Source organism: Tupaia chinensis, unplaced genomic scaffold (genome assembly GCF_000334495.1).
Source record: "Tupaia chinensis unplaced genomic scaffold, TupChi_1.0 Scaffold000392_1, whole genome shotgun sequence".
NCBI lineage: Eukaryota > Metazoa > Chordata > Mammalia > Scandentia > Tupaiidae > Tupaia > Tupaia belangeri.
In genome coordinates, this window is record NW_006159894.1 from 1,105,806 (window position 1) to 1,166,710 (window position 60,905).

Consider the following 60,905-nt stretch of genomic DNA (forward strand, 5'->3'; position numbering starts at 1 on the left):
GCTCCTTTCAGTACATGAAGGCCCCTGAGACATTAAAAATACTGAACTGGGGATTGCAGTAACAGTGTGACTCAGAAGGAGATAAGCACTAGGGTACCTTACACTTTTTTTTTAAAGTGGTTTTTGAATCTGCCCTCACCAGAGAGAGAGAGAGAGAGTGAGAGTAAAGTAAGAAATCCCCCCCCCCCAGGGTGGATAGCCATGCTACAACCCGTTCTCCATTCTCCTCCCAAGAATCTTGAGCGCGCATGTACTCACCCGGCATGATTTTCAAGCACCAGTTCCAGGACTCCGGCATGTGGAAGTCCAGCACATGGGAGTCCAGCAATGTAACCACTACACCATCTGCTGGTCCTGCACTCCTTTTCAAGTTCACCTCTTGCAAGTGGTGTGGTGGTTGAGGCACTGGACTCCCACATGAGCAACCACAGTTCAAATCTCTCTTTCTCTCTTTCTGTCTCTCTGGCGAGCACACATGCCTTATAGTATTTTAAGTAATAATAATAATAATAATAATAATAACTAAAATTAAATCAATAATTCTTAAAAAGAAGATAGACAAATTGTCAATAGCAAACAAATTAGCCACCCAGAAAATGCAATTCAAGCCACCGTGAGATATGCTTCAGGCCTCCTAAGATGGCTATAATGAAGAAGATAGATAATAACAAATGTAGCCTAAAATGTAAAGAAATTGGAACTCTCAGTCACTGCAGGTGGGACTGGAAAGTAGTACAGCAGTTCAGGAAACAACCTGATAATTCCTTACCAAATTTCAATATACCTAAGAGAAGTAAAAGCATATTTCCACACAAGAACTTTTATATAAATGTTTGAAACAGCTCATTCATAATGGCCAAAAAAGTGGAAACAGCCCTAAAGTCCATCAACAGATGAACAGATCAACAAAACATGGTATATGCATGCCACAGAATGTAGGGAGCAGCCTGAATCTGGGCTGAACACATGCTCTGAATGGAGGCAGCCGTGGATTAGCAAATAAACTCACAAATATACACAGTAGAGAAAAGCAGGAATCAAGTGGTCCCAACTCCTCTGATGGAGGCAGCTGAGACCCCAAACTGTTCTTAGGTTTTTTTGTTGGTTTTTTTTAAACCTTTTTTTAAAATTATTTATTTATTTTGCATTCATTCACTGAACATTATCACAGCATACAAAATGCACTTTCCCATCCAGAATATACTGTACAATGGCTTAGTCATACATGTTATCATCACAAATAATTTTCTATTTCTTATTATATATATATATGTATATATATATATATATATATATATATATATACATGTGTGTGTAGTAAATTGATCTAACTGCTTTCAATAGCAAGTTCAGTTGATATATAAATATCTGTGAACAAATGTTTTGACTTTAGGCACGAAACTGTGAGTAGAATGAATTTACTATAAAATACTACCTGGCTGAGGTTATATAGCTTACTGTGGTCATTAAACGAGTCAACCCACCCCCGCCGAGGCTGGACCCCAGCAAAACAGGTATTTTTTAATATGTTTTTAATTTAAAGAAAGGCAGTTTTAACTTTAATAAATCAAAATCAAAAATTGTTAAGAGAACTTTGTTTAAGACTTAAAGCCAAGAAGCAGGTTTATTCTTTTAAAGGGCAGAAAAGGAGAGAAGGGGAAGTGGTATGTAAAGGCAGTTGTTTTCAGATGTTAGTCGGCTGAAGAAGCAAAGACATCTGGCACCATGTAGTTCTATGTAAGTTTTCTCTTATTTTCTCGGGCCTTTTCTGATTAACACATGTGGCTTCCTTTAACCAATACTGCGTTGCAATTTCGAGCATAGAGACAGCTAGCATATTCATATGGTTTTTATTATTATTATTTGTTCATTAAATCGCTACACATCACTTAGATTGTGAAGAGTTTACCCAGCCTGATTTACACCTCAGTCCAGCCCAGTTGAGACTATTATACACATCCTCATCTACAGATAATAAACCTCATCTGTGTCCCACAAGTGTCTTACCTCTCCAATCCCCCCCCCAATTTCCTTTCCTACACTCTTCCCCTCCACTTCTACTTTGTCTCTAGTGTCCACTACAATTTTTAATACTTTTATGTTCTCGCATCTTTCAGTCTCTACCATAGAGTGCAGACAGTAAGTATATGTTAAGTGGAGACATACAAAGGCTCTCTTTCATAGCCTGATTTGCTTTACTCAGCAACATATTTTCCATATTTGTCCACTTTCTATCAAATTCCAGGGCCTTGTTTTTTATGGCTGAATAGTATTCCATGGAATATATGTGCCACAATTTTTCAATTTATTCATCAGTTTGTGGACATCTGGGTTAATGGCATTTATTTTAGCCTTGCAAAACGACAACCTATAGAACCATGTTTCTGCATGTGCTCAAAGGTCACCATTGTGACCTTTGCTCAGTTTTGGACTGCTCCCTACAATAGAATATTATTTGGCAGTAAAAAAGGAATGAGTACTGATACATGGTACAATATGCAAAGGTCTTAAAACATCCTGAAGGACTGGATGGTGGCACAGTGGTAAAACAGGATGCTCTGCAAGGCTGTTTCACAAGGGAAGGTTCTACATTCACATCTAGAGATCTCTGAGTCCACCAGGCATGTGTGTGTGTCCATGATCCAGGCTGACTGAAGCTGGGGGGGTGGACCTCAGTGTCAAGAACCTATTGCTGATGCTGTCTTTCTGTCTCTTTTTCTCTCATTCATAGGAGAAATAAACTTGGGAAAATGTGTATTGAGCTGAAGAAGCCAGCCACAAAAGGGCACATATTGCACTATTCTATTTATAAAAAAATATCCAGAACAGGCAAATCCACAGAGACAAAAAGTAAATTAGTTGGTACCTAGGGTTTGAGTAAAGGAAATGAGGAAATAAAGCTAAAGGACATGGGACTTTGAGGAAAGTGATGAAAGTCTTCTAAAATTAGGTAGAGATGGTTGAAAAACTCTGTGAATAAACTAAAAACCATTCAACTGCCCAGATTATTTATCTTTTAGGTTTTTTTTTTTTTTTTTTTTTTTTTTTTTTTTTTTTTTTTTTTTTTTTTTTTTTTGGCCATGCACTCACCGGAGAGAGACAGAGAGACAGGAAAAGTGAGTAAGCACCCCTGAGTGGGGATGGCCATACCATAGTACTGTCTCCTCCATTCTCCTCTTGGGATTTTGGGCATACATGCACACATGTCTGGTATGGTTTTCAAGCCGCCAAGCCTGAGTCATGAACTATGATCATGACATATCTTAACCACCATGCCACCTGTTGACCCCCAACTACACAGTTGCAGAGCACACACGCTCACCAGAAAGAGAAAGAAAGTGAGAAAGCAAGCCACCATGTCCAGGACTTGAACCATGGTTGTCCATGCAGGAGTCCAACACCTCAATCACCACACCACCTGCTGATCCCCCAACTACACAGTTATTTTTTCAAATTTTATTTTTTCAGTGATTTTTGCTATACATAGAGATTTTTGCTATACAGTGTATACGCTTGTGAGACATAGAGAGAGAGAGAGAGAGAAATCACCCCACCCCAGGGAGGATGGCCTTAATGCAATCCTTTCTGCTCCATTCTCATCTTGGATTTGGGGCATGCATGCACAGGTGCCCAAAGTGAGTTGTTTGCTTGTTTTTTTAGGACACCTAAGACTTAATTTTATTTTTGTTTAACCATATACTTGCCAACTTCTTTATGAACATTAGTCTTCTTCTTGATACCCAGCTGCATCAACATTAGAAATTTAGTAAAAACTACATAGCGATTCCACTTTGATGTTTTACTCATAGGCTAACATGCTTTGACCAAAAGCCTAACCACATACCAGATAAACTTCTCAGAAGGAATTCTTTGTTAATGAGGAATTTTCTTTTTTAGGGGGAGAGGTTTTTGCTATAGGGTGCATGCACTTGCCAAAAAGACAGACAGACAGAAAGCGAGACATCACTCCCCAGAGACGATGTCCATGCTGCAATTCCTTCTCCTCCATTCTCCTCTCGGGATCTTGGACACGCACGTACACGTGCCCAGCGTGAGTTTAAGCCCACGGGGTCCAGGACACGAACTGCAGTCAACTACATGGGAGTCCAGCAACGTAGCCATTACACCATCTGCTGCTCCTGATGAGGAATTCTTACTATCTCTTCTTTTAAAGAAATTTTACCTCTATCCTGATGTATTAATACTTGGGTTAATCAAAAAAAATTAAAGGCTAAGGGTCACCAAGCTAACTTCCTTAAAGGAGAAAAACAGAAAAAGCTTTTTCAACTATCTTTGTACAGTAAGAAATTTCCTTCAAGTACCAAATCAATTTCTTCAACTGTAAGTTCTGATCTGATGGCTTTCAAAGAGGATAGAGAAACAACAAAATAAGATAAAATTAAGATAATATGAAAATGAGTCCTGGGCCCAATGGCTTAAAAATCAAGCCAAGCACATGTGCATGCATGTCCAAGATCCTGTGAGAAAAATGGAGAAGTGACTGTGGTGTGTCCATCCCCCCAGGGGTGGTCTCTCACTTTTCCTTTCTCTCTGTCTTTCTCTCTCTCTCTGAAAAGCACACTTATTCTATGGCAAAAAACAAAATTTTTTAAAAAGTATACAAATGCTATTAACTTTTATACATACATGGACACGTTCACAATAGACGGGAGACACAAATAAATGGCAAAAGAGGAAAGCTTTTATACCTTTTGGACAAAAAATAAATTAACAAAGAACTGATGAGGCAAGGGTTGGGCTAGGGCCAGTATACTGTGAGGAAATCACAAGGTCATATTTGGTGGGGAGGGGGTTGTATGTATAAAGATAAAGGTTGTTTTAGTAAGTTTATTTGTATAGATCCATTTCAGCATCCGTTCCCCAGTCTCTGATAATAATGTTTTTCTCATCCAGGTACAGGGAGGGCACGTTTCTCAAGGGCAATTTTATGGCCTGCTTTAGGTGGAAATGGTCATGTCTAAAAACCTTTTCTGCATCTACTATGTATCAAGCACCATCAGCTAAAAATAATTAATGTGCCCTATAGGCATATGTTGGGGTGGCATGTTCTCAGCTCCTTCAGGGTGAAGTGCTAGAGGTTTCTCTAATTGTAGTTAAGTTTCAGGACTACATTCCTTTTATGGCTGAATAATAGAAATATGTTAAATGCACGCTGCACTTTGTTTATCTGTGTTTTCAAGTCACCAGCACTGGGATTCTAAATGCACAACTGGCCACTGGGATCTGGCTTCCTTAACCACTCGGCCATGAGGCTGGTCTGAGACCCCATCCTAAAAGGGAAGAAAAAAAAAAGGTGACCTAAAAACTCTAAACCTCCGAATTTTTTTAATAAAATTGCTCTATATTTGTAATATATATGATTATATTAAGTAGATGTTATACCCGAAAAGAACAAAATTGCTAACTATATTCAAAATTAAATGAAGCTAATATTTTATTATTAGGTAAAGTGCTGCTAATGTAGACAATGCTGTTGAAAATACCTAAGTAAGTAGAAAATTCTAAGTATTCCACCATCACTAATAAGAAACATCAATACCCTACCCAATGTAATACAATTACGAGGAAAACTATATACTAGGTTGTTGGGGAAAAACATAGAAAAGTAAGTCATGACCTTCCTGACAATGTAATATATATTAGAAGATACCATGAAAGAAATAAAGACTAAAAGATATAATCATCTAAGCTAGCCAGAGATGAGAAAAAAATGTCACAATTCTTTAAAGCAGTTCTTCTCAAAGTGTGCCCCCTGGACCAGTACCATCAGCATCACTGTAAACTTATTGACAGAAATACAAGTTCTCCAGTCCCACCCAGACCTACTGGTTCAGAACCTCTGGGGGTGAAGTCTACGTTTGAATCTGTTTTATAATAGGTGTATAGGCAATTCTGATGCATAAAAGTGTTGGAAAACCACTGCCTTAAAAGATGTATTCCTGGTGGTGTGGTGGTGAAGGCACCTGACTCCCATATGGCTGACCACAGTTCAAGTTCCATATCTGATGACTTGAAAATCACACCAGGTGCGAGTGTGGGTATGCCCAAAATCCCAGAAAGAGAATGAAAGAGAAGGGATTATGGTATGGCCATTCTCCATGCAGGGTGATTTCTCATTTTCCCTCTCTCTGCCTCTCTCTCTCTCCCATGAGTGCATACACCCTATGACAAAACCTTTTAAAAAAGCATAAATCCTTATATGAGCACAAAATTTGCACATTTCTGTATTATTGTGACTTCCCATTTTTGCAGAAGTATAAAAGTACTCTATTGTGGTGAAAATAAACAGATATGAAACCTCAACATCAATAGAAGTTCTTTATAAGAGCTAGAAACTTCATTCCAACTGCTCTTGTAGGTAGGTTGTGGTTTAACAGTCTTACAGACAAATCTGCAGAATTCTGGTATCTAGATTCTGCCAATTCTAGGCAGGATCGAAAAACACGGTCTAGCCGTAGCCACGGTGGTGAAGCAGCAGTGCATGCTCTGCAGTGCTGGAAGCTGAATGGAAGGTCAGTGTTCGGTTCCCTAGTAGACTTCCATTCAGCACTGCACAGAGTGTGCACATGCCCATGATCCTGGCTGGCCGGAAGGGCTGGGGAGATCATAGCATGAGACCATTTTGAGGATTCTTGTCTTTCTCTCTCTAACACATGAAAGAAACTTACACACACACACACACACACACACACACACACACACACACTACAGAAAGCACAGGAATGCTTCCTACTCTCAGTGATCTTTTTGAGAAAGCAGAGCAGGCTTTGGTGTGAGAAGGTGATATGGAGGAAAGTGTTACTTTTGGCCTATATTATCATCTGTCTTAATTGAATTCCTTCCCAAAGGAGACCCTGAGATGAAGACTGAGGGCATGTAGTTTTTCTTGGAGATGCAGGAACAGCACCAGAGCAGAGAGAAGATGACACAAAACGAGAAGCTTTCCAATGAGCCAGCTCTCAAAAGTGGGTGAGTAAATCTTAATCCTATGGAAAGGCTCAGGAAGTATATGCCTCAGAATTATTCTGGTTAGGGAACCAGCAGTTAGTATAATGGCTATGTCGCTGGACTCCCACGTAGGCGAAAGCTGTTCGCGCCCAGGACCCGGTGGCTTAAAACTCACGCCAGGCGCATGTGCGTGTGTGCCCAAGATCCCAAGAGGAGAATGGAGGAGAAGGGATTGCGGCGTGACCATCCCCTCTGGGAGGTGATTTCTCACCTTCTGCCTCTATGTCTCTGTCTGTCTGGCGAGCACACGCGCCCTATAGCGAAAAAAACCTCTCCAAAAAAAAAAAATCATTATTCTGGTTAAGGCAAGAGGGCACTAGGGAAATATCTGGGGTATTTATCCCCCTAGGGCTTGTCCCAGAGAATCATTAGTTCCCAAGAATTTCTGGCCTGCATCCAACAAATACAGGTGCTCACCATCAGAAGATGTAGACTGATACACATAGACAGGTAAAGAAGACCCAAAGGGTCATGGCTTGATCACCAACACCATCAGTATATGCAAAGTCAGGGGACAGTGTCCTGCCTAGGTCTTAGTATTGTCAAATAAGAACTCAATCTCTGCTTCGGGTGGTGTTTTGATTCACTTCTAAAGCAGGAAAGAAGCTTTACAAATTATCAAAATGAGGTAAGAAACAAGTGGGTACACGTGGCTTTCCACTGCCTCTCTATGACTCACACACACAACTCTGCAGTCTTAGTAGTTGCATTGAGAAGTCAGAAGATGGGGGACCAGCAGATAATGTAACGGCTACATCACTGGACTCCCATGTAGCCGACCGCGGTTCGAGTCCTGTGGCTTAAACTCATGCCAGGCTCATGTGCGTGCATGCCCAAGATCATGAGAGGAGAATGGATGAAAAGGGATTGTGGCATGGCCATTCTCCCTGGGGGGTGGTTTCTTGCTTTCTGTCTCTGTCTTTCTGGTGAATGCATGCACCCTATAGCAAAAACCTCTCTCAAAAAAAAAAAAAAAAAAGAGAGAGAGAGAGAAGTCAGATTATCCTACTACTGTGTGGTCATAACCTTTTCACCCAATCCAGAAATGACTTACCCTACTAAATAAAACATCAGTTATAATGCTCAAGAATCATTTTAAATACTTTTTGAACTAAAGGAAAAAAACTTGACTTGCACATAATGCAGATAGATCATCTTATTCAAGTCAAAAGTCACTGGTTTACCCTTCAGCTTTACCCTTTTCTATTAAGTCATCAGGAAAGTCATGACATATTTTTCTATTCAAAAATGTATCATGTCTTTCCTGACAACCCAATAAATAACACTTTCATATATTGCTTCTGCATGCTTTCTGCATACATATATATATATATAAAATACATAAATATAAAAATATAAAATAACAATTTAGTCTGCTTGCTATGGGTCAGCTGCCACCTTTTCTGAATGTTGCATTCTCATTACACATTTAGTTGCTTGTTAATAATATCTGTGTTTTATAGACGACTTCACAAGGGCAGGCAATGCTACACATTGAATCAGGCCCTTCCCCTTCATTTCATATGTTGAAACCTTAATCCCCAGTATGACTGTATTTGGAGGCGGGGGCCTATAAAGGGTAATTATAGGTCAAATGAAGTCATGAGGATGGCATCCTGATTTTATGGGACTAGTGTCTTTATAACAAAAGACACTAGAGAGTTTGCTCTCTCCACCATGTGAGGACATAGTTAAGAAAATATCCACCTGCCTCACCAGGAACCAAATGAACCAGAGCCTCAATTTTGGGATTCTAGCTTCCAGAACTATGAAAAAAATTCCCTTCTGTCATCTAAGCCACATGTCTGTGGTATTTTGTTATAGCAGCTGGAACTGACTAATATAGATACCTGGTCTTTTTTTTTTTTTTTTTTCACTGCCAGAAGGCTACGCCCTAACCAGAAAGAGAGTGTGAGAGAGGGAGAGAGTGAGAGAGAGAGAGAGAAAGCACTCCTCCATGGGACATGGTCACACTGCAATCTCTTCTCAGTTTCTCCATCCTGTCAGGACTTGGGGCACACACACACACTTAGCATGTGTTTCAAACCACCTGGGCTGTGAGATCTGGGTCTCTTACCCACTGAGCCATGGAGCCAGGTACCTTATCTGTCTTGCTCATTGTTCTATCTTCTATATATAAAGTGTCACAATCTCTTAAATTTGTTTAATAAGTGAGATGTACCCCAACTAGAGGGCACTGATTTTTGTGCTAAATGATTACTGAATTAGTTTATATTTTCAGGTTTTTCTAACTTGGATAAACTCATGAAAGAATTTCACTTAGGAAAAATTAAGGCTATCACTTGCATCCCATACAGCACACTACATGACTTGTGCATCCCACTACAGGTAGCCCTGCAAAAAAATCAATGTCAGCCATCTATGCAACAAATTGAAGCTCAAAATTCTTCCTGAGCTAGTAGAGGGATACTTTTTTTTATTTATCCTGTAGAACAGAGCCCAAGGGCTTTCCATAAACATGGTACACAAGAGAGGGGACAGCAATATAGAGCATTCTGAGTAGGTGAGCTTGAGGGAAGCTGCAAAGGAACCTGCAGATTAGAGTCCAACAAGCCCTCAGACCTGTCCAGTAGCTACGAGCATAGAATAGGAACAAATATTAAGATTTTTACTTTTATTAAATATTTTTTAAATGTTCTTTTAAATGTCTGTGCAAGGAATACTTTTCAAATACTCATTCTGGGCGTGTGTGCGTGCCTGCCCAAAATCCCAAGGAGAATGGACAAGGGACTGCGGCATGACCATCCCTCCTCAGAGGATAATTTCTTGCTTTGTCTCTGTCTCTCCAGCAAGCACATATGCCCTATAGCAAAAGAAAAAAAAACTCTCTTAAAAAAATAAAAAGGGGGACGGCAGGTGGCATGGTGGTTAAAGGTGCTGGACTCCCACGTGGCCAAGCCGCGGACCTGGTGGCTTCCTTTCTCACTTTCCCACTCTCTCTTTTTCTGCCTCTCTCTGATCAAACTGGAAAATAATAATAATAAAATTAAATAATTCTTTTTAAAAAATTGGACTCCTGGGGCCCAGCAGTTAGCGTAATGGCTATGTCGCTGGACTCCCACGTAGTCGACCGCGGTTCGAGGCCCGGACCCGGTGGCTTAAACTCACGCCGGGCGCGTGTGCGTACGTGCCCAAGATCCCAAGAGGAGAATGGAGGAGAAGGGATTGCGGCGTGGCCATCCCCCCGGGGGGTGATTTCCTGCTTTCTGTCTCTCTGTCTCTCTCTGTCTGGCGAGCGCACGCGCCCTATAGCAAAAACCTCTCAAAAAAAAAAAGAAAAAAAATTTAACTCCTTAAAACTGCTTTTGTAGTGAGCAAGTTGAAAATCAAAAGGAACTTGCCTTTTAAAATATAGTTGGAATATTTCCATTAGGCTGCAACTTGTTTTCAAAAAAATGTGTACATCTATTAAAACTCTTAAGTCCCCACTAAACAAAGAAGGGTCAAAATTGCCAATAGGTTTTAAAATATGAATAAAATGTTTCATTTGGCTTTGAGCTCATTTTGTTCTAAACACAAAAACAAAACATGTCCCAACTATAGTTGCAACTATAGTTGCAAGAATAATTCTGGGACAACAGGAAATTAACATTTTATCCAGAATCTTTAAAGTGTTGGAAAGGATTTTTAATGAGTATAATTTAGTTAGCACAACCAGAAATTTTCCATTTTGATCCACTATCTTCATGGTGTACTTTTCCACCTCTTAAGTAGTTAAAGCACTGACACACTTCAGAATGAAACCCCAATATTATTCACCCCAGAATGAAACCTAAAGCCATAATATAAGGCTTTTAAAAAACAAGACCAAAGAGGGGGAACCAGCAGTTAGCATAATGGCTATGTCGCTGGACTCCCACGTAGTCGACCGCGGTTCGTGTCCTGGACCCGGTGGCTTAAAACTCACGCCGGGCGCGTGTGCGTGCGTGCCCAAGATCCTGAGAGGAGAATGGAGGAGAAGGGATTGCGTGACCATCCCCCCTGGGGGGTGATTTCTCGCTTTCTGTCTCTATGTCTCTCTCTGTCTGTCTGGCGAGCGCACGCGCCCTACAGTGAAAATCTCTCAAAAAAAAAAAAAAAAAAAAAAAAAAACCAAGACCTAAGAATAGTTATTAACTAAAAAATTAGTTCACTTAAAATAAGTGAATTTCAGTATGTAACTTATACCTAAAAAATGTTTTTTTTAAATAGGCATATTCAATCCAGTCGTTCTTCACAAACATTCACTTAACCATATAATTGGTAACCATTGTTTAGCAGTTATAAACTATTTGCTTATTTCCTCTCACCTTTTTATTTTTTTAAGAGGTTTTTGCCTCAGGACAAGAGCACTGGTGCGAGGGGCAAGGTGGGGGGCAGGTACTGAGACAGAGGAAAATGCGAAATCACCCTTCAGGGGACAGGGCCCCACCGCAATGCCTTCTCCTCCAGGGATCCTGGGAGCCCACACATATTCTCCAGGCGTGATTTTCAAGCCACCGGGTTGGGGCTAGAACCGCGGTCTCCATAACAGACGTAATAGATTACTAAGGTATTAAAATAACACTGGAACAGCGGGCTCAAATTACCGACGCAGGTTGGCAATCACAGCTGCCCAGAGACGGCCTTTCTGCGGCCCACCTCACGCCTGGGGCCTGCCCGGACTCTGTACAGGGGCCGCGCCCCTAGGCCAGGTCGTCCCCTAACGAAAGCGCGACGTGTCCGCTCTAGCTTAGATACTCCAGCGCTTCGCTCACAGCGCCCAATGCACAAGGGAGGTTAGGCTCAGCGGCCTCCTCCTTCCAGCCTCCGAGTCCAAAGGTGCCGGAAACCCCCAAATCCACATTCCATGGCGACCCGGGCGAGAACTGATCGCCAAAGCGCCCGCACCGCGCCCTCCAGCGCCCCCCGGCAGGAAGCGGCCGGGTAACTCCAGAGCAGCGAGATCCGCGCAAGGATCCTGGCGCCGGGCCGAGTTCCCGGAAGGGTCAAGGCCTCCGGTTAAGCGAGGTCATCCGAAAACAAATGGATGAGCCACGCCTGGGCGGCGACTGTCCGGAAAGGGGGAGTGAGGACCTGCCCCTCTCCAGCACGCGTGCGCGGGGCGGTGCCAGCGCGTTTGCCCCTGCGCTCCAGGCATCCCACCAAAGATGTGAATCCTGAGGCCCACGGAAGATGCTCGCCCTCCTATGGGTGACGGCCCTGGTGCTGGTGCCTCCGGCGCCGCCCGCAGCCGCAGGTGAGAGCCGAGGGGTCCAGTACAGGGTCGTGGGCGGGTGCAAGGCTGGGCTGCGACGGCCCTGGAAGCCTGCGGGGCTGTAAGGTGGTAAGGAGGGGACCGACGTCCTCTCGAGAAACCTCGTCGTCAGGGCCGCGGTGGCTTAGGGACCGTAGCTACAGTGGTCGGGTTGAAACCGCCGTGGGCTCGAGAATCAAACAGGAGGAGGTGGTGGTCACGATCCTTCACGCCGCTTGCTTGGGAGCCGGTGTGCGGTCTTCGGCACGGGTCCGCGCCCGGGCGCCTGTCTGCCCCCGAGGCTGCTACAAATGGGACAACACCCCCCTCGAGGTTTGTTTCGCCGGAACCTCCGGCCGCACGGCTAGCGCGTTAGATGATAAACAAGGCTATTCCTGAAACGCGTTCCTTTGGTTATGAACAGTTGTCTGGTCCCACGTAAGTGTTGCAAGAATGGCACCGCTCTCGGGATTCCTCCAGTCCGATAGGTATAGTGATAATAATAAAAGCCCACGCCCATGGCCTAGCGGGTAGAACCTAATCCCACTTGGCGGACCTGAGTTTGAATTTCACCCCAGCAACTTGAAAAAAATGCCTGGCCGGCGTGTGTACCCCAAATCCCAAAGGGATGGCGTGATGGAGAAGGGATTGGCATGACAGCGCCCCACTGCAGAGGTGCTTTCTCTGTCTTCCTCCCAGGCTAGCTCATGCGCTCTTTCTCTCTCTCTCCTTCTCCCCTCCTCTTCTAGTCCATCTGTTCTCTGGCCCTGACCGGAGAAATATTAACGAGTTATACTAACGATAGAAGAAAGATACAAAGACAGGAAGCCATTAGAGGTAGTGGAGGATGTGAGCCCCAGGACCTGTGAAAGATGCTGGCTCTTCTTTGGACAACAGGCTAGTTTGCTGGGATTCAAAATGCTTAACCAGGGTGGATATCAGGGGAATGGCAACTATTACCAGATTGTTAGAAGACTGAGAGGTAGTTTTGTAGTGAGAAGGGATTCCCCTCCAGAAGCAGGGCCTAGCATCCAGCTGCAGGAATTTAGAAAGTCTATGAGGCTGCTAATGGGTTTTAAATATTTAACTGTTTGCCTAGAACACAGCATACCTATATTAGTATATGAATGCTAGGTGCAATCTATAGTCATTTGCTTGAAGTCTTTTGTTCATGAAAAATTGACTTTAGGGGCCAGCAGTTGGCATAATGGCTATGTCGCTGGACTCCCACGTAGTCGACCGCAGTTCGAGTCCCAGACCTGGAGGCTTAAACTCACACCAGGTACATGTGCGTGCGTGCCCAAGATCCCGAGAGGAGAATGGAGGAGAAGGGATTGTGGTGTGGCCATCCCCCTGGGGGGTGATTTCTTGTTTTCTGTCTCTCTGTCTTTCTGGTGAGTGCAGGTACCCTATGGCATAAACCTCTCCAAAAAAAAAAAAATTTTTGACTTTAAATGCATACTTAAGGTAAAAGGTTTCTCCAGAATTTTCATGTGAAATAAACATTCTAGAAGGATGTGCTTTAAGAAATTAATTTCAAAGTAGATTAGAAGAGAGTTGCTAATAAATAGTTTATAGGCAATTAGCACTTGCTGAGCACTTAATAATTTGTCAGGCACTAATTTTAAGTGTTTTAAAGGTAGAAACTTGGGACCAGCAATAGCATAATGGCTATGTCGCTGGACTCCCATGTAGTTGACCGCAGCTCAAGTCCCAGACCCGGTGGCTTAAACTCATGCCAGGTGCATGTGCGTGCATGCCCAAGATCCCAAGAGGAGAATGGAGGAGAAGGGATTGCTGTGTGGCCATCCCCCCTGGGGGGTCATTTCTCGTTTTCTATCTCTCTTTCTCTCTCTGTCTTTCTGGCGAGCACATGTGCCCTGTAGCGAAAACCTCTCCAAAAATATATATGTATGTGTACATATACACATATATATATATAAAAGCAAAAAAAAAAAAGAATTGAAAAAAGGTAGAAACTCATTTCTTTTTTGGGGTATGGGGGAGTCTTTTGCTGTAGGGCACATGTGCTCCCTGGGGAGATGGAGAAAGGCAGAAAGCAAAAAATATCACCCCCTAGAGGGGATGGCCACTGCAGCAGTCCTTTCTCCCCCATTCTCCTCTCAGGATTTTGAGCATGCATGCACAATGAATGCTAGGTGCAATCTATAGTCATTTGCTTGAAGTCTTTTGTTCATGAAAAATTGACTTTAGGGGCCAGCAGTTGGCATAATGGCTATGTCGCTGGACTCCCACGTAGTCGACCGCAGTTCGAGTCCCAGACCTGGAGGCTTAAACTCACACCAGGTGCATGTGCGTGCGTGCCCAAGATCCCGAGAGGAGAATGGAGGAGAAGGGATTGTGGTGTGGCCATCCCCCTGGGGGGTGATTTCTTGTTTTCTGTCTCTCTGTCTTTCTGGTGAGTGCAGGTACCCTATGGCGTAAACCTCTCCAAAAAAAAAAAATTTTTGACTTTAAATGCATACTTAAGGTAAAAGGTTTCTCCAGAATTTTCATGTGAAATAAACATTCTAGAAGGATGTGCTTTAAGAAATTAATTTCAAAGTAGATTAGAAGAGAGTTGCTAATAAATAGTTTATAGGCAATTAGCACTTGCTGAGCACTTAATAATTTGTCAGGCACTAATTTTAAGTGTTTTAAAGGTAGAAACTTGGGACCAGCAATAGCATAATGGCTATGTCGCTGGACTCCCATGTAGTTGACCGCAGCTCAAGTCCCAGACCCGGTGGCTTAAACTCATGCCAGGTGCATGTGCGTGCATGCCCAAGATCCCAAGAGGAGAATGGAGGAGAAGGGATTGCTGTGTGGCCATCCCCCTGGGGGGTGATTTCTTGTTTTCTGTCTCTCTGTCTTTCTGGCGAGCACATGTGCCCTGTAGCGAAAACCTCTCCAAAAATATATATGTATGTGTACATATACACATATATATATATAAAAGCAAAAAAAAAAAAGAATTGAAAAAAGGTAGAAACTCATTTCTTTTTTGGGGTATGGGGGAGTCTTTTGCTGTAGGGCACATGTGCTCCCTGGGGAGATGGAGAAAGGCAGAAAGCAAAAAATATCACCCCCTAGAGGGGATGGCCACTGCAGCAGTCCTTTCTCCCCCATTCTCCTCTCAGGATTTTGAGCATGCATACACACCGCCCAACGTGAGTTTCAAGCCACTGGGTCCAGATTGGAGGACAACTACATGGGAGTCCGGCAACTAAACCATTAGACCCTCTGCTGGTCTCGAAACTCACTTAATTTTACAACCACTGTAGACACTATTATCCTCATTTTAAAGATGAGGAAATTGAAGCGTTGAGGTTAAGTAACTTCCCTAAAGCCATACAGCTATCCAATGGCTGAGTGGGAAATCAGACCTTAAGAGTCTTAAGGAGAGCCCAGGGACTGAACCAGACTAGACTGTTTTCCTGAAGGCCGAACAATTTAAATTCTTGATTATCCACCTGTGTTAAGGGCCTACTTATGGTAGTTCTCTTTGTAGGGTCTTTGAGGAATCTGCATATTGTTCTCCATGGTAGCTATACTAATTTACATTCCTGTCAACAGCATAGGAGAGTTCCCTTCCCTCCCTAGCCTCACCTGCACTTATCATACTTTATTTTTTTAGTCTTACCCACTCTGACTGAAGTTAGGTGGCATCTCATTGTGGTTTGGATTTGCATTTTCTTTATGATAAGGGATGTTGAACATTTTTTCTTATGCTTTTTGGCTGCTCATATGTCTTTCTTAAAGAGATACACTCATTTTTTTTCATCTTTTAATTGGGTTGATCTTGTTTTGGAGGGTGAGCTGCTCAAGTTCCCTATGTATTCTAGATATGGGTTCCTTATCTGAGGCATAGTTTACACATATATTCTCCCACTCCAAGGATTGTCAATTCACTCTAATAATTGTTTATTTTGCTGTTTGGAAGCTTTTTAACTTGCTGTAACTCCCACTTGTCTATTTTTGGGATTATAACCTGTGCTTTGGGGGTCTTAAGAAAGGTCCCTGTCCATTTTATCACTCAGTTATTTGTTGGTCCCCCAAATGCCAGGGTACCTCTAACTCCAGAATCCCCTTTAGCAGTAAAAGAATTTTATCCCTGAGAAAGTCCCTGGCTCTAGATCATCAGACATCTTATTTTTGTCTCAAAGTCCAGAATGACGAGGATTGTAATATTCTGAACAAGATACTAAAAATGCCTTCTGATCTTACGTTAATCCCTGTAAATCCAATTGCTGTCCCTTAGACTCTATACATTTCAGCAAATGGGATGGGAATCAAGAGTAGAATAAGGGGATGAATTCTTTTTAGGGATGACATTGTAGAGAATCCAAGTGTGAAACAGAAACTTGAGGGTAGGGAGCCAAGTCAAGGCAGCAGTCCCAATAAAGAAAATTCTGTTCAGGAACCCTTGTAGTAGGAAAAGTTTGTAATGAGTGAATGTGATTGACTAGAGGCAGAAGAAGCAAAAATACTGTAGGAGCCAGATATAAATTTAAAAGTTAGTCTTTAAAAATTTTAGCTTATTGAGACCAGCAGTTAGCGTAATGGCTATGTCACTGGACTCCCATGTAGTCGACCGCGGTTCGTGTCCCGGACCCAGTGGCTTAAACTCACGCTGGGTGCGTGTGCGTGCAAGCCCAAGATCCCGAGAGGAGAATGGATTGCAGCGTGGTATTCCCCCCTGGGGGGTGATTTCTCGCTTTCTGGCTCTCTGTCTCTTTTTGTCTGTCTGGCGAGCGCACGCGCCCTATAGCAAAAACCCTCTCAAAAAAAAAATTTAGCTTATCAAAGTATATGGTCAGGCCTTTGTGACATTTAAGAAACTTCTGTGATCCCACCATTATGCTGAGTATTCTGAAAAACAGAGACATGAATACATACAGATTTTGCCCTTAAAGTATATTTTCAGGGGCCAGCAGATGGCATAACAGTTATGTCGCCGGACTCCCATGTGATCAACTCGGCAACTTCAAACTCACGCTGGGCACGTGTGCATGTATGCACAAAATCCTGAGAGGAAAAGGGATTGTAGTGTGGCCATCCCTCCTGGGGGGGGTGATTTCTCACTTTCTGTCTCTCTGGCAAGGGCATACTTTCTATAGCAAAAATCTCTTCCTTAAAATATATATATCTGTGTGTGTGTGTGTGTGTGTGTGTGTATACATATATATCATGAATCTGGATGGAAGTTTATGTACAATACCAAAAAGCATTTTTTAAAAAATACATTTTTTGAGGGACCAACAGATGGCATAATGGTTACATGGCTGGACTCCCACGTAGTCAACCGCGGCTTGAGTCTCAGACACAGTGGCTTTAAACTCTGGGCGCATGTGCACATGTGCCCAAAATCCCTAGAGAAGAGTGGAGGAGAATGGATTGCAGCATACCCATCCCCCCTGGGGGCGATTTCTTGCTTTCTGTCTCACTGGCAAGGGCACACTCCCTATAGCAAAAAAACTCTCTTAAAAAAAAGTACATCTTTTGGGCGTGGGAGCGCCCATCCTATGGCACAAAAAAAAAAAAAAAAAAAAAAAAAACTTCTGAGAATTCTGGAAAGATGGCAGTTTGGAAAGCACAGGAATCTTATCTCCCTACTTACACAGCAGTTGTGTTGGCAGAATCTGTCAGATGTTAACTATGTGGAAATCTGGAGTCTGTTGGGGACTTGGAGTGTCCAGGGGGTAGCTTGGATGCATGCTAGACTGCAGTTAATTTTGGTCAGTTTCAACTGTTAGCACAGTAGTAACTCCCTTCTTTCACCTCCCAGCCTAGGCAATTGTGCACATGTTCGTAGAGAAACTTGGACACAACCTGCAAGAACCAAGGTAGTCAAAAACAAACCTCTCATCCAAATGTTGGCGCTCTGGGCTCTGATTGCTGATCATTGCTTCTGATCACAGAGGTGCAAAGAGATGTGAGGCTGTTGTTATTGCACCTCCCCCCATTGTTGCCAGCCCCTTTTCCCCACAGTGGTTTCCAGGGGACTTAAATGGCTGGCAGACTTCTCTCTTACTTCCTGTCTCTCCTTTTTTTCTCTCTCTCTTTTTTTGGAGAGGTTTTCGCTATAGGGCGCATGCGCTCACCAGGAAGACAGAGAGAGACAGAAAGTGAGAAATCACCCCCCCCCCAGAGGGAATGGCCACACCGCAATCCCTTCTCCTCCATTCTCCTCTTGGGATCTTGGGCACTCACGCATACGCGCCCGGCATGAGTTTAAGCCACCAGGTCCAGGACTCGAACCACAGTCAACTATATGGGAGTCCAGCAACATAGCCATTATGCTAACTGCTGGTCCCCTGTCTCTCCTTTTTATACTTTTGGAGCCAGACATTAAAGACTAGGACACACAAAAACAACTGCATGCATAGCAAAGGCTAGAAAGTAACAGTGCATACCCAGGGAAGGGCTTAGCAAAGACCTTAGTTCCCACCTTAGGCTGATCCTTGGCACAGAGACAGCCTACGACAGCAACAGTAATAGTAAAAGGTGCGCACGCGCGCACATACACAATAAAAACAGCAAGCTTTGGAGAAGTGAGAGAGAGAATCTGATTTCTGAGTTACCACAGTAGATTCAGATGGCCAGTTTTCTTCACCTTTTTTTTTTTTAAGAATTATTTATTTAACTTTATTTATTTATTTTAATTTGACCAGGAGGGACAGAGTGAGAGAGAGAGAAAATGAGAAAGCAAGCCTCTAGGTCCAGGACTTGAACTACAGTTAGCCATGTGGGAGTCCAGTGCCCTTAACCACCATGCCACCTGCCAGCCCCCAGATGGCCAGTTTCAATAAAATGTCATTAAGACAATAAAGAAACAGGAAAGTATGACCTATTCGAAGAAAGAAAAGATCAACAGAAACTGTTCCCTAGAAAGACCTGATGGCAGATCTCCTAGACATATATTTTAAAATAACTATCTCAAAGAGGCCCAAAGAACTAAAGGAAGATGTGGAAAGAAACAGAATAATTTATGAACATAATAGAACTGGCATTGATGAAACAGAAAAACCTAAAAAGAAATTTTAGAGCTGAAAAGTATGATACCTAAAGTGAAAACTTTACTGGAAAGGTTCAGAGGGAGATTTCAGCAGGCAGAAGAAAGATTCAGCAAACATGAAGATAGGGAATGGATATTTTGAAGTCTGAGAAACAGAGAAAGGAAAAAAAAAACCTGAAGAGAAGTGAACAGAGCCTAAGCAACATGTGGCACGCCGTTGCACAGACCAGCAAACACCCTGTGGAAATCCCAGAAGAAAATGGAAAAGAAAGAGGACAGAGAGAATGAAGAAACGATAGCTGGGGCCAGAAGGTGGTGTGGTGGTTAGAGGTGCTGGACTCCTACATGGCCAGCCATGGTTCAGGTCCTGGACCTGGTGGCTTTCTCACTTTCCCTCTCTGGTCAAATTGGAAAATAATGATAATAATAATAAATAAAGTTAAAATAATTCTTTTTAAAAAATATAGCTGAAAACTTCCCAAATTTGATCAGAGACATGAATGTAAACATCCAGGAAGCTCAGCAATGTCCAAATATAGGCATACTTATTGAGTAAATTCAGTTCCTATGACTTGGTGGGTAAGCAAATTGTCGATAAACAAGTAACTTAAAGGCAGTTGTCTTGTGATGTGTCATGGTGCCATTAGGGTATGTAGTGCCCAAAAGACAGCAGAGGTGGCCATATTAAATGTGTCATGACTTCTCCGATGACCCAATATCAGACAAAATAGACTTTAAATGAAAAAAAGGTAGGACCAGCAATTGGCATAATGGCTATGTCACTGGACTCCCATGTAGTTGACCACGATTCAAGTCCCGGACCCGGTGGCTTAAACTCATGCCAGGCGTGTGTGCGTGCGTGTGTGTGTGCCCAAGATCCCGAGAGGAGAATGGAGGAGAAGGGATTGTGGTGTGGCCATCCCCCCAGGGGGTAATTTCTTGCTTTCTGTATCTTTCTGGTGAGTGCATGCATGTACCCTACAGCAAAAACCTCTCCAAAAAATAAATAAATAAATAAATATAAATAAATGAAAAAAGGTTACAGGACACAAAAAGGATTGTGTGTGTGTGTGTACGCACATGCATATATACATACATGCACACATTTACTTTTTTTTCTTTTAGGGAGATTTTTTGCTATAGGGCACGCATGCTCACTGGAGACAGAGAGAGGAAGTGAGAAACCACCCTCTCAGGGGGATGGCCACACCACAGCCCTTTCTCCACCACTCTCGTCTTGGAATTTTGGACACGCACACATGTGCCTAGCTTGAGTTATAAGTTGCTGGGTCCAGGACTTGAACCAAGGTTGACCTGTACACCTCAACTACCACGCCAACTGCTGGCTCCAAAAGGACATATATTAGCATAAGCTTCAGTACAGCATGAAAACCTAACGCTTGTAATCATTTGTGCTCTGACAGATAATGATGTTTGACCTAAAGGAATACTTTATGGTTCCATCTATATGAGGTAGTGGGGACAGTCAAAATCATAGGAATGGAAAGTGGTTTCTCAGGGCTCTGGGAAGGGGGAATGGGAAGTTACTGTTGAATGGGTACAGAGTTTCACTTTCACAAAATGAAACAAGTTATAGGGATGGGTGGTGGTGATGGCAACATTATGAATGTATTTAATACCTCCAAACTATACCCTTGAAAATTGTCAAGATAGGCCATTTTGTCGTGTGTATTTTACCACAATTTTTTTTTTTGAGAGGTTTTCGCTATAGGGCATGTGCGCTCGCCAGACAGACAGAGAGAGACATAGAGACAGAAAACGAGAAATCGTCCCCAAGGGGGGATGGTCCCGCCGCAATCCCTTCTCCTCCATTCTCCTCTCAGGATCTTGGGCACGCACACACACACACACACCTGGCGTGAGTTCTAAGCCACTGGGTCCGGGATGCGAACCATGGTCGACTACATGGGAATCCAGTGACATAGCCATTACGCTAACTGCTGGTTCCCTATTTTACCACAATTTTAAAAACTGAAAAAAATATATGTTGCACTCAACAAGTATTTTGAGAACTGAGTACATCTCTTGTCATTGGAAAAGACATGACACATTTTTGCATAGCAAAATACGTCATGACTTTTCCAACAAGCCAGTATTTATGAGTGAAATTGAGTGGAACTTATGAAATGATACAGAGTTGAAGTTAAAGTAACGATTCCCGAAGAGCTAAAGCCATGGCTTGTTGATGACTGGGACTTAATTACCAGACAAAAACAGCTCTTTTATCTTCCTGCTAAGAATATGGATTCCATTCTGGGGGATTGTGCACATGATAAGAAATCTTGAGGAAATACCGATAATAAGGAGTATGCTGTTAATGCAGTCGTGGCCGGTATAAGCGAATACTTCAACGTCATGTTGGGCACTCAGCTGCTCTACAAGTTTGAGACCACAGTCTGCCGAGATCCTTGCAGATCACCTTGATGCGCCATGTCCCAGGTGTATGGAGCGCCTCATCTCCTGAGATTTGTACAGACTGGGGCGTTGCTAGCCTATACACCTCTTGATGAGAAGAGCCTTGCTTTATTACTGAATTATCTTCACGATTTCCTAAAGTACCTGGCAAAGAATTCTGTGACTTTGTTTAATGCCAGCGATTATGAAGTGGCTCTCCCTGAATGCCACTGGAAAACTGAGAGGCGCCCTCACTCACCTATGCTTGGATCTCTGTAAATGCAGTTTTGTTCTTAGTCCTCTTGTAGAAACAGTGTGCTTTGAAAATGTTGGTGTACAAGAGAATTAATGTTTGTTTTCTGTTTGATTTTAAACAGAGAAATTAAAAGGGGTTCGGCTTCTTTTTCCTTTTCTTTCTTTTCATTTCAAAGTTGCTGCCAGTGTATTCAATGGTGACAACAGAGACATGCTGTAGAGTGTTCAATTGCCTAGTTGACAAAGCTGCTTTGAATGCTGGTGGTTCTGTTCCTTTGACACTACGCACTTTTACAATACGTGTTAATGCTATGTGACAAAACACTCAGACTCCTAGGCCACAGGTTCTATTCAGTGTATATAACTGAACACACTCATCCATTTGTGCTCCTTTTATATTTTTTCAAATGGTACTAAAGAGCCCATCCTTTGCAAGTCATCCACGTTGTTCCTTAGGCATTATCTTGGCTCAGATTGTTGAAGATTGGTGGCTTGTTTCCTGGTTTTATAGTTGTGTCTACTGCACGTTTTAACATGGTAGACGCAATGCATTGTGTAGCTACAGTTTTCTGAAGTCACTCTTTTAGGAATTGGTTTTCAGAGCTCCAATACATTTTTTTCTTTAAATTTTAATCAAAAATATATATATGTGTGTGTGTGTGTATGTGTACAGTGTATGTTTAATCTTCTTTCTTGTTGCCTTTATAGGGGGAAAAAATCTAAAATCTCCTCAAAATGTAGAGGTTTACATCATGGATGACAACTTTATCCTGAAGTGGAACTGGAGCAATGACTCTGTCAGAAATGTGACTTTTTCAGTGGATTATCAAATGTATGTGACTCTGCTTGTTGATTTACCACAATGATCTATTATAATTTTTTAATGTTATCACCGTAATTTATTTTCATATTTGGGAAACATTTGGTTTGTTCTGTTGGGTTTTTTGTTTTTTGGGATTTTTTTTTTTTAAAGAAATTGTCTACTTCACATAGTATTTGTAGCTTCATTTCTACAAAGAGAGACTTAGATTCATCTTTGAAACAAAAGAAACTTGGGGAATGAGGAATGAGGGTGGTGGACAGCTTCACCAGATATATATTGGAATTTCAAGTAGGGCATATCTTGAGGATAAGGGGGAGCCCCCAATAAAGGCCTATCCAAGGTCTTGGGACAGACCACCAGCCTTCCTATGGCGAGGTTTTCCTCTTATCTCCATCATACACTCTATTTTAATTTTAGATACAATTTATAAACCTGTAAATAAATGCATTGGATCTACATTTCAGTAGACTTGGTGTTTCTGGAGTTTCAGTGCCTCCTCCTTTGTACTAACTTTCTATTTACAGTTGCCAAGAGGATAGGTGTGCAGGGAGCTGCAGAAGAAAGGGCTGCAAAGGGGGCCCAGCTCAACAAACACGGTGCTTTGCCTCCTAGTTAGGGTTGGGCCCCGTCTGCTAACAGTGCCCTGCTGTCCAGGAAGGAGTAGGCAGTGCAGAAGCAAGGTGTGAGGCCCTACATCCTGCTACATCAGACATGGCCGTGACACTGTTGTTGCCCAGTTGTTGCTAAAGCTGGGACATCAGTCTTTCAGTTTCAGTAATTATGACGACATGTGTGTATATATGTGCAGGGACTTCAAAAATTCATGGAAAAATGGAATTAAAATTCATGTTTATTTTGGCACAAAAATATCTTTGAAATCCACGCATAGTTTTTAAAAATGTTTTATTTAACTTTATTTGTTATTATTATTTATTGCTGTTTTTAAATTTGACCAGAGAGAGAGAGAGTGCGAGAAAAGGGGAAAGTGAGAAATCAAGCCACCAGGTCTTTGACTCGAACCACAGTCGGCCATGTGGGCGTCCAGCATCTTAACCACCATGCCACCTGCCAGTCCCCACACATAGTTTTTTCATAATACACATTTTCCATGAGGTTTTTGATGACCTCTTGTGTCTATAAATACATTTAATGGCTTTTCTCCGAATTGACTATCCAAGAGTTTTTCTCTCGAGATTTTTTTTTTCCATTGAACTTTGGGTTTTTACCACTTCTTTGCCTTAGTTCAGATTTGTCTTATTAAACAACTGTTGTAGGTACTTCAGGGATTCATTTAGATAACCTTATTTAAATTTACTCCTGTAGGGCCAAAGGTGTGGTGGTTAAGGTAGGTGGATCCTTCATGGCCAACTGTGTGGTTAGAGGCGCAGGCTGGTGGCTTTTGAAAGACAGGCTGGGTACATGTGCTTGCATGCCCAGAACCCCAAGTGAAGACTGCTGCAAAGCCGTCCCCTATGGAAGGGTGCTTTCTCACTTTCCTCCTCTCTCTGTCTTTTTGGCAAGCACATGCACCCTGTAGCATTTTTTTTAAGTTACCCTCATATCAAAGAACAAAGAACATCAGTGCTCTCACATTATTGCTCCTTCACACGTCATTTTGCCTATACGAAACTCGATGGTCCGTGATAATCTGCCTTGTACCTTTCCATTTTGACTTAAGCATCAAATGCATTATTTCAGTGTGTCCTTACCCTGTTCTGCTAGCTTTATACACAGTTACCTTACGAAGATGTGCCAGGCTGTAGGTTTGGGAGACAGGACAGCGTTAGTATAGTGTATATGAACTTGAGCCAGGCCGCGTTTAAGGCCCTCCTCTGCTCCTCTGTGTTTGTTTCCTTATCTGTTATGTGGAGATTTTTAACAGATATAACCATATAAAATTTATCATTCAAACCAGTACACTGTTGAGAGTGAAAAGAGACACTTAATTTTAAGTAAACTGGAACAACAAGCTTCAACTCGGACTGCTTAGGCAAGCTGGAATGAGGGACCCTGGTAATGAAGTCTCTGAGAGTGTCGTTCTGAGCATTAGAAATGATACATAAAGCACTCAAGAGAGTGACACAGAGTAAATGGTCAATAGAAACATAATATCAGCAGCAAACAGGTTTTTTTAAAATGCAGTGTTTCTCAGAAGGCAGGACATATACCGTTGGTAATAAATGATACACGGCTGAATAAATAGCTGTTATGATACCAGTGCCTGTAGGACATACACTACCCAAAGTGTAATTTGTATTTGAAGTTTATTATGTATGTAATGTGTAGCATTTATTCTTTTATTTAACAAATATTGAATGTTTTTTATGCCAGACACTCTTCCAACTACTTAAAATACTTCACTGAACACAAGAGAGAAAGATAGCATGAAATTATCTTATGAAGCGGGTTTTATGACATATATATTATGCTAGTTAATATTTTCATTTTAAATTATACTCTGTTCTGCTCTAGTAATTATATATGATAAACTTCTTTGTTTTTTAAAGAAAATATGAAAGTAGTTACTGTTGCAATAGCTTCCTTCTGTGTAGAAGCAGATTTGTTTATGTGTACTCAGCTCCTCCATGAAGAAGAGAGAGAGACAGAGAGACAGGCGCCTCCATTCTGGGTTCCACCCTCAGTCTCAAGCCTAACTCATGGGCATGTGTAGGTGCACCCAGTGGATTCAGGGAGATCCCAGAATATGAACCCAAGACCTTTTCCATATGGGTCCAGGTGCATTACCACTGTACCATCACCTGGTCCCATGCAAAAGCTGTTTCAAGGGAGCATGCAACTGAATTTCATGGAACAAGAACGACACATGGCTATAAAGAATGAGGGTATGTTGAAGCCATATTAAGGATTAATTTTAAATTTCTGATAAGGTTTTCTGTTTATAATAGAAGTTACTGGGTTTTCAAAAAATAGATTCCGATGTTGAAGAGTTTCTCAGGAATGTTTATTTAAATTAATGTATTTTTAATGCCAGTTCTAATCTCAGATCTCAAATAGCTCAAGTGGCAGGGGACACAGTTCAGGAATGGGGTGTCCCATGTACTAGTATGTGTTTCTGATCATTGTAAAAAGTGCTCTTTTTTTTTTAAGGGTTTTTGCCATAGGACACTTGTGCTCACCAGAGACAGCGAGTGGTAAAGTAAGAAATCATCTGCCAGGGAATGTTTTCAGTCCTTACCTGTTCTCCTGCAATGTTGGGCATGCACTCACTATGTGCCGGGGTAATTTTCAAACCTCCAGGTCTGGGACATGAACTGCAGTCAGCGTGTGGGAGTCCAGCACTTTAACCACCATGCTACCTGCTGGCCGATAAGTGTTTCCTTTTTAAAAAATAAAGTAGACGTTTATTTGGGTCAGCACAAAAATTACTTTGGTATCATCTGTGGTTCCTCACATCTTAAAGCATTGTTAAAATGCTATCTACAGTGTTTATTAAAAATTAATTTATGATAGAACTGTGAACTAGACTTGGCAAAAATGCATTGTGAGGGTAGTTCCTTTGCCTTGTTTAAGGTTGATGGGCTTAACATAGAAATTTGAATTCTGAGACGTTTGTGTTCTGTCCCTGTGGTCAGTGCAGCCCCTCCTTCCCACTTATAGCGACACGTCCTTTCTGCTCCGGGCCCACTGTGCTCTTTGGAGAATTTATTTGCTTGGGTTGACATTTAAATTTTTTTTCCTGTGACATGACAAAAGGGAATGTGGACACTAGCAAGCAGAACAGTGACTTGGTTTTGGAGAGGTCAGAGGAAATCCTGAAATCATGCTGCTTCTGAGGTCTGTTTTAGGGCAGACATGAACTGCAGTCAGCGTGTGGGAGTCCAGCACTTTAACCACCATGCTACCTGCTGGCCGATAAGTGTTTCCTTTTTAAAAAATAAAGTAGACGTTTATTTGGGTCAGCACAAAAATTACTTTGGTATCATCTGTGGTTCCTCACATCTTAAAGCATTGTTAAAATGCTATCTACAGTGTTTATTAAAAATTAATTTATGATAGAACTGTGAACTAGACTTGGCAAAAATGCATTGTGAGGGTAGTTCCTTTGCCTTGTTTAAGGTTGATGGGCTTAACATAGAAATTTGAATTCTGAGACGTTTGTGTTCTGTCCCTGTGGTCAGTGCAGCCCCTCCTTCCCACTTATAGCGACACGTCCTTTCTGCTCCGGGCCCACTGTGCTCTTTGGAGAATTTATTTGCTTGGGTTGACATTTAAATTTTTTTTCCTGTGACATGACAAAAGGGAATGTGGACACTAGCAAGCAGAACAGTGACTTGGTTTTGGAGAGGTCAGAGGAAATCCTGAAATCATGCTGCTTCTGAGGTCTGTTTTAGGGCAATTTAATCTAGTCACAAAAAAAGGTCAGAAATAAATCACTGGGACCAGCAGTTAGCGTAATGGCTATGTCGCTGGACTCCCCCGTGGTCAACCATGGTTTGTGTCCTGGACCCGGTGGCTTAAAACTCACGCCGAGCGCGTGTGCATGCGTGCCCAAGATCCCAAGAGGAGAATGGAGGAAAAAGGATTGCAGCGTGGCCATCCCCCCTGGGGGGTGATTTCTCACTTTCTGTCTTTCTGTCTGTCTCTGTCTTCCTGGCGAGCGCACGCGCCCTATAGCAAAAAAAAAAAAAAAAAAAAAGCTCTCCCCCCCCAAAAGAAAGAAAGAAATCACCAACTCCAGTTCCCAAATTTTCTGTAAGACAAGTTCCAGAAACCATAGTTTGCCAGAAGTCACACAAGTGTTTTTAACAAAGCCAACGCTGACTTTTGCCTTATGGGCAATGTATTTCTCTGCTTTCTTGAAATTCTAATGCAACCATCCCCAAAACTATATATAGAACTGTATTGAAATATATATGTCCAAATTATTTCATTTTATAACTAATAACTTGGTTTATATGCATTGAAAAAGAGTAAAAATGAGCCAACAGGTGGCGTGGTAGTTAAGGCACTGGACTCCCTCATGGCTAAGTGTGGTTCAAGTCTTGGGCCCAGCAGCTTGAAAATCATACCAGGTGCATGTGCCTGTGTGCCCAAAATCCCTAGAGTAAAAGGGATTATGGCGTGGCCATCCCCCTGGGGGATGATTTCTCACTTTCTTTCTCACTGTTTCTCATTTGGGAAATGCACATGCCTTAAGGCAAAAAATAATAATAATAAAGTAAAAAGGTATACACTAAAATGGTATCAGGACATTAGTTCAAATAGAAGCAATAACTAAACTAGCGTTAATGATATTAGTAAATGGAAAACATGTTTAACGGTTTTTCATACTTACACCTTTGCTCATTCATCATTTGGTCTTCTACTTTAAAGACAGAAGATGGATAAATGGAACAAATTGCCCGGATGTCAGTATATTACTAGTACCAAATGCAACTTTTCTTCACTCAAACTAAATGTTTATGAGGAAATTAAATTGCGAGTTAGAGCAGAAAAAGGAAATGACACTTCTTCATGGCATGAGGTTGACTCATTTATACCTTTTCAAAAAGGTAAGAAGTTACTAGCTGACTTACATGCTTTACTGTTTAAACCCATTTGCCTAATGGGGAGCACAAAGATTTCCTTAAACTTATATCTCCTTCCTGCTATGGCCTCATTTTCCTGCTTTCCCTGTAGTCATGGTTTTCAAAGGGTTGTCCTCAACCCTTTTTCATGAGTTCTGTAAAGATAAAACTGTTTTCTATTAATTTATGTACTTTAATTTTTTAGTCTCTGTTGTAGACAGAGTAGAGTTTTCCAAAGGAAGTTGTTTGATGTGTGATGTGGTGACTGAGTGACTAAAGTAGGTGTGAGCTTCATCTGTCTTTATTAATTCAGACATTAAAGAGATGGGGGTAACATAGCACCCCTCTTCTCACCATGTTTTTGTTGTTTTAGAGACTATCGTTTAACTAATTTCCAAGGGCACGTACGTACCCACAGTGCAGCATGGTCACACCGTAACCCTTTTTCTCCTTCTCCCCACCCCATCAGGATTTTGGACATGCACATATGCCCCATGTGTTTTTCACGTCACAGGGGCCAGGGCATGAACCGTGCTTGGGTGTGTAGGTTCTGCTCTGTATGCACAGTGCTTAACTATCATGCTTTGGGGCTGGCTTGGAAAATATACTTCCTCAGTCTACTGCTGGCTCAGTCCCTCTATAGCATCCATGTTATCACCACTCTTTTTGAAATGCTTCCCTGGGGCCAGCAGATGGTGTAGTGGTTGAGGCACTGGACAGCCACATAGCCAACTGCAGTTCGAGCCCCAGACCTAGTGGCTTGAGAATCATGCCAGGCGTGCATGTATGCATGTGTGCCTAGAATCCCAGGAGGAGAGTGGAAGAGAAGGGGTTTCTATGTGGCCACTCCCCCCCATGGGGGGGTGATTTCTTGCTTTCCCTCTCATTGTCTCTCTCTTTCCTCCCTGGTGAATACTTGCTGTGGCAAAAACCTTTAAAATAAATTTTAAAAAAGAAATGCTTTATTTATCAGATCTCTAGGGTGCTGCTTTTTCATGATTCTTCTGCTTACCTAAGGTTGTTCCAAGCGTTTTCCCTCATCTCCCAGGCGTTTCAATGTTGAACTGCGACAGGGCTGTCACTGCCCCTCTCTCGTTCTCACTCCACCAGTAGTCTTACACCTATCCACACCATCTGTATGCTCTTGACCTGCGAAACTGTACCTCCACCCCAGGCTTTCCCTGCCCTTTGCACTTTCAGACCTGTATGCCCATCTTTTTTTCTTTTGTTTTTTTTGGGGAGAGGTTTTCACTATAGGGCGCGTGCGCTCGCCAGACAGACAGAGAGAGTCATAGAGACAGAAAGCGAGAAATCACCCCCCAGGGGGGATGGTCACGCCGCAATCCCTTCTCCTCCATTCTCCTCTCGGGATCTTGGGCACGCACGCACACGCGCCCGGCGTGAGTTTTAAGCCACCGGGTCCGGGACACGAACCACGGTCGACTACGTGGGAGTCCAGCGACATAGCCATTACGCTAACTGCTGGTTCCCCCAGACCTGTATGCCCATCTTTACCCAGCATGTCTACTTAGATGTTAAAAGTCATCCCAAATTTGGGACCAGCACATGGCGTAAAGGTTACCTCACTGGACTCCCACATAGTTGACTGCAGTTCAAGGACCAGACCAGTGGCTTAAGACTCAGTAGGCACATGTGCATGCCCAGAACCTCCATAGGAGAATGGAGAAGAGATTGCCGTGTGGCCATTCCCTCTGGAAGGGTGATTTCGCACTTCTGTCTCTGTCTCTCCAGCGAGCACAAGTACTCTATAGCAAAAATCTCTTTAAAAAAGTCATCCCAAATTTAAAATTGTCAAATAAAGCTCCCAGTTTCCCCAGCTCAAAACCTACAGGTCTATTTCCCCCAGCTCAGATAATGACATCACCTGCTGATGTGCTCAGACCAAGAACCTGCAGTCATCTTTCCTACCACTTTTTCTCACACCTAACATCCAGTTTATTAGCAAATTCTGTCTAATCTGTCTCTGAAGTATATCTTATTCTTTCTCACTTCCACCCCTGCTGCCAACCTGTGACCAGGCCACTTGCATTTTTCACTTGATTACCATTTATCACATGCGGTAAACAGGGTGATCATTTCACAGTGTCACTAGATCGTGGCACCGTCCATCTCAACTCTCCAGTGACTTCAAGACTCCATTATGGCTGCTGAGCTCTCCCTTTGTTATCTGGCCTCTAGCTGCCTCTTTGATCTCAGTTTCAACCCCCTTCAGCCATTTTCGTCCCTTACATCCCTTGAAAATATTAACTACATTCCCATCTTGGAGACTTTGCACTTAGCCTGGAATACATTTTCCTAGATACTTGATTGACTACTCCCTCACTTCATTCAGGTCTTAGCTCAAGCATCTCTTTCTCAGGGAAACTTTTCCTGACTTAGAGCACTTGTTACTAGTCCTTCTCTTTCATATTACTTCATTTCTTAGTAGCACACATGATATTATACATATTTATTTATTTGAGGGATTTTTGCCATATTCCCTTAAAGTGTAAGCTCCATGAGGGGCTCTCTCTGCTGTTCTATGCCTGGCACATATTAATTATTTATTGAATGAATGTTTGGGCATTGCATTAACAAAATTACATCATTGTTTCTATTTTTACAGCTCAAATTGGTCCTCCAGAAGTACATTTAGAAGCTGAAGATAAGGCAATAATAGTAAACATCTCTCCTCCTGGAACAAAAGATAGTGTCATGTGGGCTCAGGATAGTTTAAGTTTTACATACAGTATAGATTTCTGGAACTCTTCAAATGTAGAAGTAAGCATTGTTTTTACCTTTATTTGATGTGACAAAAAAATGTAGTGAGTTCTAGAATTTGGCTTTATACTTTTTTAGAAAATAGAATTCTATTTTTTTATTCTAGAGAAGAACTGAAACTACTGTTTATCCCAGATATAAAATTTCTGAACTGTCACCTGAGACTACTTACTGTTTAAAAGTAAGAGCAAGACTACGTTTGCAACGGAAAGTTGGTGTCTATAGCCCCGTGTATTGTGTCAACACCACAGGTAAGAAAGACGTCTTACTTCAGATTCAATAACTGCATGAACAGACTGGCAGTATATTCATCTCGGTGTTTTTCCCATAGGTGCTGAAGTTTATGTGCTGGCTTAATATATATTAAAATAAGAGCATTATAATAGCATTTACATCAATTAAAAAATGCCTCAATCCAACAATAAAGAAGGGTTTAAAGTAGAATTTTCCACTTTTGCCCCCTCACTTCCAAGTCCATTTACCAGAACTAAGCATGGCTAGCAGTTTGTGTACAGCCCGTTAAAAATTTTCCGGGGCTTTAGTAAACAGATACACAGTTTTATGGGTTTTGTTTTTTAAATTGAAAAAATAGGATTTTGCTGTGTTTTACAGCCTGCTTGTTTAGCCCAGTGTGCTGAGAGCATCTTTCTATCTCAGCATGTAGAGATCTGTAATATTCTAAACAGCTGCACAGTGTTACATAGTGTGACTGTTCATCATGCCTTCCTCAACTGTTCCCGTGATCAGCGTAGGCCTTGCCTCTCTTGCCCATGCTGTTAAGAGTTCTCACCATTTATTGTCTCACTAGAGTAAAAATACATGCTTTTTTATGTATCTTTGGCTTCCAGTTGAAAATAAACTGCCTCCACCAGAAAATATAGAAATTGAAGCTAGAAGCCAGAGCTATGTTCTTAAATGGAATTACACGTCTGTCAACGTGACCTTCCAGGCGCAGTGGCTCCAGTAAGTTCTGTTCCGTACATCTCTTTTTGCCCAGTTTATTTTAATTATGCTTCTCAGTCTTCTTCACCCCATCTGCAACTCCTCCCCAACTGATGGCTGACTGGAGTGGTGGGTGTGATACATTGGAAACTTGGGAAACTTAATTCTAGTCTCACCTCCGCCAGTAACTAGCTAGATGACATTATGCTAACCAGTTAACCTCTTTGACTTTCATTTCTTTATTTGTTGTAAAAGTGGAGTTTTTACTGGCCCTTTTTTTAAAAAGGTATGACTTTAGTCAATTGTATTATTGTCCCCAATCTGGAATACTTGATACTTGACCCTGATCTTTTCTTCAGAACTCACAACTTCCATGAGTCCTTGACAGGATCTTAGTCTCTACTGTGACTTGCTCAATTCGGAAAAGTTATGTTAAAAATCACAAGATTTTTCATTATTTCTTTAGAGGGAAGTTAAAGAAAGTTGGAAGGAATTGTGTTCTGTCCAGTTGAGTAAAGACTAGCCAAATATGGGTCTGGAGACACTGTTTGGAAGGAAATGAGATATGAGACAAGGCCTTGATTGTTGATTGAGAGTTTTTGAACTGGACAAGAGAGGCTCTTAGGCAGAGACAACAGCATGAGGGAAAGCGCGGGGATATTCAGAGATGTAAAATTAGGTGGGGTGGGTTGTGGGAGTATTAGTTTTCCATTGTTCTGCACCAGTTACCACAAACTTAGCTGCTGAAAAACATCTGCTGTTTTTGAGTTTCTGGGAGTCAGGAGTCCACACATGGCTTAGTCAGTTCTTTTGTTCTCTGTCTTTCAAGGTGGCAACAAGATATTAGCTAGAGCTACAGTCTCATACGAGACTTGGGTCCCCTCACAAGCTTACTTCGTTATGGCGGAATTCATTTTTTGCAGCTGTGGAACTCATGGTGGCCTGGCTCTGGGAAACCATAGGAAGAGAGAGTCTGGAGGCCAGCTGATGGCTTAAGTGGTTAAGGCACTGGACTTCATGTTGCTGACCGCAGTTTGAGTCCCAGACCCAGCGACTTGAAACTCAAGCTGGGCACGTGTACATGCGTGCCCAAAATCCCAAGAGCAGAATGGCAAAGAAGGGATTATTATAGCATGGCCATCCCCCCGGGGTGGGTGATTTCTCGCTTCCTGTTTCTCTGTCTTGCTCTGTCTCTCTAGCAAGTGCATGTGCCATATAGGAAAACTCTCCTCCACAAAAATAAATAAATAAATAAATAAATGGGAAAATCTGACCTATAGGACCTGTTTTTTTTTTTTTTTTTTGGGGGGGGGTTTGCTATAGGGCACGTGTACTCGCCAGAAAGAGAGAGAGAGAGATAGAAAGCGAGAAATCACCCCCCAGGGGGATAGCCATGCTGCAATCCCTTCTCCTCCATTCTCCTCTTGGGATCTTAGGCACGCACGCACACGCACCCAGCGTGAGTTTAAGCCACCGGGTCCAGGACGCAAACCGCGGTTGGCTACATGGGAGTCTAGCGACATAGCCATTATGCTAACAGCTGGTCCCCCTATAGGCCCTCTTTTACAGAACTTATCTAATTAGGTCTGACCCACCTTGTATAGCCTTTCATTTGATTAACTTAGAATCAGCTGATTTAGGATCCTTTTTTTTTTTTTTTTTCATTCGTGATAGAGTGTATATAAGAGAGAGAAAGAGAAATTCTCTTCACGGAATGTGGTCACAAACCAATCCCTTTCTTCAAGCCTTCCACCATATTGGATCACGGGGATTCACATACATGCCCAAAATGTTTCAGACTGACCAGCCTGGGGACTCAAACTGCAGTCACCATGTGGGATCTGCCCTCTCTTTGGACAGCATAGTGCCAGTATGCCACAGCTGGCCTGATTTAGGATCTGAATTACATCTGTAAAAATCCCTTTCCTAATGCAACCTCATCCTGGGAGAAGTGGTATCTGTCATATTTACAGGTCCTCTGCTCACACTCAGTGGAAGGGAATTAAACATGAACTGTACAGTAGGTGGTAGGAATCTTTAGGACTCTTAGAATGTTGCCTGCCACAGTGGGGAAGGTCTGCTTTCTTGAGTAGCAGAACATTTGGTATGTGGGAGCAATGAGAGAAAAGGTTGAGTAAGTAGGGAGGGACAGGATTAGGTTTGGCCTTGGGCTATCCTATAGGCGATTGAGAAGCTTTGGGAATTTTGTGGTGAGATAGATAACATGAGGTCCCTATTTGAGGAAGACTTTATGCTGCATTGTATCTAATATGTAGGGAGGTGGACTAAGGAGACATAAAGATGAGGAAACCAGCCAGGGTCTATTGTAGTTCTCACTTTGAACTGAGACGCTTTTAGCTTTTAGTTTCTCAACTTCTCTAGTCTCAGGTGCCCATACTTTGTTTAGACTCTCTCTCGTAATGCTGTGGTGTGTATCTCCATTATAGCATTTATCTGTTCATGTACTGGTACACGTTTAACAACCAGTTTTCCAGAAGTGAAAACCCTATTTGTAGTGTTTGCTGATTTTTGTGAAATTAATATCTGTCAGTGGCCACTTTCCAGACTGACCAGCCTGGGGACTCAAACTGCAGTCACCATGTGGGATCTGCCCTCTCTTTGGACAGCATAGTGCCAGTATGCCACAGCTGGCCTGATTTAGGATCTGAATTACATCTGTAAAAATCCCTTTCCTAATGCAACCTCATCCTGGGAGAAGTGGTATCTGTCATATTTACAGGTCCTCTGCTCACACTCAGTGGAAGGGAATTAAACATGAACTGTACAGTAGGTGGTAGGAATCTTTAGGACTCTTAGAATGTTGCCTGCCACAGTGGGGAAGGTCTGCTTTCTTGAGTAGCAGAACATTTGGTATGTGGGAGCAATGAGAGAAAAGGTTGAGTAAGTAGGGAGGGACAGGATTAGGTTTGGCCTTGGGCTATCCTATAGGCGATTGAGAAGCTTTGGGAATTTTGTGGTGAGATAGATAACATGAGGTCCCTATTTGAGGAAGACTTTATGCTGCATTGTATCTAATATGTAGGGAGGTGGACTAAGGAGACATAAAGATGAGGAAACCAGCCAGGGTCTATTGTAGTTCTCACTTTGAACTGAGACGCTTTTAGCTTTTAGTTTCTCAACTTCTCTAGTCTCAGGTGCCCATACTTTGTTCAGACTTTCTCTCGTAATGCTGTGGTGTGTATCTCCATTATAGCATTTATCTGTTCATGTACTGGTACACGTTTAACAACCAGTTTTCCAGAAGTGAAAACCCTATTTGTAGTGTTTGCTGATTTTTGTGAAATTAATATGTCAGTGGCCACTTTCAAGCTGCCATGGAGCCCTGAACATGGAGTGAGAGGCTGTGCCCAGTAGCACACCATTGCCTAGCATTTCTGCCATGCAGACACAGACTGAAATGGCCATGAAGCATAGACAACAAAGTGGAATAAAGTAATTCAGATGGGTTTTGAGCATTCAGTACCTTTGTGTTTTGTGCCATTTTTTACTTGTAAGTAATTTTTAATAATGGTCATGTTTAATAAGCAGCTTACAACGTTCCTGAAAATGTAATGGGTTTTGTACGCCAGGGGGAGCCAGCGCTCACACACCACTACTTTATCACACCCCGGGCCACCTTTTGTATCACACTCATGCGTCTTTACTATATATGCGCTTCCTGAGTGTGGGCACTATTCATTCTATAACCTTAGTCTTAAACAGTGTCTGGCATATTGTGCATACTCGATAAATATTTATGGTGTTTAATGTACTTTGATTTAATTTTTTTTTTTTTTTTTGTCTTAAAAGTGCCTACATAAGAAAGTTTCCTAGGAACCTTTCAGATCAGTGGAAACAAATACCTGGTTGTGAAAATGTCAAAACTACCCAGTGTGTCTTTCCTCAGAATACTTTCCCAAGAGGAATTTACTTTCTTCGGGTACAGGCATCTAATGGAAATAATGTATCTCTTTGGTCAGAAGAGAAAAAATTTGATACCAAACTACAAAGTAAGCCAGTAGTTTTTACTTTAGATTGTAATTCTTCAATTTAGTGATTATTCTTCAAGTCGTGTGTTCTGAGTCAAACATGATGTCGTTACAAATGTGTTCCAGCTGTCATACATCCGCCTGTGATTAATGTGAAATCCATTAGTAATTCTCTGCACATCTATATTGGGGCTCCCAAAGAATCTGAAGACAAGGCTGTGAATTATCCACTAATTTACGAAGTTATATTTTGGGAAAATACTTCAAATGCTAAGGTAAAGGACTATGTAATATAGTTGTATAACTTAGAATTATAGCTCTAATTTGAATAAACAAAGCTTGAATTTAAAATTTGGGGAAATTTTAAACTTTTATTAAGACTGTGTGATTAACTCATTCATTTGCCATATGCCGAATATTAGCATTTTTCTGTGTTTGACATGGCAGTTATGGATCCCCCTTCTGGGCTTCGGTCTGCACTGTGTATGCATTGGGGCGGGGGTGTTTTAGACAGGGGCTTGCTATGTCACGATTCTCCCGCCTCAGCCCCCAAGTAGCTAGGACAATAGGCACGTGCCACTGTGCTCAGCTTTTTAGGGTGGGCCAGGAATAGAACCCAGGACTCCCATGTGGCAGCCTTTTGTGTAGTGGTGTCCAGCATGTCCTGCTGCTGCTGTGCCTCAGTTTACTTCTATAATACAGAGTCCCAGCCCATTCCTACGGAATTAGCCTCTGGGGGTAGAAGTCAGGAATTTGCATTTTTGGCATGATTCTCAAGCATTCATCTAAACCAGAGTTTTTCAACACTGTTGACTTTTGGGCTGGATAATGCCTTTTGGTGGGGCCTTCCCTGGGTGTTGTATGCTGCTTAGCAGCTTCTGTTCTCTGCCGACTAGATACCCGGAGCACTCCCTCCCACTTGTGACTGTCAGAATGTCTTCAGAACTTGTCGAGTGACCCCTTCCTGAGGGTGGGGACTGCTTTTCTATAACCTTAGCCCTAACACTGTCTAGTATATTATACACACTCAACAAATATTTCTTGTATTAATGTATTTTAATTAAAAAAATTACAAGGGTATTAAAATTTAGTTCTTATGGGGCAAAAGACTCTTAGATATTACAGTGGTTTGTGGCTCTTCAGGAAGAAAATGTGTCTTCAAGTTTAACTTTGTGCATCCCCCTGCTTCCCGAGATTGTATTCTTAGTATTTTATTTCTTGGTGGGGAAGAATTAGAATAAAAGCTCTTTCAATGGATAGTAATGAAAAAAAGGATTGAGAAACACTGGTTTAGACAGTAAACTTTGAAACCTGCTGACAAAGATAACATACACCACCAGATATTCCACGAGTCGTAGATTGCTCTTCCTTGTGAAATTGCAGTCAAGAAATCAGTCTTTTAAAAAATCTTATGTAGGGGGCCAGTGGGCAGCATGGTAGTTGAGGCTCTGAATTCCCATATGTCCAACCACGGTTCAAGTCCTGAACCAGGAAGTTTGAAAAATCATGACAAATAAATGTTTAAAAAAAAAATCTCATGTAAAGATGGTTAAGGCACTGGACTCCCATATGGCCAACCATGCTTCCGTCTCAGACCCAGAGGCTTGAAACTCATACCAGGCACATGTGCACGTGTGCCCAAAAATCCCAGGAGGAGAATAGAGGAATAGTGGAAAAGAATGGCCATCTCCCCTGAGGAGTGATTTCTTACTTTCCCTCTCATTGTCTCTATCTCTTCTGGCAAATGCAAAAGCCCTGTAGCAAAAAAACTTAAAAACAAAACATGTAGGACCTAATGGCTTAAAAATCACACCAGACACATGTGCGTACATGCCCAAAATTCCAGGAGGAGAAGGGATTGTAGTATGGCCGTCCCCCTAGGGACCTGATTTCTCATATTCCTTCTCATTGTCTCTCTCTGGTGAGCACCCTATGGCAAAAACCTTAAAAAAATTTTTTTATGTAAGGCTGATCCCATGCCTAGTGATTAAAGGAGCCAGATCTCACATAGCCAACCAAAGTTTGAATCCTGGTCCCTACCAGCTTGAAAGACACCAGACTCATGTGCATACATGCCCAAACTCCCTACAGGATGGAAAAATGGAGGAAATGGATTGTGTTCTGACTGTGCCCTTTGTGGGGGAGAGCTGGGATTTGCTCCCTTTCTCTCTCTCTCTCTCTCTCTCTCTCTCTCTCTCTCTCTCTCTCTCTCTCTTTCTCTCTGCACATCTATGGTGAGTGCACACATACTCTGGCAATTAAAAAAAAAAACTTAAGTAGTTGAGTCGGTAAATTTTATAACTTTACTTCATTTTCTGTTGGAAATCTAAGCAAATAAATGCATTCATTTTAGCTGTCTCACTGTGCAGCCATCACATAATTTAGCCCATTGAGAGTTATAGTCAGTTCTTGGTCCTTTGGTCAGACAAACCTAAATTTTTGCCTCAAGCTGCCAGATTGTGTAACCTTGGGCAGGAGGTTTTACCTCTAGGATTTTGTTTCTTCTCTGAAGTTGTGGTAACCATAATACCTAAATTTTTCAACAGGATTTTTTTTTAAGAATTGTTTTATTTAACTTTATTTATTTGTTTTAATTTGACCAGAGAGGGATAGAGTGAGAGAGAGAGGGAGAAAGTGAGAAAGCAAGCTGCCAGGTCCAGGACACAAACCACGGTCGGCCATGTGTTAAGGGAGTCCAGCGCCCTTAACCACCACGCCACCTGCTGGCCCCTCAACAAGATGTTTTTAAGACTTATAATGAGGTAACATCTATGAGAATACCAAGCACAGTCCTTAAATAGTAGCGACTCACTGAGTTTTAGTTGCTCTCCTGCTCTCCTAGACTAATGCTAGATGATGTATCAGTAATTATAATACAAACTCATTTATTGAATACTTACGAGGTAGCAGGTAACAGGTGTGAGGCATTTCACATGACTCATTGCAGTCATTCTTCACAACAGCCCTGCCATGGTGCAGTCGGTTAAATTGCTATTCGGTAGATTCTTGGGATAGAGATTCATCTCTGCCTCACTTTGCTGGGCTTTCGACAAGGAGCCCACGTGTGCGTGCTATCCGCGGAGGCCATTAAGCATGTGTGTATGGCTTGGTGTGCCTCTTGGCTTTCCCCTGCTTGCCAGGAGGAGAGCATACTGTTGTCTCAGGTCCTGGGAGGATGAGAACTCGTGGAGACTGAAACCTGTCCCAGAGCCCCTATGGGAGCTCCTCAGCTGCTTTGTAGACTTCTGAGAAAAAATAATGACGTTGGGGCCAGTGAATGCTGACGTGGTTTTGCTCCACAGCATTATTGGCAACAGCTTACTAAGATAACTAGAGCTATCATTGTCTTCAATTTACAGATCAGGAAGTAAGACACTGAGAAACTTAACTGATGCGAGTCCACACACTTGTAAGTGAGACTCTTATCCAGACAGTTGGAGGCTGAAACTCCTACTCTTTTTTTTCTTTTTTTTAAAGATTATTTTTCCATAGGATATATACACTCACTGGAGAAAGAGGGAGGAAAATGAGAAGTCACTCCCCAAGAGGATAGCCATACAACAGTCCTTTCCTCTCAATTATTCTCTTGAGATTTTGGGTAGGCATGCACACATGCCTGGCATGATTTTCAGCTTCCAAACCCAGGACTTAGGCTGTGGTCAGCCATCGGGGGGTCCAGTGCCTTAACCACTGTGCCGTCTGCTGACCTTGAAACCCCCACTCTCAATTGTTTCATTTGTCTCTAACAGTGGCAATTAAACCAAGCCAGCATGTACTTACAAAATAGTGGGGGTTTTAGGACTTTATCTTATGCTTTTTTTGGTATCAACATTTTAAACTTTGTGATTAGGTTACAATGGGTTATCCAAAACTAATTTATATTTGTTAAACACGTATCAACTAAATGTTTGGGATAGGCCAATCTTACATTGAATATGGAAGAATTTTAAGAATAGATATTTTGTATCTGATGTCATGAGATGGTTACTTTTATATAGATGATTTGATTATTTTATAGCAAAACCTTCTGGAGAAGAATATTTTTACCATTACTGACTTGAAACCACTGACTATATATTGTGTCAAAGTAAGAGCCTGCCTTGTGGGTGAAAAGTGGAACAAAAGCTGTGCTTTTAGTGATACTCTGTGCGAGAAAACAAAACCAGGTCAGAATCTTTCATTGCCTTTTTTTTTTTTTAAATACAACTAGGTTTAGTAAAAATAATTTAATACATTGAAATTGTAAAATATTTCCTCTTTACTGCAAAATTTAGAGTGTTTTCTTTGAACTATGTGAGTCAGAAGATGACCTTCAAGCTGTAAGTGTTCCAGTTTTAGAAATATTTTTAAGAATTATTTATTTTATTTTATTCTTCTTATTATTAATTTGCTAGTTATTATTAATTTGCTATAGGGAGACCAGCAGATGGCATAATGGTTATGTTGCTAGACTCCCATGTAGTCAATCACAGTTCAAATCCTGGACCAGCCGCTTAAAACTCACACTTTGCCCATATGCCCAAAACCCCAAGAGGAGAATGGAGGAGAAGGGGATTGTGGTGTGGCCATTGTCCCGGGTGGTGATTTCTCTTTCTCCAGCGAGCACATGCACCCTATAGCAAAAATCTCTCTTAAAAAAAAATTGCTACAGGCATTTGTGCTCATGGGGAGGTAGTGGGGGAGAAGTAGTTAGAAAGCAAGCCACCAGGTCCAGGACTCGAACTATTGTCATATTGTCGAACTATGTGGGAGTCGTGTCTTAACTTGATTTAATACCACACCACCTGCTGGCCCCTAGAAAATATATTTTTTAAGAATTATTTTATTTTATTTTATTCATTGTTATTATTTAATTTGACTAGAGAGAGAGAGACAGAGAGAAAGAGAAAAAAGGAAAGTGAGAAAGCAAGTCGCCAAGTCCGAGATTCAAACTTCAGTCAGCCATGTGGGAGTCTAGCACCCTAACCACCACTCCACCTGCTGGCCTCCTAGATTATTTAATTTGACTAGAGAGAGAGAGACAGAGAGAAAAGGAAAGTGACAAAGCAAGCTGCCAGGTCCAGGACTCGAACTTTGGTCGGCCATGTGGGAGTCCAGTGCCTTAACCACCATGCCACTTACCAGCCCCTCTAGAAAAAAAAAAATTTTTTTTTTTGAGAGGCTTTTGCTATAGGGCACATGTGCTCGCCAGACAGACAGAAAGAGACAGAAAGCAAGAAATCACCCCCCCCAGGGGGGATGGCCACATCACAATCCCTTCTTCTCCATTCTCCTCTCGGGATCCTGGGCACGCATGCACATGTACCCTGTGTGAGTTTTAAGCCATCAGGTCCAGGACTCGAACCTTGGTCAACTACATGGGAGTCTAGCGACATAGCCATTACACTAACTGCTGATCCCTAGAATGTTCAACTTAATTCAGTGTTTTTTGAATACTTTATATTTTACTCATTGTTCACAGAAATATTTTCCTTTCATTATTGCTCTTTGGCATTTAGTATGACTGTTGTTTTTTTTTATTATTATTTAAAGAGTTATTTAATTTTATTTATTTATTTTAATTTGACCAGAGAGAGAGAGGAAAAGTGAGAAAGCAAGCCACCAGGTCCAGGACCCGAACCATTGTTGGCCATGTGGGAGTGTCCAGCACCCCAACCACCATGCCACCTGCTGGTCCCTGACTTGGTTTTTAATAGCTTTATATAGTCTTTGATATAATTATCAAGGGAAATCAGTTTGGGAATTTTTATTATGTGGGAATGGTTTAATCTTACTTTCTTCTTACAGTTTCTGTTGTTCGCCAGTAGAGGCTTAGTTACAGAATACTTTTTAAATTTTAATAATTGTATGTTGTAGATGTGCTAGGGAGTCCTTGCACATTTGGGCCTGGTATGTTGTTCTCTGAGGATCTCTTATTTCAGTCCCAAGCCAATCTTTAAATGTAAATGGCATTGCCTACAGCTATTGTGGACTTGGTGCTACCAGGAATAAGAAAGAAAAAGAAGGAAGAAAGGAAGGAAGGAAGGAAGGAGGGAGGGAGGAAGGGAGGGAGGGAGGAAGAGAGGGAGAAAGAAAGGAAGGGAAAGAAGAAAAGAAAAGATACTGTATCTCCTTTCATATGGCTAGTCTCTCACACAGGCTGTCGGCACTGTTAACTCATTTGTGTGCCAAAAGATGTATTGATGCTGAACATCATTTATGTATTTTAGGAAATAGTTCCAAAACCTGGCTGATCGCTGGCATTTGTACCGCATTAATTTCTATCCCAGTTGTCATTTTTGCTGTGAAAGGCCTATGGAAATGTATCAAATATGTGTTCTTTCCGTCATTTAAACCTTCTGGTATTGATGAGGTATGTTACTTTTCTTTGTCAGTAGGTCAAAAACAAATGGGAAATATGTTTGATTTCATCTGAGTATGTGAATTTTCTTGATATGTAGAGAATAATGCAGACTAGGTATTTTCTTTAAAGTTTTCTGTAAACTAACTTTAGAAACAGTTATTTAATATTGGGTTGTTTGGAAAAGTCATAATGCATTTTTGCAACAGATGGTGCTAGTTCATTTTTGGGAGTACTAGTGAGTGTCACTTGCATTTATATTACTGCTATGTCATTTGACAGCTGACAGTTCTAGCTTCATTCAAAAAAAATCATATGATTGGGTTGAGTTTCAGAGATTTTACAAGTTGAAGATGCAAGACCAAACTTCATTTTTGCCATATTTTACCGTTTTACTTCTGGAAAGGGAAGAACACTTGTCAAACTTGTGAGAAGTTGTGTACAAGATTATGGTGAAAATGCTCTACAAGAACATCAGTGCCAACGATGTTCACGAAATACCATTCTGGTGGTTTTGATCTCAACAACACTTCTCGGTGGCCCACATTACATGACATGAGAGATTGCAAAAACATTGAATATCCATTATTCAAGTGTTTTTTTTTTCTTCTTTTTCTTTCTTTCTTTTTTTTTTTTTTTTGAGATGTTTATGGTATAGGGCGCATGCGCTCACCAGACAGAGAGAGACAGAAAGTGAGAAATCACCCCCCGGGGGATGGCCACATCACAGTCTCTTCTCCTCCATTCTCCTCTCGGGATCTTGGGCACGCACACACACGCGCCTGGTGTGAGTTTAAGCCACCGGGTCCAGCGTGCCCGGCGTTAGTTTAAGCCACCGGGTCCAGGACTAACCGCGGTCAACTTCCTGGGAGTTCAGTAACATAGCCATTACGCTAACTGCTGGTCCCTATTCAAGTTTTCTTGACCACCTGAAGAAGCTGGGATACATAAGCTCAGTATTTGGGTTCCTCGTGAACTCGAAATTCATTCGATGACACGTGTAAACATCTGCGATATACTCTTTAAATGTGAGGAAAATGATCCTTTTTTGAAGTGACTTATAACTGATGAGAAATGTACTGTTTTACAACACTGTGGTGCACAAACAGACTTGGCCCCGACATGATGATTCGCCTCAAACGACATCAGAAGTAGACATTTACCAGAGCAAGGTTATTGTTCTCGGTGTAGTGGGATTTTCAAGGTATCGTGTTTTTCGAGCTCCTACCAAGGAACCAAACAATCAGTCTGAATGTGTGCTGTCAGCAGTCGGACAGAGCCATCGTCCAGAAGCGCCAGAGCTTGTTGATCGTAAAGTGGTTGTGTGCCGTCATGACAACGCGAGACCACGTAGCAGTTTGATCACCTGAAATGATTGGAGCTTAGATGGAAGGTGTTGCCACACCCACTGTACTCGCCAAACCTGCTCCATCATACTTCTGCTTGTTCGGCTCTCTTCTGAACTCCTGGTGTGGTATACTTCAGATGAGACTATAAGTCAGCACCTTGTTCAGTTTTTCACTGATAAAGACAGGTTCTGCTTTGAACAAAGAATTACAAAGCTCACTGAAAGATGGCAAGAGGTTATCAAATAATACAGGCAATATATCATTGATATTTGTGCTTTATATACATGAATGACCTTTGAAAAAACCATAATACATCGTGACTTTTCCAACAACCCAGTATAATGACATAGCATGAAATAGTACAGTTTTCCCTTAATCTCATAATTTTCTGATAATTCAGCTTATGTGGCATTTGTTTTACGATTTAAAGTTATTGCTTTTCTCCACAATATGCTAAAAAGACTGCAATGTTGTATGAGTGTAGAAAGTATATTCTGTGGGTGAAATTACAGAGAATGAGTCACCTAAAAACATGCGTTTCCTTTCATTACACATTCAGTTGTTTGTCTGGCACTCGTATGGGGTTAGCTTATTTGTTAAAAGCACCAAATGGTAAAGACCTAAACAAAGAATCTGTGCCTGGGGGTGATACATTCATCTTATGTGGGGGGGAGGGGGCAGGGAGTAGGGCGACCCTTGAAAGGCAGTGTACTTAAGAGCTCAGGTTTTGGAGTTACAGGGGCCTGATGGTGAATTGTTGATCAGCTGTGGTATAGCTGCACTTTTCAGTTACGTGACCTTGAGCCTGTCCATCCAGGGAGTTGAGCAAGTACTTCTAGGCTATAAATTGGGGCCAGTAATAAGATCCCATAGCTGTAAGGAACAAAGGAGATGGAAATTGGCAGACTCAGCACTCCGAAAGTGCTTGGTAAATACTGTTTCCCTCACATCCCTGAGTTTTTAAGTGTCATTCTTATATATACTGTCCCTATCTGTTACTTAAACTTGGGAACAGCAGATGGCATAATGGTTACGTCGCTGGACTCCTATATAGCAGACTGAGGTTTGAGTCCCAGACCCTGCAGCTTAAAATCATGCTGGGCGTGTGCGTGCGTGCCCAAGATCTCAAGAGGAGAATGGAGGAGAAGGGATTGTGGTGTGACCATCCCCCCCTGGAGGGGGGATCATTTCTCGCTTTCTGTGTCTCTATCCGTCTGTCTCTCCAGCAAGCGCACATACCCTATAGCAAAAATCTCTCCTAAAAATAAGTTAGTTAATTAATTAATTAAGTAAACTTAAAATGAGCTAGTTATAACAGCTAATTATTCTTAGCTAAATAGGAAAATATTTAATATTTAATATTCCTAAATATTTAATATTTCGTGCTTCTAATATCTGTGGGTTGGATACAGAAATTTGTATTACTTTCATATAAAGCCTGCATGGTTTCAGTGCCCCCCCATTCATCCATGCACTCTCACTCCCCACACCTGCCAGATGGTGCTCTTTTCCTAGTGCTCCTTCTAGACTCACCAGAAAGGTATGAAGGTCCAAGCACCAGGTGGTTATGCCAAGTATTACGGTGCAACTGGCATGTTCTTGACTGACTTTTTAATGTACACACCAGCATAGGTAGGTTTTCTAAATGATGAACATAAGGAAATGTGTCACTAGAAAATGACTTTAAAAAAAATAATAACCCATTTCTCTTCTTTCCCATTTTCAAATTAGTGTTTCTCTGAACAGCCATTTAAGAATCTTCTACTTTCAACTTCTGAGGAACAAATCGAAAGTTGTTTTATAATTGAAAATACAGACACAGTTGCTATAGTAGAAGAAACTAAAGACATCGATGAAGATCACAAAACATACACTTCCCAAAGTAGTCAAGATTCGGGAAACTATTCTAACGAAGATGAGAATAGTGAAATTAGAACAAGTGAAGTTTTCGAACAGGAGACCGTATGACCAGAAGTGAAGTCTGTGAAATAGTTGGTTTTGTGCAAACAATTCCGGGAGCCTGAGCTTCTTGCTCTCCTCAGTGACAGTAGAGAGGACATTTGCTCGTTGGGTAGGAAAAGACATCTTCAGGTACAAAGCCTTGAAGGACACGCCACTGGACCTGCCCTTGGGGAGATGAGTTAGATGGAGAAGATGACCACCCGTCTCTCTAGTGGCAGCTAAGGGCCAGCGGGCCACCTACGCTGTGGGCTCATGTGGTGTTTGTGTTCCTTCAGCCGGTGTGGCCCCAGTGCCACTGGCTACCACTTCTCTGTTCTTCTCCATTCCCAGTGTCATCTGTTGTTATTTTTCAGGAGATATTTGGGACACTCTGTCTTTTCTTTTAACACTGAAGTAGGAATTCTGTGATCACTTGATAAAGTAGTGATTATAAAATTCCATGATCACTGAAAAGTTAGTTTACTCCAGAAAGTAGCCACAGAGACCAGAAAGATGATCCTTAAAAATGTTCAAGAGAGTTCTGTTCACTTACCTGAGAACGTCCGCTTCCACATCCCAGTTACTTTTCTTCCACGTGGCTTAGGTAATCTTTCATTATATATGAAGACCTCCTGGTTCTCAGCTTGTTAGAACAATGGCTTCTGGTTAGAATTCGTAATCACTAGTCATCAAGAAATGGGTAACTGCCTGATTAGAGAGCACAGTGTACACTGTGACTTGGGAAGCCTTGGGACCAGGACCTGCCAGTGACCTAAGATGCAGAGTAAAAAGTTGAATGACTCTGTAGAAAAGAAGCAGGAAATGTTGGTGAAAAAATAAGAATGTGTGTATGATCAGCTCTTTTTTGATTACATACTCTGTTTATTTTTATGGTTCATCTGTGTCACCTTTGGCACCAGGCCAGCTTCTCCACACCATCTGGCAGTAGTCGGGTTTCCTTCCTGCTCAGCTGGCATGTACTTAAGAAAATACAAATTATTTAACATCAGGTTAGAGAAAAACAAATGTAAACAGAAAAACTAGTTTTAAAAAATTTCATAATACAAAGGCACTATAGTTTATTTTAAAACGACTTGGTATTTGAGATTATCCATAGAACCCTTTGTTGACAGGAAGTCTAGGAAATGCAGTGGCCTCTAGTGAATTCTCACTTCAGTGTAATAGAGCAGAGCCCCACGAAGAGAAAGGAGGAAAAGGCGCAGAGAGCCTGCTGAGCAGCGGGCTCGGGACTTCGACCCCCTCAGCGGCCGTCTCTGCTGAGAAGACAGGATCACCCAGGTGAAGACAGACACTCTGCCTGCCATGGGCATGCACACGTGTGCGCGGACCACTCCACGTGTGTTCCTGGCCCTGCCACCACAGCTGCTTGTGTCATTCTGGCAGAGCATGGGGGCCTCCTGCATGGCCAGGGAGTGCCCTGAGACACGGCCCTCGCTGGAGAGCCCCCCAGTGACCTGAACACACTCACCCTCTCGCCTCTCTGTCTGGACTGTTGGTTGCAAGCACATCGTCCGCGTTGTTCTGACTATTGTAAAGGCCCTGTCACTTTGGAAGTTTGCCTCGAGGAGAGCAGGACCCTGGCCAGCCACCACTGCTGATCAGACTGTGCTAATCCGGGAGTCCTGCACGGTACATGCAGCTCTGCATCTGCCACAGGAGAAAGCTGTGTCCCCAGATCTCCTGAGAGAAACAACACCGCAGTAGGAGTGGAGCAGGGAGACTCGGGCCCATTGTGTGGGAAGACGTGTCGCACGTTGTGAGACTGGCTGAGGTTTGCAGTGACAAGCATCTGAGCAGCAGCAGCACAAAAAGTCTCCGTGTTTGCGTCAGATCATAGACATGGAAGGGCAGCTCCACCCATCATTACTCACTCCGCGTTGCCTAATCAGGAGGTGTCGTCCTAAGGGTCGGGTGTTTTTCTGAACAGTAGTTTACTTCAGAATACCATTAACTGCTTCAGAGTTACAATACTGATAGTTTTTTGAGAGGCTAGATATAATCTAAGAATGTGAAAGACGGGTGTCACTAGTCAAATTATCCCATATTATATAGTACATACATTGTCTATAACGTGTTAATATATGTAAATAGTGACACGGTCTCGTAAACACATACCTACACACCCAGTCACATGGTGTGAGCCTTATTCCACTAGTCTGGCCATAAAGTGCTTGTTAGTATAGATTCTGATTAAGAAATTCGAAATGTTTCTCAGAACTACAGACTTCAAGAGTCTGACCCAGAAATTCGCAGTCTTTAAAAAAGTTACTTTAAAAATATAATTTAGGGGCCAGTAGATGGCATGAAGGTGAAGGTAGCTGGATCCCACATGGCCCACTTTGCGGTCTTGAGTCCTGGACCCAGTGGCTTGAAAAATATGCTGGACACTTGAGTGTGCACACATGCCCAAAATCCCAAGAGGAGAGTGGAGGAGAAGGGGTTGTGGTGTGGCCATCTCCTGGGGTGTGTGTGGGGGGTGATTTCTCACTTTCTCTCTGGCGCACCCATGGGTTGTATAGGACCCAGCCATGTCTCTAGTGTTTCTGTGCAACAGATTTGTATGTTGTGTTTGTATTTCTGTCTTAACTCCTACTGATGTGAACATTTTTATATAATAAAAAAGCTTTTGATTTGTTTTGATTGCACTTGAACTCAACCCATCCCTAGCACCAGAGGTGCTGCAGCTGGTGCCTTGGGGACGTATTCATGACAGAGGGGCCGATGCTGGTACTAGATGTCCAAGGCCCAGTGTCGAGTGTCCAGAAGAAGCTGCTCCTATTAGTGCCCCCGGAACCTAGGCAGAAATAGCCTGGTCACTTGCTTTTTCTTCACACCCTCAAGTTGTGGCTGTGCAGTGACACGGCAGTAACAGCGCTCTGTGACACCACCCGCTCAAGAAGATCCTGGGTTTGCATAGAGGGGAGGGTCTCCCTCGGCATGCTCTGCACACGAGCTCTTGATGTGGGCTGGCTGAAGGCTCTGTCCTTCTCCCTCCCTCCCTCCCTCCATCCCTACCTTCCTCCCTTCTCCTGGTAGAAATGGAGCCCAGCCTGTGTTAAGTTGGCTTTGCAATGGTGTTGCATGCTCTGCTTTCTTGAACTGACCTGCTCTTGAGTATTTCATCCTTCAGTGTAAGTTCATTCCAAGGAGGCTCCTCAACCTCGGGTAAATCCATCTCTCTTGCCATCTAGCTGTTTGACTAGGACGTTGGACTTATTTTGCATTAAGAGGGAGTGAAATTACCCCTAAAGGGGGTCGCCATGCCACAGTCCCTTCTCATTCCCCTGTCAGGATTTTGGGCACTTACACAGATGCCTGGCGTGATTCCCAAGCCGCTGAGTCTGGGACTCAAACCTCCAAATCAGTCATGTGGAATATAGCACCTAAACCTCCACACCACCGCTGACCCCATGCTTGTGTTCTGTTTGGGTTTTTTTTTTAGGTTTTTGCCATAGGGCACATGCACTCACCAGAGAGAGAGAAGGTGATAAATTCCCCAGGAAGGATTGCCACACCACAATCCTTTCTCCATTCTCCTCAGGATTTTGGGCATGTATGCACATGTGCCTGGCATGAGTTTCAAGCTGCTGGGTCCAGAATTGGAACTGCAGTCCAGAACCTTAACCATCTCGCCACCTGCTGGTCCCATACTTGTGTTTTTAATACGCTTCCTCAAGTTCTTTTTCACAATGGCAGAGAAACTAATAATAATCCATTCATCCCTAATGCTAGATAAGAGAGATAGAAATGCTCTCTTGTCTAGCAGTAGTGACACTTACCAGTAGTACCCAGGTTTTTCTTTTCTTTTTTTTTTTAATCCAGTTTTTTCTTACCATCTTTTTTTCTTGGGCTTAATGTGATTGTAGAATTGCAAGGCTTAAGGGCAACATAAATATATGTGGGTATTTATGGTGGGATATTTATAGTGATGGAAAAAGAGGATCTTTTCCTTCACGAGGGGAACAAAGGCACGCAGAATGGATAATGTTTGATACACAGATGTAGGTGTTTCACTACCCTTCCTGTGATCTGTCCACACTTGGAACTCACGTTCTAACAGAGGACTTCTTGTGAACTAATTAATGATGACAAAGAGAAGATGTTAGCACAGTAGATAGTCTGTCATGGGGGTGAGAGGAAGGACTTGGGAAAAGGACAAGAAAAATTACACTACTTGGCTGCTTTAAATCAAACATGACTTCTCACAGTGACTCACCATCCCCAGCCAAAGCTTTCTGGACCCATCCCAAGAGGAAGAAGATGAGGGGAAATTGAGTAAGAAGAAAAACCTATTTTCCTAGATGTCCAGTAGAAATTCCATTTTTTCAAACGTTGTCCTTAAATGCATAACGAGTAGCACAGTGACTTTTTGTGCACTTGACTCTTTTGTCTAGTCCCTATGTACAAATTTTATACGTTCAATACTCCAGACTTTTACTTACAAAAGGAGGTGATTGTGAACTTTAAAGGTATATCATCCACTGCAGTCTTCCTAGGAGACCTCCATCACATGCATGCGGAGGCATGTTCATGCCCATCTGTCCTTGCGTGTGCGTCTGGCATGCTCCCCAGGAAGATTTTATACCTAATGCCTCCTGTCTCCTACATGGCAAGCTCTATGAAAGCAAACTTTTCTTTCTTTTTCTTTTGTTTCTCTTTTTATTCCTTCTTTCCTTCCTCTCTCCCTTTCTTTCTTTCTTCTTTCTTTTTAAACATTGTCATTGACACTTGGTTAAGTGTTTAATGGTGATTAAATGGAACATTGACGGTACTCGCATTGACTGGATTTACCACTAGAGGGCAGCAAGTTACCCTGTTTAGGCTCACAACCGACTTGCATGAAAGAAATTCTTAGATCGTGTGTCGTGATGAAACATGGAAGTTGTGTGTAGAGGAAGACTGTGAATAGCGTTTAAGGCTACTGGAAGTATAAGATAAAAATACAGGATACCCAGTTAAATTTGAATTAAGTTTGAATTTTAGGTAAACAATGTTTTTTAAGTATTTCCCAAATATTGCAGGGGATACACTCTTACTAGATTTTTGTCATATAATGCTTTGAATGTACTAACACTTTTTTAAAAAAATTATTTTATTTAACTTTATTTATTTATTTAAATTTGACCAGAGAGGGACAGAAAGTGAGAGAGCAAGCAAGCCACCAGATCCAGGACTCAAACCACACACAGTTGGCCACATGAGAGTCCAGTGCCCTTAACCACCATGCCACCTGCTGGCCCTGAATGTACTATCATTTTACAGAAAGAGATGTTTATGATTTTTTTAATTTTTGGAGAGGTTTTTGCTATAGGGCGCGTGCACTCGCCAAGACAGAGACAGAAAGTGAGAAATCACCCCCCAGAGGGGATGGCCACGCCACAATCCCTTCTCCTTTATTCTCCTCGCGGTGTCTTGGTCACACATGCACGCACATGCGCCCAGCATGAGTCTAAGCCACCGGGACTCAAACTGCAGTCGATTGCATGGGAGTCCAGCAACATAGCCATTACGCCAACTGCTGGTCCCTAAATTTGCTTTCACTCTTATAAAAGTATCTAATGAAATCTAATACCAAAGCAATTTGAAACCCACCATTATCTCCATCAAAATTACAGAAATTCTCCATTCTTGGTTCTGAAACTTTACACTATTTCTTTTTTTCTTTTTCTCATATTTTTCTTCCCACAAAAGTTTACCTTTTTAAATTTTATTTTATTCAGCTAGAGCAGGTATGCACATGAGAGAGACAGAGAGAGAGAGAGAGAAGCATCCTAGAGAGTCTCAACACGCTGTTATCCCCTTCCCCCAGCACTCCAGTTTGTCAAGATCTTGGAAACATGCACATATACTCAGTGTGTTTCAAGTCAACCAGGCAAGGGATTTGAACCCACAGTCAGCCATGTGACTTCCAGTCCTGGAATTCAGTTTGCTCGTGACTGCACCACCAAGGCTGAATCAGAAGTTTATGCTAATGCAACAGATTTATTGATAATCTGTCATATATCTTTGCAACAAAATGTATATAAATTAATATTGCTTTTTTATTTCCTGTGACTACAGTCTCTAAATGTTAAAAAAAAAAACCGTTCTAGATTAAATTATCATTGCAATTATCAATAGTATGTAATTGATCAAAACAAACTTTTCACAACATTTGATCATTTTTAAGCATAAAAAGTAAAATGGCATTGGAAAGTTTTCTCTTAATAAATGGGATAGAGGTTCTTTAATGAGTGCATGTGTCCACAGATGAATGTTCGTTCTGGCCAGATTGGAACAGGATCCAACACTTTCCCTATCTTTGTTTTTCATGTTTTGGGATGAAGCTTTGTAATGGGCCTGGAAGAACTTTTGATATGTTACTTTCACTTGAGGATTTAAATTCTTAAGTTGTAAGTCAAAAGCTACTGAGTGAACTTTTTTCTATCTAGGTGTTGAGCATCAACCTAACATCATAAACAGGGAAACTACCCAGCATTATGCATCTCCTGGTGAAGGAGTACACATCACCACCTACAGAGTAGTCTTGCCAAAAACAAAACAATTTATCCTGACCTGGCCTTAGAACCACTTACCAACTCACAGGGAATTCCAGGGGAAAGAAGCAGGCTATGTGCAGCCTGTAGATGGAATTAGGAAACGCCATACTGTGAGCAAATCTCTAGGACAAATGATCCGATTTTATTAACAAGCCAATTGCAAGGAAAAAGAGGGAGAGCAGCTATTTTCATTGAGAGTGTGAGAGTGGAAGTTCCATTTGTGAGACAATTCAAATTTTTGTTTCTATTTGTTTATGTATTTTAGGTTTCGTCATAGGGTGCATGTGCTCACTGGAGAGAGGAAGAGAGATGTAAAGTGAGAAATCACCCCCAGGTGGGATGCCCATGTCACAATCCTTAACCCCTCCATTCTCCTCTTGCGATTTTGGGCACATGCCTGACATGTATTTCAAATCACCAGGTCCAAGATTCAAACCATGGAGTTGCCCATGTGGGATCCACTGCCTTAACCACCATACCACCTGCTGGTCCTTTTGGTCTTTAATTTTATTTTATTTATTTATTTATTTGATTTTTATGTCTAATTACCAGAGGGCATGTGACCTCAGCAGAAAGAGAGGGAGAAAGCACCTCCCAGTGGGGCATGATCATGTCGCAATCCCCTCTTCCATTTCTTCATCCCGTCAGGACCTTGGGCGTGCATGCACATGTGCCAGAGTGTCCCTGAAGCTGCCAGTGCCGAGATCCCAACTGCAACTGGCCGTGGAAATGGCCTGAGACAATTACTATATTTTTTTGACAATATTTTTAACACTAATTTTTTTTTTTACATCTTAAATTTTTAATCCTTTCTTTACAGGTTACCTAGACCACTTCTGATGAAGTAGAAAGTTAATAACTGCCACAAGCAAACGCCAGGCGGTGGCACGTGTCTGTGTTCCAGAGCCCTGCTTTGCGGGGTGTCTGACGCCCTGCTCCGGGGCTCTGTTCACACTTGCTGGAATCAATCATGGCAGATTTTAGTCCACAGGTTGCTTTTCCCCATATTTCTTTGTAAACAGTTCAGTGTTCTTACAGGATTTTTTACGGTCCTTAGAGTATTCTTCAGCTAGGTCAGCCCACTAGGGGTGCTTGGACTGGGGGTCATTCACCAGTGCTATGAGGGACTGGATTACTTGGTCGGTTTTGGTAGCTGGCTTCCAGTTTTCAGCACTAATTACTGGCTGACAGACCTGCCCCTTTTCATCCATATTCGGATGACAGATCTTTGTTTTAAATGTGATCTTTGGTGGTTTGAATGGGTACTCTGCTGGAAAGTTGATTTCAATTCTGAAGGCCCCCTTGTGATATGAAGGGTTGTCAGGAACAATAAAGCCCTGGCCAAGTCAATAAATTAGCTTCATCAACCTGGATGTTACAGAAGTTTTTCATTCCACATTTGCGGATTTCTTCAAGCTCCTTCATCAGCCTCCTGCTGGCCACCATCTTGGACCCGGTGCTGCTGCTTTCCCCAACACAAATTTTTTTTTTAGACAAATTGTTTTGCCATAGGGCATGTGTGCGCTTGCCAGAAAGACAGAGAGAGACAGAGAGAGAGAAAGTGAGAAATCACCCCCCAGGGGGGATGCTCCATTCTCCTCTCAGGATCTTGGGCACACGTGCACGCACACCCAGCATGAGTTTCAAGCCTACAATTCCGGGACTCAAACTGTGGACTGTGGTTGGCCACGTGGGAGTTCAGCACCTTAACCACTACGTGACTTAGACCACCTGCGGGTCCAACAGTAATTTTTATAATATAAATTATTAACATATTCTGGGTCAAACAATGGGAGGAGGGTGGGACATGGCAGAGGGTTAGGGATAGGGAATAAAGGATGGCAAAAAAAAAAAAAGCAAAATGTACAAGACATAAGAAATGGAAAATTGTTTGTTGATAACATGTATGTTGATGTGCTTGATTGAGCCAACAGACAGTGTATTTTGGATGGAAAATTCATTTTGTATACTGTAATGATGTATAGTGTATTAATGTTTAAAAAAAAGAAAAATTAATTAATAAAAAAATGAGAAAAAAAGAAATAAAATAGAGAATAAAAATCTATAAAAAAATCAATGAAATAAAAAAAAGAAAGTAGTTAGATTATTTAAGAAATTGCGTGATCAATAATATGTGGGGGAAAAGGAATGGAAGATAACTTTAAAAAAATTTCAGGAAAAAAAAATCCACGAAAACTGATTTCTTAAAATTTTTTAAAAAATAATGCATATTTGATGACTGCAGTAAGCTATATAGCCCCAGCTAGGTGCTGTTTTATAGTATGTCATTCTAATCAGTGAGGTTTATGCCAAAGTCAGACTCGCAATCATGGGCATGTATATATCAGCTGCACTTGCTATTGGAAATATTTAGATTAATTAAGCTCATTAGCAAATCAATAAAATGGGGGGGGAAGGCATAGAAAGCAACCATGGATACCAGAGACAGTGTGGGAGGAGGGGGGGACATGGCAGAGGGGGAGAGAGAGGGAAGAATCAAGGATTCCAAAAAAGCAAAATACATGGGAAACAAGAAATGGAAAATTATTTGTTGATGTGCTTGATTGAGCCAATGTACAGTGCATTCTGGATGGGAAATCTCATTTTGTATGCTGTAATGATGTACAGTGAATGACTGTAAATAAATAAATTTAAATCAAAAAGGGAGAAAAAAACATATTCTGGGTCAGGTAATGATATCATGGTTCCTTATATTTTAAGGAAGAATACTGAAATATTTATAGATGAAGTAATATGATACTGAGAACTTACCCCAAAATAACACTGGATGAGGGGGCATATGTGAAGGTGTCAGAACAGTGCAATGTAATGTCTATAATGCTCTGACCAGATACAAAAGCCTTGTTACCTCCCCCTCCCCGCTGAAATGTTGCCAAGAGACATGTTATCAGGATCCATCGGAATTACCTCCCTAAGGAGTGCTACCTCATCCACCTGCTGAGAGACCTTGTCTTTAGCAGCCCACACCCAATGACTTGTCCACCTCTGGGCCCACCTTGGGACTCTCTTGAGGCCATCTCATAGAGTCCCCTCTCCTTGGTCCAGATCACTTCCCCTCTCTTGCACAGAGGTGACCCTGGGAGTACTCCTTACTAAATTTTTTGTAAGCTGAACTGAATCACTGGGCATGGGGGTCAGAATTCAAAGATAATGTAGAAAAAATGGAGTCAGGATGGTTTAGTCTGGATCCCTCACTTCCTCTCTTATCATATGTGAAGGTCACAAGATAAACAACTTATGTTATTAGTTGTATTGTGCTTGTGTGCTTGTTATGAAATAATGACTTTCTTGTTTGTTTGTTTGTTTTTGAGAGGTTTTTGCTATAGGGTGCGTGCGCTCACGAGAAAGACAGAGACAGAGACAGAAAGCGAGAAATCACCCCCCATTACGCTAACTGCTGGTCTCAATGACTTTGTTGTTTTACCCCATTGTATGTAAGATGCATGTGCATGTGCAACAGTTTGTCTTTGTCAATGAGCCACTATTGTCTGCAGCCCCTTTAGGAGAAAGAGAGTACCTGGCCAGTCAACTAGCTAGCCCTGTTCAACTTGGCCTTGGTTCTAATTAGCTCAGCCCTGGTAGACTTGGCTCGGCCCATCCTTGACTCAGTTCAGCTCAGCTCAGCTCCACACACTGTGAGCTCCAAGAGGGAGGAAGCACTCTGTGAGTGCTACTAGAGCTCTGTGAGCACACTGAACCCTGCCAATAAGCAACATGACATCGTGGCCTTGTGTCTTTTTCCAGCTCCCTGCGTTTCTGTTCAATCCACCTTTTGGAGGAGGAAAGAACCTCATAAAACAGTCCCCCAAATCACTGGCCCTGGTATAAACACCCTATATAATCCTCAGGACTGTGAGTACAATTGATTCTACTCCTGTGGGGTTAGGTTATATTATTTAGCATAGTTGGCCTCCAGCAAGGGAGATTATCCTGGCTGCTTTTAAAGGCACAAGAGCCCTCTAAAGGCAGCATTTTCTTTGGCTCCTCACAGAAGAGGAAATCAGAGATTGGAAGCACAGGATTCAACACACTATATCTGACTTGAAGAAAGAAGGAACCACTTGACCTGGAATGTGGGTGGCATGCAGGAGCAAAGGACAGTTACTTCTGACAGCAAGGAAACAGATCCTCAGTCTTGCAACTTCAGGGCATTGAATTCAGCCAATCACAATAGCAATCTTTAGGAGGATTTCCATTCCCAGCTCAGATCCTCTAAGACATGACCTCAGTCCAGCCAACACCCTGACTTCGGCCTTCTGGTATACTGAACAGAATCACAGCCATGCCATGGCAGACTTCTGACCTACACTCAGAGTGCGAGCTAAGCTCGGGTGTTGTTTTAAGCTGCTAAGTAAGTGATCATTTGTTATACAACAATAGAATCCTAATACACTGGGTGATAGGTCCATGAAGGTTTTTTATCCTCTTCTTTATATTTTTGTACAGTACAAGTTTGAAATTTCCATAATTATTATAGAAGCTTATAATATTGATTTTAATGTTGTCATTTAAGCTGAGCCATGGGTGCTGGTGGCTCATATTATTGTCTCTAGTTGAGGGAACACGTAAAATTTTCCACAGCAACAATTTCAGGAAAAATAGTTAATGATTGATCAGCAGGCAATTTGAGAAGTTTCTACAGACATTCTTTTGTTTAATGATAGAAAGGATGTGTGTACATATGAGAGAGAAAGAGAATATCCCCAACACAGTCTCATCATGCCGCGATCTTTCCCCAGCCCTTGGGCTCCTCAGGCTCCTGGGTACCTGTATGCAAAACTGGTGTGTTCTCAGATCAACTCAGGGATCCGAATCCATGGCTGCCTCATGGCTTCCGGAGTATTTGCATTAGTTACTGCTGCACCACAGCAACTGGGCCCCTATTTACATTTTTCTTTTCCCAAGCAAAAATGTCAGCCTTCCTAAAGGGTTTGTCACCCAGTCACTGGAATTATCCTGAAATCTCTCAACTAAAATTCCACTGAATTGCTCCTTTGTTTGGTGCCCTCAGAGAGAGTCATAGCCAGGGGCAACCAGCAAGAGCCCAGAGGAGGGAGAAGGCTCTGCCTGTCCTTATAAAATGAAGAAAGGATTGGGACCAGCAGTTAGCATGATGGCTATGTCGCTGGACTCCCATGCAGTCGACCGCTGTTCACATCCCGGACCCGGTGGCTTAAAACTCACACTGGGTGTGTGTGCGTGCATGCCCAAGATTCTGAGAGGAGAACAGAGGAGAAGGGATTGCGGCGTGGCCATCCCCCCTGGGGGTGGGGGTGATTTCTCGCTTCCTGTCTCTCTGGCGAGCACACACGCCCTATAGCAAAAAAAAAAAGTGAGACGGAAGCCCCACTGAAAAAAAAAAAAAAAAAAAAAAAAAAAAAAAAAAAAAAAACTATTCAAAAAAAAAGGAGAAAGGATGATTGTGAAGGGAAGTGAGGAGACCTTCAGAACACGGGCTCAGCAGGTGAATTTTAGGGAAGAGCACTTATAGAAGCTGAGAAATTACAAACTGATTGCAACAGTAGTTCTTGGCAATCCTACCCCAAGAGCAATTTGGCACTGTCCGTAGACATTTTGGGTTGGCAAAATGGGAGAGAGGGACTAGCATGCTAAAAGCCCTCTTCCTCCCAGCAAAGCATCACCTGGACCAAAATGCGGATGGCACCCCAGTGGAGAGAACGTGGCTGACTATGTCCAGCACTTCTTGGAAAGTCAATAGGACCCCTCCAGAGTGTGAGTACCCTGATGTTATTACTTCTTTGGGAGAAGTATTTCTTTATGAGTATTTAGATTTTTCTTGTTAGTGAGAAGTGTCACTTACTCTTAGGCAGATACCACAAGCATGTGGTCTTACATTTGGCTGGCGAAGCCCAGCAGCCCCAAGGTCCACAGCGAGACACAGGCCTAGACCTCACTTTATGATATAGGGACTATAGAGGAACCCAGCAGAGGTCGGATCCTCTCCACAGGATGTGGACCAGGGGTGTGGTCGTAGTAGGCTTGTTTGGAGGAAACCCTGGGATCAGGTCTCATCCGTGGGTAGAGCAGTGAGGCTTCTCATGAAAGGAATGGGAAGGCATCTCAATACTTCTGAGGAACAGGAAACTCAAGCCAGGGAATGAAGACGTGGGAGAGACTCTTCTCCATCCCAGTGACCTCAAAGTATGAGGACACCTGCCATTCAGGACAGACTGACCATGACTCTGAAGAGGTTACCAGCCCCTTTGCAATGGCTGGAGGCTGAGGCAGATGAAAGGTTCCTCAAGGCCCTGAACTCATTCCAGTGATTTTCAAGAGTGTCCCCACCAGACAATGCAAACAAGTGGCTGTGGGCTGGAAATTTCCTTTCTTTACCCTAGACCTTTCAGGGAAGTTGCTGAGGTTCAGGTCTCCCCCAAAATTCATGTGTTTAGACTTTAGGAGGAAATTCAGGAAAGGTGGGGACTTTGGGAATAATTAAGCAATTAGTGTGGGGGCCTCATAATTGACTCCCATGGGTTTATAAGAGGGAAAGACACACGTGGAACACAAATCATGCTCTCCTGCCCACCACCATGTTGTGATGCAGCCCGAAGACCCCCACCAGAGGAGGCCCCTGGACCTCAGATCTCCAAACATAAATAAGCTCAATAGCCTCCATTCTCTCAAATGACTCAGTCAGGTATTCTCTGTCATTAGCAACGAAACAGACCAGAAGTAATACATATTACAATTGTAACCTCGTTTTAGTTGTCTCTTTGGAAAAGGGAGAGGTCTGTGCCCTTACTTGACTGAACCAACAGGGGGGAGAGCAGAGGGCAGAGGGTGCCACCGTGATGTGCAGACCCCGGTGGGGAGTAGCAAGTCAGCTCTGTGCTAGGCTACTGGCGGCTTAGGAATTGGAAGAATTCATCTGAAAGGATTACTCATGGATTTCAAGCACATATTTACCCTGAATAAGAGAGTCTGATTTCATTTAGTCACCATATGAAAAATAACACATGGACTTCAATTATTTTTAGGTGAGAAGTTGGTAGTTCTCTCTTTAGAGCAGAGCTGAGGTACAGCAGTTGGGCATCGCACAGAGGAAGCGGAATCCCACATGACTGACCGGGATTCAAATCCTGACTGTGGCAGCTTGGAAAACACAACTCAGTGGGTGCCCACTGTGCGCTCGGATCCTGATGGGATGGAAAATTGGAGAAAAAAATATTGCAATGTGACTAGACCACTCTCTCTCTCTGGTGTATGCACACACACACACACACACACACACACACACACACACATCCTCCAGCATTAAAAAGAGAGAAAGATAGGCCCCATAACTGAGCTGTCAAGGAAGCCAGACCCCGCATGACTGGTCATTATTCAAATATCGGCCCCAATGGCTTGACAAACATGCTGGACGCATGTGCCTGAAGGCCCACGATCCTGGAGGAGTGAAAGGATCGTGATATGACCACACCACACTAGAGGGCTCTCCCTCTCTTTTCTTCCTCTTTCTCTAGTGAGTGCACACTCCCTCTAACAGTAAAACACATTTTAAAAAGAGAGAGAAAGAAGAAAGAAAGAGGGGACCAGCAGGTGGCGTAATGGTTACATCACTAGACTCCCACATGGTTGCCCATGATTTGAGTCCCGGACCCAGCGGCTTCAAACTCACACCAGCCACGTGAGCATGCGTGCCCAAAATTCCAAGAGGAGAATGGAGAAGAAAGGACTGCGGCGTGGCCATCCCCACTTGGGGGTGATTTCTTGCTTTCTGTCTCTCTGTCTCTCCAGCGAGTGCGCACGCCCTATAGCAAAAATCTCTCTCTAAAATAAAAAGGGAGAGAACTTGATAAAATGCAGCATCTATCTTGCATATTTGTTTTCCTCTGAAGTTAAACTGTGGTTTTCTCTAAAGCCTCCTCCTGTTACCAGTCTTGTACCAGTTTGGGCTGCTTTCTACTTCCTGAAACACATCTTAATGATGATAACCATCATGTACGTGAACTGAAGCTTGGGTCTTCCTAGTTCTGTTATTGTTTGTCATTTCAGGGAAAAGGAAGTTGAAAAAAAGACAGTACATTCATTCATCCTAGAAACCCTCTGCGTGAACTGGCCCCCCCAACGCTGTACGTGTCTCTTTTTGACCACATTCAAGGATCATCAACTTGGACCAAGTACAAATTTAGGATGTACACTGCTTCTGTGTTGTTTCTTCCATTTTAAACAATCACTATAGAGAAGTTCACATTTCTCTGATTTTTCTGTTGGCCTGTTGACCGACTTCCTCAAACGTATAATGTTTCTTATTTTGAAATTTTCCCGTTGACTAAGCATGCAGTGTCTGGTCATACTTCCTCTTCAATTTGGAGAAGCTTTCTTTTTTCATATGTGGAACTTAAAAAGCAAACACTCACTGCCGTAAGAAAAAATAAACCAGAGTTCACTATCCTAGACTGTAGGATAGTGGATCATTCGGAATTATCGTTAAGCATTTCATTCTGAGGCAGCACAACATTCAGCTTTACCTCTGGGCACATAACAATATCTTGAAGATACAGGGACTCCAGAGTCCAGCAACCCAGTTCAAATCCCAGCTCTGTCACCTGGCTGTGTAAGCTTGGGCAAACTTCACCTCTCTGTGGCTAAAGCTCAAAAAAGACGTGGTAATATATGCCATTCTTTGTTTGTTTGTTGTTTTGTTTTTT

At 42.3% G+C, this 60,905-nt stretch overlaps 1 protein-coding gene and 1 pseudogene across 2 annotated transcripts; one reads left to right on the forward strand and one right to left on the reverse strand.

Moving 5' to 3' along the window:
• Nucleotides 1–12,126: 12,126 nt before the first annotated feature.
• Nucleotides 12,127–47,519, forward strand: IFNAR1 (interferon alpha and beta receptor subunit 1). Of its 2 annotated transcripts, XM_006153879.3 has the most exons (11): nucleotides 12,127–12,268; nucleotides 22,662–22,785; nucleotides 28,111–28,289; nucleotides 30,931–31,085; nucleotides 31,192–31,336; nucleotides 31,934–32,048; nucleotides 35,838–36,037; nucleotides 36,143–36,291; nucleotides 40,035–40,182; nucleotides 42,226–42,368; nucleotides 45,437–47,519. In XM_006153879.3, the coding sequence occupies exons 1-11, from the start codon at nucleotides 12,205–12,207 to the stop codon at nucleotides 45,671–45,673; spliced, it is 1,659 nt and encodes a 552-aa protein (XP_006153941.1). In that variant the 5' UTR covers nucleotides 12,127–12,204; the 3' UTR covers nucleotides 45,674–47,519. The 2 variants fall into 2 exon arrangements, 1 of the variants encoding a protein (XP_006153941.1); XR_003550299.1 differs by lacking the exon at nucleotides 40,035–40,182 and having other exon boundaries at nucleotides 45,437–45,570.
• Nucleotides 47,520–52,796: 5,277 nt separating this feature from the next.
• LOC106735447 (ubiquitin-conjugating enzyme E2 L3 pseudogene) lies at nucleotides 52,797–53,745 on the reverse strand (annotated as a pseudogene).
• Nucleotides 53,746–60,905: the final 7,160 nt, after the last annotated feature.

What these genes read in the sequence shown, in the direction of transcription:
- IFNAR1 (XM_006153879.3), top strand. Translation starts at nt 12,205, where the DNA reads ATGCTCGCCCTCCTATGGGTGACGGCCCTGGTGCTGGTGCCTCCGGCG. An exon ending in GTATTGTGTCAACACCACAG is followed by an intron (nt 31,337 to 31,933) that starts GTAAGAAAGACG and finishes TTTGGCTTCCAG; the next exon opens with TTGAAAATAAACTGCCTCCA. An exon ending in GTGCGAGAAAACAAAACCAG is followed by an intron (nt 40,183 to 42,225) that starts GTCAGAATCTTT and finishes TATGTATTTTAG; the next exon opens with GAAATAGTTCCAAAACCTGG.